We start from the raw sequence: 72,089 nt of genomic DNA on the forward strand, positions 1-72,089 counted from the left end.
GTCATTTGTTGTGTTTGGAACTTCGCATGACCAGGTAAGAAAATTGTTCACTGAGTGTAAATAGAGAAGATGTGTGATTGGTATGTAAGCACCGCACCTCGTGATATATTCATGTATGTCTTTATATATTTATGTGTTAATTTAATGCCATAAGTTGGTAATTAATCGTGAAACACACAAAAAATACCTGTTTGTTTACATCTCGCTGCACTCGGGTGACCTCAGACCGAGCCGAGGTTCGCCCAGCTTAAGTGGCGCCAAATGTACAATGACAGTGACGTCACACTGTCGATGACGTCACGGCATTCCCGCTAAGGTCTCAACACTAAAGCAGCCAGCTGTTTTCTCTGCTAAATACGATATCGGTAATTCACAGGGCGGTACGATGCTGGCTTCACGACATATGCAACTACAGCACAGGCCTCATGTGGGCGATATAGTTTAACAAAGGAAAAATATACATCTGTTTCTATGGAGATGTGTTGCATATTGTTGCTGCTAAAATTTAAAAAGAAATATAACTGATTGGCGAGATATTTATTTTCTCTCTCCCATTTCACCATTTCAATCAAGCTACTTCCCAGCACAGGACACCTTCTTGACACTCTCGTCTTACGAGTGACCAGATTTCCCAGATGAATTCAGAGCTATAGATAGGCTTTTTGGTCATTTGTTGTTGTTTTTGTACCCAGGGGCAGGATGCCAGATGGACAATATATGTCCCTCCTCTTCAAACCTCACTTTGAAGTCGAATAAAATTCAAAATACATCAGACACGCAGATACACTTCACAGTTTTGTATACTGTGAACTTTCCGCGATATTAGATAGTGTTTACAAAATCACGTTTCACGTGTACCGGTAATAAGACGCCTGTAACATTACGTGTATTTCAAACTTACCTGCGATACATACATCCTTGAATTCCTCATACATTTTAGAATCAAATGACACATGGTCTCTGTCACCACAAAGTGCCTAGATAAAATCAAGCAAAATAAATTAGGTGTGAAAACGAACGCTGTGGTCGAAAAATTGCACTTGTTTGAAATGAAAACAAAGCAAAATACAGATTTTACAACAGAGCATTTTCCATACGTCTATTCAGAGACCACGGTCTCTGGTCTATTAGTTCAGAATATGCATGGTAAGGGAATCATAGGAAGAATTAGGGAATTAAAAATAGATACATTGCTATGATTTGATATTTTCAACAGATATTGTCAATGGCAATAGTCAGATCGGGACGACGAGACATTTTCTGAGATAATTCAAGAATTTGAAGGTAAATGAAATTTACCTTTTTTCATTAATTACACAATCATAGTCATAAATGCTGTAATTTTCATGGGCTTGGCCAAAGAGAAAAGAAAAGAAAATCATTTTTTAACAGAGTAAAAAACATTTATTGCAACTCTATAATAGTTATGACTTTCATACACCCACCTAATTTTGTAATTATTATTACTCACAACAGCTGTTGAAGCTGAAAAACGTTCTGAGATGGCCCCTGAACTAGGGAATACAGCCAGCGTTTCCGTAGAGCCCGAAGTTCAAGCGTCCAGTGACCGTTTCGCGTCCCTTGATGAAAAAGCAGTACAGGACATCGTGGATGGGAACCTCTCCAAATCTACAAGGCGTAATACCTCCTCGGGAGTTAAAATATTTCGACGTAAGCCATTGAAACATAAAAGAATACATAAACACATACCTAAAATTCCTACGCAGATTCGATCAACATCAGCGAGAGTTACCTCCCTTACACCATTGCCATGATAGCAATGTAAATCGTGACCAGTGTGTCATCGCCAAAATTGGCAATAATATAACGAGATTGACCAAAATCCTAACGTAAATTAAATATTTCGTTTTGTAAGATTTGAGATATGTTATGCTAAATGGATGTACGGAAATTTCATTTAAACACGATGCTGTAATAATAACCAATTACTCCCACTTACTGTCACATTTGTACCCTGACCAAGGCAATCATTTTCACTTCCAGAATGGCTTGGTTTCCGAAGTTTTGAACCCAAGTTGGAAGAGCTTCCTGCTTCCCAACTGAATGAGAGACTGAGGTTCTTTTATGCCGAAGTCAGAAATGCTGAGGGAGATCTTTACTCAAAATCGAGTTTTGTTTGGTTGCATGCTGCCATACACAGGCACATCAGGGGACCGACATTTGAGCGCAGCATAAACATTATCCAAGACCAGGAATTTCACACTGCAAACAAGGTTTTTCTGTCCATGATAAAAAAAACTTTAGCGCAATGGCCTTGACCAGACAACACTTCATGCTGCTATCCCCGAGAATGATTTAAAAATAATTCGTGAAAGTTTGGATACAGAAACTCCTTCCGGCTTGCTTCGTAAAGTTAGGTTCGACCTTACACTCGGTTTCGCTCGTCGTGGTAAAGAAAACCATAGGGAATTTACTGCATCTTCCTTTCGTGTATCCACTGATGAACAGGGGTTCGAGTTTATTGAAATGACACACTCCGGAGTCAATAAAAATCACAAGGGCGACCTCAAAGACTCAAATGGGCCCAACAAACGCATTTATGCAACATCGGACCAATTCTGTCCTGTAATACATGTTTCTCCTCAATCCCAACAATGGTGCTTTTTACCAGGCTCCCAAGAGACGAGTCCACGTCGACGACACCGAATGGTGCACCACGAGGCCAGTTGGTGTAAATGTCATGGGCAACATGATGAAATATATTTCTACCAACGCTGGTCTCAAAGTGTATACAAACCATTGTCTTCGGGCAACTGCCGTCACTTTGCTGTCAAACGCAGGTATTGAAAATCGCGAGATTTGCAAAATTACCGGCCACAAAACTGATGAATCGTTAGGTCGTATTCCATTGACTCGAGTTCGGCTCAAAAACGACATTATTCGAACATTCTTCAGGGACAGCAGCAGCTCGCTAACGAACGGAATTTGGTACCTGTCCATGATACAAATATCCTGTCACAGTCCACTGCTTCCGTGAATAACTTACAGGTTAATTCTTCTGCTAATTTCCATGGTCTCTTTCACATATGTAATTCCACTGTAACAGTAAACAACTTTTCCCATCCCAGCTAAGCTGCATGTCTTAAATCTCGCACATGTTTGACGTCTCGTGTCACCACCTCAGTTTCAGGCGAGTTGACACTATATTGTATAGGGACCAAACACTATGTCCGTCTTTTCTAATTTTGATTATTTGTATTTTATAGATACGCATAACTACAAATTACAAGTAAGATGAGGAACTGTGATAAAGAATTGAATTTGTGATATTTCCTGGTGTTTGTTTATTTTCTGAGAAATGGGCTTGAAAATGTGACCACCCCTTTCATAGAATGAATCATCATTATTTGAGTACCTCGAAACCATTGATCGGTTTCACGGCACCTAATATAATGCATCTTTTCCAAGCGAGCACGAGGAGACGTATTGCTAACGACAGTTTTGTTGTGTCATGCGCTTAGTAAATTAGTTCCTCCTCAATATCGATTTTAATTAACGTTCATGATACAATGTTGAGAAATATTTCTTTTGTAAGATTTGCGTGATTTTATGTGTCGTCGTGTTCAAATAAAATTTCCGTACATCCATTAACCATAACATCACGCAAATCTTACAAAACGAAATATTTATCTCCTAAGCAGATTGTCAGAATGTTTCTGATTACTTACAAGTCACATTTATGTATATACGATCCGTGAATCAACGAAAGTCACCTCGTACAATCCCGCGTACTGTTGACAATGAACGTTATTTTGTAAAAGTCAGTCATCGGTAGTGATGTCATAAGTCAACACTGTTGTACATATTTGGTAATTTCTTTAAGGTGAAGGTCCTTGAATGAAAGCACACACGATCATTGTATCCTGCTGTTTACAGTTCCAAGTGTGATGTAGATTTTGCATATCTCTTATACATATTGTCACACAATTAATTTCACTTTGGATATTTGTCAGTGTTCAGTATGATATCATATGTAAATATAGGCCACAACATGTATGAATGAACCTTTGATAATCTCGTGTTTGTTTGAACATTCTTACATAAGAAATTGATAAGTTTATAGTGTCGTCTGCGATTTTTCTTTCCTTTGGACAAGTGTTATCAGGTGAAATGTAAATGTAACCACAACATGTACATATTTCTTGGGAGTGCAATAGTCAATATTATAAGTTCATATAGACAACTTCCATGAATAGCCGTTTCATTTTATTTTAAAATTAAAACTGAAAATATTACTTTAACCAAATGGATAATATTTTTCGTTAAAATTTACGCACACATTCCCAGGAAAATTTTCTCTGTCTTGGAACTTTTTGGGGGGGTCGTTTGATATACATAACAATGATATCTAGCGATTCGCAGGTGCACGTTATCACAAACGATTTACGAATTATTCCTCTCGTTTTGCATTATATAATCAAAAGGTTCATCTTTTTCTAAATTTTGTGATCACAGGATATTGAACTGTTTATTTTATTTATCCAAGAATTGGAAAAAGTAATCAGGGGAGGTATATATATATATTAATCAAAATACCAGTGTCGTCTTTCTCCGACGTTGTCAAAGACATAAAACTGGCCATGATATGAAATAGAATTTTAGTAATTCATTACATTTGAACACAAGGCTTGTACTCCATTAATAATGGTGCAACATAAGTCTAATTACACTTGCACAGTCAGAAGAATGTTGTTATCTAAGGACTAATTTTCAGTTTAGATAGGGCCATTCATTTCACTATTACTTCTTTTTTTATGAAGTACATTTCCATCATATCTTATGGTTATATAAGGGAGTATACAGTTTCAATATCGATATTTGTGTTGGAATAGTTTGGTTACTCGTAAAAAAAATACCACGAAAATATATTGTCCTTACCCACAGCTAATTCTCACCAAGTGACCTGAGTTTAAGTAAACTGGAGCTAAGCATAGCTGAGTTTAGGCCCCCTTTTCTTTTTACGTGTGTAACCTCTCTGCCCCCTTTTTACGTCATAGAGAAAAATCAGTGTTCGTCATTTACGGCAGGTTATTTTTTGCATTGAATGTATGTCGTTATACATACGCAAATAACTCCATTTGATATATATTTATGTCGTTCAGAATTTTGTTCGCTCACAGTTTCCGTAAAGCTGCCAAATAAAAAAAATCGTCGCACAGTACTTTCACCAGTGTACGATAAAAGCAGAGAAATTTCCTGAATAAATTCTCGGAAAATACTCAGCAGTATCTTTGGTTCAAATTGGATTAATATCTGCAGTTAAATTTACACCATCAGATAGGGGGGCACGGGTGGCCCAGTCGTCTAAGGCGCCGCGATTCGCTGTGCAGAGTTGCGTCCCTTGGGCACGCCAGAAACCTATGATTGTGGGTTCGAATCCCGGTTCGCCCCGATTATGTTTCTAGGTTTGTCAGCACCATACCCGTGCTCGTGGGTTTCACCGAAGTGATAAACGTCAGAGACCTGCATCACTTCGGGCTTTCCTCCCACATTAAGCTGACACGCCGCGATATAACTGGAATACTGTTAAAAGCGGCGTTAAACCCAACTCACTCACTCACTCACCATCAGATAGAAAATGTAATACTCTGCGTAATGTTATAGCCGGAGGTAGATCCAGTCCCGCATAAGCACAATTCTCGCACAACCTTCACTTTTCCGATCTTAGGAAAATGTGCGTCAGAAAAACAACTCGGCATCCAGCGGTTAATTTTGATTGCGTTTCCACAAGTTTAAAGATACAATATGTATAATGTATACTGACGAGGCATGATGTGCTTTTCATTTGGCATCGATCAGTTTGTTTGTTGCAAACGCTTTTCCTGACGTTAAGTGAATTTGGCGATCGGCTGATACACAATCACATCATCTTACAGTTGTAACAAATGCGATCGTTTTATCTCATAGTTATAATAACATAAATTTTATTTTTAGAACATTTTTATAGTTTTTGTTGCGTTTGTCTGTGTAGTTCAGTTTATTAAATGGGTATTTTACGCAATTACACAGTTCATCTCGAGCTCTGGAATTTACCCTTTTCTTTGTTTAATCAGATTGGATCGAGATTGCGGACTTACATGATATCACTAGACTGGGTTCCTGTCTACTTAAACTAAATCGCTCTAAACTTGCGTGGCGTACCACCAATAGGACAATTTTAATAAAATCACCCAACTTCCCCCTTAAATTCCTACTGTACCAATTATATGATAGTTGATAAGACATAGAATTCAAATTGACAAAGCAATAATAATTAGCTGGGGTAAGTGTATATTCGGCGTCACGGAAGTCATCATGAGTTGAACTCCAAGCATGGTTGTTGTCACCTATCACAGTGGGGAGCTTTGACTGGTGCCTGCGATAGGACAGAGAAATTGCATTCAAATAACAAAACAAGAGGTCCATAGGGCCTGTATCCCTCACCTGGATATTTATGCAATCAGTCCATTTGTACAATTGTGAATTCCTATAACCTGAGAATACTTCCAACCAAATTCGGTTGATGTCCATCTCTGAGTTCCAGAGAAGAAGTCGTTTAAAGCAATAACGCCAAATTACCCCTATTTGACCCGCCCCTCAGCCCCTCCATTTGTACATTTTTTAATCATCACCACAAGAGAATGCTTCCAACCAAATATAGTTGATATCTATCCCCTGTCAGTCTCAACACCTGATGTGTAACAGCTGCAGAACATACACATCCACTACTGGTACACATCCTTGTTATTCCCTGTCAGTCTCAACACCTGATGTATAACAGCTACAGAACATACACATCCACTACTGGTGCATATCCTTGTTATTCCCTGTCAGTCTCAACACCTGATGTGTAACAGCTACAGAACATCCACATCCACTACTGGTGCACATCCTTGTTATTCCCTGTCAGTCTCAACATCTGATGTGTAACAGCTACAGAACATACACATCCACTACTGGTGCACATCCTTGTTATCCCCTGTCAGTCTCAACACCTGATGTGTAACAGCTTCAGAACATCCACATCTACTGCTGGTGCACATCCTTGCTATTCCCTGTCAGTCTCAACACCTGATGTATAACAGCTGCAGAACATACACATCCACTGCTGGTACACATCCTTGTTATTCCCTGTCAGTCTCAACACCTGATGTATAACAGATGCAGAACATAAACATCCACTACTGGTGCATATCCTTGTTATCCCTTTGCCAGCCTCAACACCTGATGTATAACAGCTAAAGAACATACACATCCACTATCGGTGCACATCCTTGTTATTCCCTGTCAGTCTCAACACCTGATGTATAACAGATGCAGAACATACACATCCACTACCGGTGCACATCCTTGTTATTCCCTGTCAGTCTCAACACCTGATGTATAACAGCTGCGGAACATACACATCCACTGCTGGTACACATCCTTGTTATTCCCTGTCAGTCTCAACACCTGATGTATAACAGCTGCGGAACATACAAATCCACTGCTGGTACACATCCTTGTTATTCCCTGTCAGTCTCAACACCTGATGTATAACAGCTGCGGAACATACACATCCACTGCTGGTACACATCCTTGTTATCCCCTGTCAGTCTCAGCACCTGATGTATAACACCTGCTGAACATACACATCCACTACTGGTACACATCCTTGTTATTCCCTATCAGTCTCAAAACCTGATGTATAACAGCTGCTGAACATACACATCCACTGCTGGTACACATCCTTGTTATTCCCTGTCAGTCTCAACACCTGATGTATAACAGCTGCAGAACATCCACATCTACTGCTGGTGCACATCCTTGCTATTCCCTGTCAGTCTCAACACCTGATGTATAACAGCTGCTGAACATACACATCCACCACTGGTCCACATCCATGTTATCCCGTGAATCTCAACACCTGACGTATAACAGCTGCAGAACATACACATCTACTACTGGTGCACATCCTTGTTATTCCCTGTCAGTCTCAGCACCTGATGTATAATAGCTGCAGAACATACACATCCACTACTGGTGCACATCCTTGTTATTCCCTGTCAGACTCAACACCTGATGTATAACAGCTGCAGAACATACACATCCACTTCTGGTGCACATCCTTGTTATTCCCTGTCAGACTCACACCTGATGTTTAACAGCTGCAGAACATACACATCCACCACTGGTTCACATCCTTGCTATTCCCTGTCATTCTCAACACCTGGTGTATAACAGCTGCAGAACATCCACATCTACTACTGGTGCACATCCTTGCTATTCCCTGTCATTCTCAACACCTGGTGTATAACAGCTGCAGAACATACACATCCACTACCCGTGCACATCCTTGTTATTCCCTGTCAGTCTCAACACCTGATGTATAACAGCTGCGGAACATACACATCCACTGCTGGTACACATCCTTGCTATTCCCTGTCAGTCTCCACACCTGATGTATAACAGCTACAGAACATGTTCCAATCGCCATGTGAAGGAAATGAATTTAATTTCGTTCAAAACAAAGTAATAGTTAGAGTTTTAATCATTATACATTATGTTAATTAATAAATCACTGTATTAAAAAAAATATCAATCCCTCAACACAGTCATCTGTTATCTTTGAGCTCACACAAAATTCATTTTGAAGTTTGTAGTTCTCCTGTCCCTTGCCGAAGGTATAACTGGAATACACAGTAGATTTTAAAGTTGGACAGAATGCACCTTGATGTTTAAATATTTCCTCCAGATTTAAAACAGGCACTCAGGCTTCCCCGATTCGTTGGATGCAAAATGAAAAACACATAACACATAAGTCTATAAGCTGATCCTGTTTGGTTCGATTCCACAACCCTGCACAACCCGGGTGAACCAGGGTTGACCACGGTACGACCAAAGTTAACCTTGGTTGACCCTACGTACTTCATTGTAATTTAGTTATAATATAACTTCATGATTCATGTTGCGAATCTGGGAAATCAGGCGCCATGGGTCAGACATGGGGAGTGGTGGGTCAGTGAGTGAGTGAGTGAGTTAAGATTTATAGTCACATCGGCAATATTTCAGCCATAGCGTGACTAAATCAAGTTGTACAGTAATAATACATAAATATAGGCATAAATATATAAAATCTGTCGTCAATGGACAGTAAAACAACTAGAGTATCACAGCTATAAATATAAAACTAAAAAGTAACTATACAATTTTGAATAATCAGTACAATACATAATAAATGTTGGCTGGAGATCACCAGCAACCAAACTTAGGCCACCATACTAGGGACCACGGGAACTAACGGTACATCTGCTTCCTGCGTGGTACCCCAGCAGGATTTACACCATCCCTCTGGCAACTGGTGATTTTTAGAAAATTTAAGCCAAAGCATTTTAAAACAAACAAGTTTTCTGCGATTAAAACCATGGAAAATGAAAAATACTTTGAATGAAATAGGACATGTACCCTCTCAGGGGGACAATTATTTTACGTTACTTCAACCCCCTTTGAAGGTACAGCCTTTAACAATCACAGTTATTAATTCATTCGTCCAAATTAAAAAAATATACTTTGACAACAACACATATCAAAATTTATCAATCAAGTCTATATCTTTTAAAAATCCAAGAATTAAACGAGAACTTACACTAAAAAGATCCTGTAGGGATGAAACCTGGAAATAATTATCCCTTGTGATGGAAAAATCGATGTGATTTTCTCATCACAAGGGGAAACAGAAAGGAGGATCTTCACCTTTCAATAAAAACTCATGTGTCTAACGTGAATGGCCAATACGACATCGTCGCATAATGACCTCTCCAAATCTAGGCTGACAACCCAAGTAGGTATAACAGATATTTGCTTTTATTGCATATAATTTATTTATACCCACTTGAGTGTCCCACTTCTTCTGCATTAGGTCTTTGATATAGCATCTAATAACAGGTTTATAGTCACTGTATGGTAGAAGAAGTGGTGTCACAGATTTGTTGAGAGCTGCCTTTGCTGCAGCATCAGCCATAGTGTTACCCGTGATTCCAACATGACTGGGCAACCAGCAAAAGACAATGTCGTATTGGCCAGTAGCAAGGTCATTGTACAATTCTAAAATGTTTAAACTGAATGGATGATGTGAAGAGCTAGGTTTGATTGCCTGTAGACACGATAATGAATCTGAAAAGATGATGAACCGTTTACAACTGTACTGGTTTTGGATATATTCCAAATCAGTTAATATTGCTTTGGCTTCAGCGGTGAATATTTAGCTATAGTCTGGTAAACGTGATGATACGGTTTTTGATCCAATGACAGCAGCACTGGAGACTGTGCTACCGTCCTTGGATCCATCTGTAAAAATGGAACAGTGGGATTCATATTTAGATCTTACCTGAAGATATTCTTGCTGACATATTAATTGATTTGTGTCTGATTTTTTAAATTGTGTAAAGTAAAGTCCACCTCCGGTCTGATAAGTTGCCAAGGAGGGGAAGACAGAAGCCTGAAAGGAGAAATATTATCTAAATCAATATTGGCAGCTGTTATGTGGGGTTTAATTTGTATGCCTAGTGGTGGAACCAGCTAAGGGTTACTTTGAAAAAGTTCTTCGTAAAAGGGTTGAAATATACAGTTGAAATATGCAGGGCTTTACGGGTTTGAACGCAATTTGGTAATGTATTGAAGCGATAATTTGATATGCTGTTGCTTCAACGATGGTTCATCAGCTTCTACATATAAGCTATCCACAGGAGACGTTCGGATTGCGCCAAGACATAGTCTTAGGCCCTGATGGTGAATTGAATCTATTTTTTTAAAATTGCTCTTACAGGCCCCAGAATAAACGATGGAGCCATAATCTAATTTAGAGCGGATCAGAGACCTATACAAGTGAAGGAGGGTTGACTGATCACCTCCCCACTTTGTGTTGGCAACCACTTTCAACAAATCTAGAGCCTTCAGGCATTTAGTTTTAAGATAGTTAATATGCGGCTTAAAAGTTAAATGGTGATCGAAAATGAGACCCAGGAACTTGGCCTCTTCTACAACCTTGATAGGTGTGCCATGTAAAAAGGGCTCTGGATCTTTGTGGTGCTTGTATTTCCTACAGAAATGAATACAATTGGTCTTAGCTTTTGAAAACCTAACACCATTTTCAAGACACCATTTTTCGATTTTATTGAGACATAGCTGCAACTGTCTCTCGATGGTACGCATATTTTTGCCACGACATGAAATATTAAAATCGTCCACAAAAAGTGAACCATCAATGGAATCATTCAAAACCTTTGACAGACTATCAATCTTTATGCTAAACAGAGTAACAGACAAAATACTGCCTTATGGGACGCCCTGATCCTGATTATAATGGTCAGACAGGGTGGAACCCACACGGACCTGAAATTGTCGGTCTGTTAAAAATTGGGATATAAATTGAGGCAAACGGCCTCTTAGCCCCAAATTATGTAGATGTTTTACAATACCATGCTTCCAAGTGGTATCATAAGCTTTTTCTAAATCAAAAAAGATTGATACTGCATGCTGATTATTGACAACTGCATTTTTGACAAAGGATTCTAAACGTACCAGATGGTCAATGGTACTTCTATTCTGACGGAAACCACATTGTATGTTACCTATAAGATTATTAGTTTCCAAGTACCACACCAGTCGATTGTTTACCATTGGCTCCATTGTTTTGCACACACAGCTGGTTAGTGATATTGGTCGATAATTGGATGCATCAGTATGGTCCCTACCAAGTTTAGGTATGGGAACAACTATTGCATTACGCCACGAAGGCGGACAATTTCCTGACGTCCAGATCTGATCAAATATATCAAGAAGCGTCTCTAAACATGAATTTGGCAAATGCTTCAGGAGCTGATAATGAATATTATAATTTCCCGTGACAAGTATCGTGGGCTTGACCTAAGGCAGTATTTAGCTCGTGGAGCGAAAATACCTCATTATAATCCTCTCCATTTTCAGAAGTAAAATCAACCCTCTTCTTTTCCTGTTGTTTCTGATAATTTTGAAACATAGGATGGTAGTTCGAAGATGAAGAGTGTTTGGCCAGCGTTTCACCCAATTTATTGGCAATGTCCCATTTATCCGTTAAAAGATGGTCACCGTCTTTAAGATGGTGAACACTCGATTTTGAACCTTTGCCTTTAATTTTTGCTATCATGTTCCACACCGTGGATATTGGCGTGCGAGTATTAATCTTAGAGACATAATTTCTCCAAGACTTACGCTTATTCTGTTTGAATGTACGGCGTCCTTGGCATTTGTTATTTTAACACGATCTAGATTATGTACAGTTGGATGTCTGCGGAAATATTTCTCCGCTTTTTCCCTGCACTTCCTAGCCTGTTTGCATTCTTTATCAAACCAAGGTTTTCGAATGTGTGGATTTGCAGAGGACTTTGGAATGGTTATGTCGGCAATTTCGTTTACAATATCAGAAAACAGCTGAATAGGATCAGTGATATTCCTGAACACATCAGTCTTCAGCCTATCAGTACAGAGTTCCTGAAAGGAAGGCCAGTTGGCTTTGGTAAAGTTCCACCTGGATATGGGTGGAACGTCGGATGGATTATTTGCTGTTAGGATGGAAGGGAAATGATCGCTTCCACGCAAGTCATTGTGAACCGACCATGAAAATTCGTTCAAGAGATTGGAATCTGTAAGAGACAAATCTTAAACGGAATAGGTACCAGTAGCAGGATGCAAGTATGTACTTGAACCATCATTGAAAATGCATAAGTTGTTATCGGAAATAAAATCTTCAAGGGCCTTACCTTTAGGATTAACGTCAACACTTCCCCATAATGGGTTATGGCCGTTTAAATCACCCATGATCACGCATGGCTTAGGGAGCTGGTCATATAAAGATTGAAGATCCGATCGCTGAAGCACAGAAGAAGGTGAAATGTACAGAGAACACAGTGTAAAGGTTATGTGCAAAGTCAGTCGGACTGCAACAGCTTGTAGATTGGTATGAAGTGAAACAGGGCTGTGGATCACTCCCTGCTTTACTAAAACAGAAGATCCTCCAGTAGCCTTAACACCTGGAGGAGAAAATGAATGGTAGGAACTATACCGACGTAAATCAAAGTTATCAGTCTCTTTGTGATATGTCTCCTGGAGACAGATTGCTGATGGGTTAAAATCTTGGATTAATAAATGTATTTCATTAAAATTGGTCCTAAGACCTCTGCAATTCCACTGAATCAGTGGATTCATAATGTTCAAGTTATAGGTGGATGCACAGGAGATCTACGTCTCCCATTTCTAGGCGACTTACTTCGGTTGCACCCGGGTTGGTGAGAGACATCCATGATCTCCAAGGTTTCGAAACGATTATAAATCTGTATTGGGTCACGGTGACCCTTTGAAATACGATCTGAAGTTTTTGAGTGATCAATATTTTTGCTGGCATTTTGAACAACAGGGGATGTTTAAGATGCTGGTACTGCCGGTGGTGTCAATTCTAGGGTTGGTGCTGCTGCTGCCTTGCGTTTGGACACTGATGCTGATGCTGAAATATCTTCTGTTTGAGAAGATGAACTTGACTGTACAAGGGTGTAGGTGTCTGTTGAAACTCAAGTAATATCCGTCTGGCATTCAACAGACATGACAGATTTAGTTGTGCGTGTCACAGCTGCTGAATAAGCCACAGCTGTGGTTGGAGAGACAGAAGCCATGACCAAACGCTTAGCTTCTGGGAAGGTAATGTTTTTGTCATGTTTCAGCTTTACAATTTGCAGTTGGATTTTAAATTTAGGACTGGATTTTGAGGATGCCACATGGTTTCCAGAGCAGTTGGCACAATGAGGGTTTTTCGTACATCTTGTTTCCATATGGTGGTCATCTTCACCACACTGATGACATATCTTGCGATGGTTGCAAGATTGGGCACCGTGCCCGAACTGGTGGCATTTGTAACACCGAAGTGGGTTCGGAATGTATTGATCCACCTCGATGTTAAAATATCCTGCTTTGTTTTTTTTTGGACGTGTTGGTTTGGAAAAAGTCATAAGGTAGGTATTTGAGTTGAAGGATTGATTATCACGCTTGTACGTAAAGCGTTTGACATGTGTAACTCCCTGATCCTTAAGTTCATCAGTGATTTCACTTTCTGTCATATCAGAGAGGCAACGTTCCCTGTCTCTGATAATACCTTTGCAGGAATTTAGAGTTTAATGTGGTGAAATCAAAACTGGAGTCGAAACTAAATGCTTGGCAGCCAGTAAGGTAGTTGATTGTTTTGCAGTCTTGCATTCAACTAGCAGCAATCCTGATCGAATTTTTTTGACATCCTGGACATCTCCAGCAATGCCATAAAGCGCCTTGGAGATGGCAAAATGATTCAATTTCAACGGACTACCATCAGTGGCAGAAACCACTAAAAATCGAGACCAACTTGTAGAAGAATTCTTCAGTATGGTATTTTTCTCATCCGAGGAATCTTCCAATGCAAGCTTTGTTTTTTTGGGGGTGTGCCATTTTGAATTTGTTAAAAGTTCACCATCCCAGCTCCCCACCCACCATGGAGTATCACAGGGACAATGCTATACGCCAGTGGATCTCCAACTGGCAGCACCAAGGATACTGGGATGGTATACTCAAGCAGACAAATTAAGTAAAACTTAATGTAGTCCACCGGATTGGCCCATGAGCCACCGCCTTCTGGGCATACGACTCTAGGCATGTGAATGATTTGTCAATCAAAAAAACGAGTTTTGTTACATAAATAATTGGTCGAGACCTAAAGTATCAAGGACATTTGAATACAAATTTTGTGCAAATATAAATAATGCACAGGGCTCGACATGACCAGCCGATTGATAGAACCGGGCCCATTCTACCACCCGTCTAGGCGAAGTAAGGGTGTATTGGGCAAAGGAACACTGTTCCTGGAACCAGTGCCCTCAACCACCAGACTACCGTCCTCCGCCGACACAGGGGCGCAACCCACGGCAAACAGGTAGCCCAATTCGGTCGTCTCGTACGACCAGCAATGGGGTGCTGTGGAAATATTCTGCCCCGGTTCCACACGGGGGAAGAGCGATTAGCATTACCCAGCTCTCACCACGAGGAGGTTGCTCTTCACGAGTGCCAGGTGGGTCAGTGATGGGGAGTGGTGAGTCAATGATGGGGAGCGGTGAGTCAGTAATGAGGAGTGGTGGGTCAGTGATGGGTAATGGCTGGTCAGTGATTGTGTGTGGTGAGTCAGTGTTGAGGCATAAATTGGACATGTAAGTAATCAGAAAAATTCTGACAATCTGTGAACTGTTATTTGTTGTTATATTTTTCATTAAAACCGAGAGAAATAGTCAAACATTCTGATGAATTTCGTTGTCTATGTGCGAGGACGGACTAAGTCAATTTTTGTTCAATTCACCAAATCATTGCCATGTGGTTTTTTTAATTCCCTAATTCTTCCTACGAATCTCTACCTATGTGTATTCTGAAAATGTTGAACCAATGTATGCAATGAATAGAGGAAACGATAGCTCAAAATGGTAGAAAATTCTACACTGTGTAAAATCTGTATTTTGCTTTGTGTACATTTCAAACAAGTTCAGTTTTACAAGCACAGCGTTCGTTTTCACACCTAATTTATTTTGTTTGATTTTATCCAGACACTTTGTGTTGGTGACAAAGACTATTTGTCACATTTGATTCTACAATGTATGAGGAATTCAAGGAGGTATGTATCGCAGCTGAATTGAAATATTTGTGATGATATTGGAGTCTCATTACCGGCATACATGAAAAGTGATTTTGTAAACACCATCCAATATGGCGGAAAGTTTACTTCAGCGCTCGTGTTTGCGTTTTTTCCTGAACGACTCTTGGGTTATCCGCGACGTTTTGGATTGATTATTGGTGGTTTAATAAAAGACAGATACCAGTGATCACTTATATGGTCTTTTTTAAAATCATTTCTCTGAGTAAATATCCGAAATTTAGATTTAAAAAAATGTTGTATATAACGCTCTGAGTGGAGATTTAGTAATAAGGCGACATTGACGATGTACCTAATTTTCAGTTTTTGTGCTTTGCCTAAAATCCCAGGGGATGATATTACAGAACAGGGAATTTCCCACAACTCAAAACTGTGAAGTGTATTTGTGAGCATGATATATGTATTTTGATTTTTTTTTTCTACTTCAAAGTGAGGGTTGAAGAATAGGGACGTTAAAACGAGCATTCCCGATACTTTTCTTACGGTTTGTTTGTTATTTACCTTTGTATCGTTCAAAGTATTGCTGCCGTATTTTAAGTTGAAACATTGCTGTAAGGTAGAATTGATGCCGATATTTTTTACTTTGAATGGTGAAAAATGTGAGCCAAACGTAGATCTCGATGATCAGAAAAAAAAATCTTTTAAAATTTCGGCAGCAATAATTTGCAAAACAATTTTCCCTGTGTTGTACTTGCGTGTGCGTATATCATGAAGCCAGCATTGTGACGATATCGCATTTGGCAGAGAAAACAGACGGCCGCTTTAGTGTTTAGACCTAAGCCGGAATGCCGTGACGTTATCGACAGTGTGACGTCACTGTCATTGTACATTTGGCGCCACATCAGCTGGGCGAACCTCGGCTCGGTCTTAGGTTACTGAGTGCAGCTAGATGTAAACAAACAGTTTGTTGTTTGATTGACGACTAATTGCAAACTTATGACGTAAAATTAACTCAGAAATATATAACGACATGCATGAATATATCACGAGGTGTGGTGCTTACATACCAATCACACATCATCTCTATTTACACTCAGTTAACAATTTTCTCACCTGATCATGGGAAGTTCCAAACACAACAAATGTCTGAACATTTTTTTACACGTTTTATTCATCTCCAAAAACAGCAAACAGTTCCACGTAAATAAAGACATATTTACACACGACGACGTGAACGGCACACCACGTCACTGTCAGGTCTCCTCCACCATCTACACAAACACGACACTAACGTCACTGAGCGCCACGGGACTCGAGCAGATCCACCACTCGCGGATATCTATTGGATCTAGCATAGTCCGCCGCTGTCTTCCCCTCCTTGTCCCTGGCGTCGATGTCCACCACGTTCAGTGACAGCACAAACTTCACCGTCTCTAAGTCTCCTCCCCAACCGGCGAAGTGAAGGATGTTTACACCGACCACGTCCACCAGTGACACATCGGCCCCTTTACTCACCAGGAGCTGCACCACGTCACTGTTTCCATACCCTGCTGCCCACATCAACGGTGTCCAGTTCCTCCATCCCCTACAATTGACGTCGACGCCAAGAGACAGGAGCCGCTTCACCTCATCCAGCTCCCCCCTCCAGCTGGCGTCAATGAGGCGGCTGCAGTCTGCTGGTGATGGAGTCGCTGTAACACAAAGTAAACTCTGTACACTTCCCGACATCTTCGTCATACATCTACATTGTTCACACCTTAACATGTTGACACGTGACACGATACGTCATTAAACACTACCAACATGGCTGACAATACAACGATCAAGGGGAAGGACGACAGCTGGTTCATATAATCAAGGATTATATATTCAATGTTTAAAATCTTTCTGTTACATCCAGTAGTTGTAACACTATTCTATGTATGGCTGGAGTGTGTTAACATTTGATGAACTGAGCTTTATGAGATGATGCTGTCAGTACCGTTGCTTTTTGGAAATATTAGGATAATAAGACATGACATTGGTTTATGTCAGCCTGTTTGTTTGTCTGTTGTTTTACGCTGCACTCAGCTGTTGTCCAGCAATACGATGGCGGGGTCTGATACAGACAGTCCAGTGGTTGACAACATGAGCACCAATCTACACAACTGACAACTACGATGACATGCAAGAAGCAGGCCAGAACCCCTACGGGTCTATACCCCAGCTTGTTATTTGTTGGAGGGATTAAAGTGTGAGCTGTCTGCCTGCTGGATTCTCCCACCTACCCTGTGTAGCAGGCTTTTTTGTGGTCGCCACTGGTGTCCTCTCGGTCCGACTCGGATCACTCGAGGCTGAAACACAGAACATGCTGTTCAGAAAACAATACAAACCACATAAGCATTATACATACAAGATATGGCCATTCGACAAATGTTATGTATTTGAAATTTTGACTGATGAATACAATTTTTAAACCATTTATCTTAGTGGAGGTATAACTATAAGGTATATCGACTAACAAATCACTCAAACGACTATCATACATATACAACACAAACATTGAGATTGCTGATCATCTGAGCCGCGCCTGTCCACGCTTGTTGGATTTAGCCTTATGATGGTACTGCCAATACAATTGTTGACTTGTTTCAAATTATTAGGATAATAAGAGATTACATTTATCAGCTTGTTATTGTAGAGACTGTTTATATGAAGGTTTGTGGAGGGAACTTTCTGGCTTATAATTGTTACATGTTGATGTGACCTCATCTCGCACAAAGTTCGACAGTGACAGTATCTACCACCTGCTTGGTTTTCACCACCTACCATTGGTCGTCACTGTCGTCATCTGTGCAGCCTTTTCTCTGTTGCTCCGGTCCCGACTCTGGTCGATCGAGGCTGAAACACAAAATATGTAGTTCAATTGGGTTGGGTGAGTTGTGTTTAACAGGTTCATAGCAATATTCCTGCAATATCTGGGCAGGGAACACCAGATCAGGGCTTCACACATTGTACCCATGTGGGGGAATTGATCCCGGGTTTTCCGCTTGAAGGGCAAATGCTTTAACCACTAGGCTACCCACCAACCCCAAGTATGCTGTTCAGATTCTCCCACCTACCCTGTGTAGCAGGCTTTTCTGTGGTCGCCACTTGTGTCCTCTCGGTCCGACTCGGATCACTCGAGGCTGAAACACAGAACATGCTGTTCAGAAAACAATACAAACCACATAAGCATTATACATACAAGATATGGCCATTCGACAAATGTTATGTATTTGAAATTTTGACTGATGAATACAATTTTTAAACCATTTATCTTAGTGGAGGTATAACTATAAGGTCGTCTATCGACTAACAAATCACTCAAACGACTATCATACATATACAACACAAACATTGAGATTGCTGATCATCTGAGCCGCGCCTGTACACGCTTGTTGGATTTAGCCTTATGATGGTACTGCCAATAAAATTGTTGACTTGTTTCAAATTATTACGATAATAAGAGATTACATTTATCGGCTTGTTATTGTAGAGACTGTTTATATGAAGGTTTGTGGAGTGAACTTTCTGGCTGATAATTGTTACATGTTGATGTGACCTCATCTCGCACAAAGTTCGACAGTGACAGTATCTACCACCTGCTGGGTTCTCACCACCTACCATTGGTCGTCACTGTCGTCATCTGTGCAGCCTTTTCTCTGTTGCTCCGGTCCCGACTCTGGTCGATCGAGGCTGAAACACAAAATATGTAGTTCAATTGGGTTGGGTGAGTTGTGTTTAACAGGTTCATAGCAATATTCCTGCAATATCTGGGCGGGGACACCAGATCAGGGCTTCAAACATTGTACCCATGTGGGGGAACTGATCCCGGGTTTTCCGCTTGAAGGGCAAATGCTTTAACCACTAGGCTACCCACCAACCCCAAGTATGCTGTTCAGATTCTCCCACCTACCCTGTGTAGCAGGCTTTTCTGTTGTCGCCACTGGTGTCCTCTCGGTCCGACTCGGATCACTCGAGGCTGAAACACAGAACATGCTGTTCAGAAAACAATACAAACCACATAAGGCTAGGCTACCCACCAACCCCAAGTATGCTGTTCAGAAAACTATATATTGCAGGTAAACATTATAACTATTGGACTCAGAGAAGATTTTGGCTTTCAACAAATGTGTGACTTTCAAATTTATTCAGTAATGAACTTGATGTATAAAACATTTGCTGTTGTAAAGGTGTTATTAATATACCGTAGCATGGTAGCCAACAAATATTGGAAATCGCTTATATTTATTAGATTTAGATTGATGGAAACAACACTTCCTGAATTAGCCTAAGCTGCACACCCCCTCTGTGCTAACTGTTGAGATATATCTCTTCTCTTGGTTGAAATGTTGCAGGAACTAAATATATTGTTATTTTGGATGGAACGTAATCATACAACATATATGTACATTACTACACCAGCGATAGAAACTGGCACTCGTCCTACAGTGCTTGCCAAACGTCCCACTAGTTCAGATATCATAACGACCAGGCTAGTTAAAATATGCCATTTTAAGGGGTTTATATGTTACCATTATAAGGACTAAGGACTAAACAATTTAGTTTATATTGCTGTACACAGAAGAAAGACCAGATCTCAAATAAACTGAAACACAGAATATGTGCATTTATTATATTGGAACATTACGACATGGTATTACATCAGGTACCTACCCATAATTCCCAATTATGGAATGATTAGTATTTTAGTCTCACTTCGTTAGTTGTGGGTGGAATTGCTATGACAATGAAATGGTCCCCGCAAGTTGGTGCGTTGTTGCATACTATTTGCATTTGAGTATCAATACTGTGAAAAGCAAACCTACTTAGTACATACAGGTCTAATACTGAACATTGTTTTCTAATTTTCATTACCTGCTATGTTATTACTGTGTATATACATTATACTCAGGTATTTGTTGTCAGTGAGAATCAATGCACATCGTTATTTATATTTTGACCAGTATATAAATACCACCACCCACCAGTATAATTGTGGAGGAAAATATATTTCTCTTGCATTTCAACGTCTGTGGACAATGGACATTTTACACAAATTTTACATCGTCAAATCGACAACTGTCTTGATGGTTTCTCTATGTCCATATTGCCTTTGTCAATTGATGATAACAGGCTACTAAATGTAGAGTGTTGCGACCTATCGTACTTTATTTGTTGTTCCAAGTGACTTTGCTTGATGTTTTAGTCCCCACCCTCTCCAATACAAACACTCTCTTAACTAGAGTCTTAAACTGGTGCATGTTACGTCGTTTGATGTCTCGGCCTATACAGTATTACAAACGTCATCTACGACACGCTACAGATAAATATTTCAGTGATGACATTTTTTTCATGATGATGCAATGAATGTAAAAGACCAACAGGTCTACTTAAGTCAGCGCGTTTGCAACTCAGTGGTAATTCAGTGTCAAGAAAACTCTTTGCAGCACCTTCATAATTCAGCATTCCGAGCAATGGTGGCACTACATCCATCACGAATCAGCTTACTATCTGAGGCAGAGACTGTAGCCGGCACAACTAGATGTTGTAAATAATTGTTATGAGGTCAGAGGATGAAACTTACAAGCATATATTTTGCAATATGCTGATTAAAATAGAACAAGCCTTGCAGTTGAAACGAGGTATGAATGTTTACATCCAGACGTTTGTTTACCCCCGGTGACAGGTTAAACAAACGTCTGGGTGTAAACATTGTGTGAAGCAAGCACCTGATTGCTTCAAAATGTATTCTGTTGTACATCAATCTTACAATATTTCAAAGTCTGTTTCATTTAATTTCATAATAAAATTCTGACATGCGAAGGGGCTTTACTTTATTTAGTTTCAGATTGCATGTTGAGGTAAAAAATTAAGCCGACTACATTGGTTAAAGAAATCTACCTCATCATCGTGCGTCAAATATGTCTATATTTTATTCTAAGATGCTTCGCTAAAAGATCAAAGGCACCGACTATATTTGATCCTGCGATCAAGCATTGTGTCCACGTGAAGATCTGGAGTAGAATAGGTCTTGAGCAACCCATGCTTGCCGTAAAAGGCGACTATGCTTGTCGTAAGAAGCGACCAACGGGATCCGGTGGTCAGGCTCGTTCACTTGGTTGATGCATGTCATCATATCCAAATTTCGTGGATCGATGCTCATGATATTAATCACTGGGTTGTCTGGTCCATACTCGATTATTCACAGACCGCCGTCATTTAGCTGGAATATTGCTCAGTGCGGTGTTAAACAACAAACCAACCAAACCAACCTTGCGACAACAGTCACAAATTTTTTTGATGCGTGGCGTTGGTGCCCTACGAACTGTCTTCAGTGTGGATCGATGCGCGTGACATCAATCACTGGATTGCCTGGTCCAGACTCGATTTATTACAGACCACCGTCATATAGCAAGAATATTGCTGAATTCTGCATCTTAGAAAAGTAATTAAATTTGCTCTAGCCGCATGTGTAGTGTAATAAAGTAAAGTTTTGACCTGAACTGTTATAACGTCAAAGCAACGCAAGCGTCCTCATGCCTTAACTATAATAGTTCAGGGCAACACTTTACTTTATTGCACTACACATGGGGGTAGAGCAAACTTCATTTTCTTAACTACAACTCAACAGTGTGATTAAATGACGTTTTAAGATAAATTAACAGCAGGGAAGGTTAGAACAAGTACCATCTTTTAACGTCTTTGGGTATGCTTAGATGCAAGTTTTATTACCCATATTTGTTTTCCAAATAGACGTGTGACATATTGAAAAGAAACATTCTCAACAGCGCCATGGGCTTTTACCATACCAGTAAACACGCACATTGTATTCCGCAATCCCCGTTGCTCACATACAACTGGTGGCCATATTGTCCACACATTTGGCAATTACGTATAACTTCAGTCACGTGTGTGAAATGTTGCGTCGTCGTTCATTATCAAACCTACGTATCCTTGCCAAATCCAGTCGCGTGATGTTAATCTCGTGGCCGTCTCGTGACTCGTTTTGTCGTCAGCTACCGTTCGAAAAACCTTTTTTCGGCACGATAGAGAAATCTGATGACCTTACTGAATCGGTAAAAAATGTAATTCTAAAACAGAATCAGAATGGCGGAAATACGGCCACTGCAGTGAAAACCTTTAATGTACAAAACAAGACAAATGGAAAGTTGTGACCTGCACAGTCACCACGTCTACGTTTCCCTGTTTCTCAGTTAAAGAGAGAGCCTCGCTAAGCCCTAGAGGGAAGGGGGGTCCGACGACCGTTGATCCTAAGTCCTTCCTAGACATTCATGTGCCAGTGTGATATTGAAAATGGACCCGCGTTGAAAAGTGACCCGGGAGTCAGTATTCAACGTTGAAAACATACCCGGATTCAATTTTCATCAGACCAGGGTCAATTTTCTACAGTTGAAAAGTGACCCTGTCAGCTTACCAAGTCGTTAAATAGTGACCCGGGCCTCGCATTGAAAAGTGACTCCGTTGAATTGTGACTTCTAGTGTAAATAAAAAGATCTAATGTTATAATCGATTAAATCTTTTTTAGTGTCTTTATCCGGGTGTTTCTGGGTACGTATCTGTCGGCTGGCATCAGTTGTTTTACGTACATGTATGTCTTTTTGAGTGCGGTAGAGAGAAGGGTGGAGGCGTTTCATGTTTTATAAAAACGGGAAAAATCCAGATTCAAGATTTACTGGCCAAAACTATAGATCTATACAACCCAAAATCCAGCTACCTTTCAATCTTCATATTTGTTAAGATTTAATTAATAAACAAAGTACTTTTAAGAGCGGATATCAAAACGTTTTGAGCCTCACTAACTTACAGTTGAAATTCTGGTTAAAGTTACAAATATTTTTCAACGTAGTACCATTCCAGTTTCACAAACTTGTTTTCCAATCATTAATGCCCGATATAAAGTCCAGGTGTCAGTTGTTGTCGTCCTCAAATCTTCAACCCCGCAGGTGCTTTTTAAATTTAGGGGACAAGTGGAAATCACTGGGGGCTAGAGCTGTAGGTCACAGTTCGAACCCACATTCTCGAAAAGGATCCATCACAACCCTGCTGGCGTGTACTGGTGCGTGGTGTTGTTAGACAATCTAAAACAGGTACCAGAATTTTGGTATTCTCCGTTGTTTTGTATAGAGTCGCTTAATGTGGTAGAGAATGCTCGTCGTTATCTACTTATTACAAGTGTTTTAGGCTCAAAGAATTTGATAACGTCCACATTTCCAAAATTCATTGTGCACTTTCGAAATTCGGCAAAATTCACAGATATTACTACAATTTACTGAAGTTTTTGAAATAGTGCTGGTTTTGTTTCTTTTCATGTAATCGTGCACACCACTTTTCACAATTTAAACAGGCTTTTATAGGAATTGTGTGTAACATCATTGTCAATTTTTTAAACGAGTTCAATATCTTTGATTATGTGATTTTTCGAAGAGTTACCTTCATTGCCACACCGATACGGACACAGTTCACTGACTTAATAGAACATTGCCCTTTTTAGCTTTTTTATCTTGAAATGCCTATAGTATGCAGATGTGTCTTTAATCTTTACCTTTGTGTGATCTATTAAGTGTTTGACCTTTTTAGAAACAGTAAAAAAGTTTAATCTTTTGAAAACAAACTTGGTATTTAGCTGTTGGCGAGTCTGGTAACTTTCATTGCTCGGCCTGCACTATTGTTTCACGTTGCAAATTTTGGTAGTGGTCATTGTAGCATACGTGATCAGAAACTTCTTGGTATTATAATACAAAACTATGCATTTCTGATTTGCTTCACCCGCCTTACATAAACCGCTATTCCAAATTCGATGATGATGATGTGATCCACCCTTCCAACAGAGATGCTGATAACCCAGTTAACACAGGGGGTCCAGGCAACGTTTTATACGTAGGTTATTTGGTTACTATGTAGACTCCCAGTAACGTTCGACTTATTGGCTGCTTTAATACGTTGTACCAATATTACGACAACGTTCTTACAACGTTGTGGGCACGTCCTTCTGTTGGCTGGTAACACTTGCAGTCCGTCCTTTCAGACCTTTGTCATGCATTAGATTAATGGTTTCTATTGAGTTCCATCGAAAACGCCCCCACGCATCGAATGCGAATGGTGTTTTTTTAATGTTATAGTTTTTAACTAATCTTATTGATACTTACTTCTCACAATATTGTTTATTCGTCTCTGAAATGGGATTTCATATTTTGAAATATTACGGGGTTGAAGTTTGTTTGTAAATATACTGAGTCAAATTAAAAACTTCATATTTTTAAAAATAATCCCATATATGATATACAACGGACACATGTATCAGAGAAGGTAATTTTTAATCATTATTGTCCAAAGAAGGATTTTAATTTACGATGGTAACCATAATTTATTCCAAACACCTACGGTATTCGGTAATAACATCAACAGTTTAAATCATAAGTCCCAAGCACGAGAATCTGATGGGTTCACAAGTTCAGTAGCATGTGTGGCCACCATCTGCGTTGACAACTGCCACACAACGCCTCCGCATGGACCTTGTGATGCTTGTGAACACATGATTGGGAAGACGACGCCATTGTTGCTGCAAAATGGTGCTAAGATCTTGCAAATTCTGTGGTTGGTTCTGGAGCGTGCGCAGATTTCTCCCAAGAGCATCCCATACGTGTTCGATGGGATTGAGGTCGGGAGACCTTGACGGCCTGTCCATGACGTTGACTCCCGCATTCTGAAGGAAATACCTTGTCAAAATTGCTGTGTGGGGTCTCGCATTATCGTGTTGGATGATCAAACCGGGTCCATGTGCTGCCATAAAAGGCAGAAGTTCTGGTGCCAGTACCTGGTCGCGGTAAGCAGCAGCGTTTAGGTTGCCACGGATGACAAGAAGCCTGGAACGTCCATTGCCACAGAAAGCACCCAACACCATGACACTTCCGCCTCAAAATCTGTCAACTTCCTGCACGAAACACTGGGCGTTACGTTTATGACGGCGCCTCCACACCTTCGCCCTTCCATCAGCAAATCGAAGATTAAATCGGGATTCATCACTGAAGACTACTTGATTCCAATTCCTCTGAGTCCACCGTAAGTGTCGCTGTGCCCACAATTGACGTTGACGTCTGTGTAATTGAGTCAGAATCGGCCCGCAGTATGGCCGTCGTGCTTGAAGGTGAGCAGTTCTCAGACGATTTCGAACAGTTTGCGCACTCAGTCTACCCCTAAACAGCTTATTTCTGGTTGATGTAGCCGTCAAAAATCGGTTACGGAGGTGACGTAAGACAATCTGACGATACTCTACATGTGACGTCACACGTGGTCGACCTGGCCGACCTGGCCGAGAGTGATCAGCGGTAGTACCCGTTTGCTGTAGTCAGCTACGGACGTTCCCGTCTGCAACATGCCGATGGCACGTTCACGTTGCACATTTGAAAGGCGTGGCATGACAAATGGCCGTAAAGACTTGCGGTATTATGGCCACGTGACCAGTTGCACGTGAAAAAGCACTTTTGCCACTATTGTGCCGTGCACATGATTTTGATCGATTCGCCTGCACAAAAACGGGTGTTATCTGAAGACAATACGTGGTCATTACTGTTTGAATACACATTCAATAAGGGTCTCTCTCTCTCTCTCTCTCTCTCTCTCTCTCTCTCTTTCTCTCTCACACACATACATACATACATACATACATACATATACTACTACATTTACACTGCACCCACATACTTGCTCTAACATACGTGCACCCACCGGGTCACTGGTGCCCCATTGTAACCAACGTGGCGTTATGGTTGAAATACTACCCAAAGCCACGTAAATCCCAATCAAACAAACCCAACAGACGTGCAAGCGTACGCACAGGTAGTCACCGGGCGCTCAAAACAGCTGTACATGCACACACATTTCTGAAGTGAGTGAATGAGTGAGTTAATGCTTTACGTCGCATCGGCAATATTTCAGCCATATCGTGAAAGCCAGGAACCATGGCTATTTGTATATGTATACGTTAACACATGCCTATAAATACGTGTCACCTCCAACCCTCATCCCGAACACACTGATAAATATTTGCACCAATATAGGCATGTTGCCAATGTCTTCTGGAAAGCAGTCATAATTCAACGGAGTTACTTTTCAACGCGAGGCCCGGGTCACTATTAAACGACTTGGTAAGCTAACAGGGTCACTTTACAACTGTTGAAAACTGACCCTGGTCTGTTGAAAACTGAGACCGGGTATGTTTTCAACGTTGAATACTGACTCCCGGGTCACTTTTCAACGCGGGTCCATTTTCAATGTCACACCGGCACACAATCATACAAGCATTTACACCAACGCAAGGTTTGATACTCTCATCAAATTTACTAAGCTTTAGTCGCTCAATGAATACACCATTAACTGGACTGGACAGGCTCGTCATCGAATGGGCAACTGGAGTGACCGAGGTTCGACTCGATATATTGACTGTAACGATTCGATCTTTTGACTGTAACGATACGATCTTTTGACTGTAACGATTCGATCTATTGACTGTAACGGCTCGATCTATTGACTGTAACGACTCGATCTATTGACTGTAACGATTCGATCTTTTGACTGTAACGATTCGATCTATTGACTGTAACGGCTCGATCTATTGATTGTAACGACTCGATCTATTGACTGTAACGACTCGATCTATTGACTGTAACGGCTCGATCTATTGACTGTAACGACTCGATCTATTGACTGTAACGACTCGATCTATTGACTGTAACGACTCGATCTATTGACTGCAAGCCTGCACATCCCACTTTACCATGGGAACATATTTCGTTAGAAGACATCAGACTATGAACTCATGTTTGTGTTTTGATCGGAACTACTGACCAGTTACTCAACCTTATCACCAGCAAACACAGCATCGAAGCCATCTCGACGGTAGCCATCATCTTGAATGTTGTATTTGTAAAAAATGTCGGCCGCTGATATAGTGATGAAGATCGCCTTGTCACTGTTATATTTCTAATTGTTTATTTTCAAAATCTTTAATGAACATGAAATTTGATTGTAGATGAATGCGCCCAGATATTTGACTCAGTCACAACAATAACACATCTGCATACTTAAGCCCATAAAGAAGGAGCTAAATCTGGGGGTTAAAGGGTCGTTGGTTATCTGAAGTTTGATGTGGCAAGCATATAAACATCATCCAAACATTACTCGGAAATATGGTCTTTAATTTATCGATAAAGGATCGTCAAAAATGATATCTTGAATGATTATTAATTTTGCGCCACTTTTAACGGTATTTTGGTTATACGACGATGTGGCTAGGTGCTGGGATTCGAACCCACGATTATAATTTTCTGGCACGCCTAGGGGATGCAACTCTGCACGGCGAATTGCGCCGCCTAAAACGACTTGGTCAACCGTGCCTACTTATCAGTTTGAAAAGTTGTCGGAGACGGGAATGAAATAAAACAGTAATGTAAAGAAATTGTTTCTTGTCTGTCTGTCTGTCTGTCTGTCTGTCTGCCTGCCTGCCTGCCTGCCTGCCTGCCTGTCTGTCTGTCCCTTTGTTTAAATAAGATAACTATATTTACGGGACTAAACCTTACTCAACTGGACTCTCCTAAAAGAGTCAATATTATTCTGCTTTGTCTCTTAGTGGGTAAGCCAGTTATACAGGTGTTAATATGCGTGACGGAACGGTCGCTTTACCTGCTATATACCAGTTATCAGAATACTTATCTATGTTTACAGCGCGTTAGAAAACCCTTGACAATGCGGTTCTGGCAATTCAATCAGGAAGACGAGATATTTTAAAAAGGAACTCAAAAAGATCGCAATGTTTCATCTTGTGTAGTCATGCTGTTCAATTTCCATCAACGCCTTGTCACAGATTCGTGTTACTTCACGTGTCCGCTATGATATTGCTAGAATTTTGCTCAAACCATACTCACTCACTAGCTTCGCGTGTCATACAAAGATACCTTTCACATATATATGAGGCACCTTTATCACACTAAGGTCGGATTAATAATCAATTAAACATAATATTTTCATTGACGCTTCAAATTAATTTTCTACTTTAATGTTTTGACAGGGGAGTAGTTGTGTACGGTACCCTGGAACCGCTCTTGGCTTCTGATTGGTCGAGAGGATCACGTGACCGGAAGTGACGTCACTCCCATGCAAATCGGAATGTCCTGTGTGTGTGTGTGTGTCTTCAAACAGACGTTGACGTTGATCCATAGAATGATGATGCCATGCCTACGTGATGTACGTCATGTTGCCAGACACACGCAGTGTTTCACGCATGTTGCCATGCAAAACGTGGTGTCCTGTGTATGTGTATGTGTGTGACTACAACCATTTATTTAGTATTTAGATGGATAGAGAAAGATCGATAGACACACGTGACGTTTGCACACGTGATGTACTGCGTGTCGCGATGTGAACGTCGTGTTTCATCCGTGTCTTCATGCAAAAAAAACCCCAAAAAACAAAAAACGTGGTGTAATGTGTGTGTGTGTGTCTCAAACAGACGTTGATCCATATTATCATGACGTTGTCACTTGTTTAATGATACCGAGGTGTTGACACCGTGTAAGTCTACACACATACTGTGACATGTGTTTTCATGTACACGTGATGTTTATATATATATTTATTTTATTTGGAGACGTACCATGGTGGTGTCACGCATAGACATGTGCCTCCAAGATGCCTAGGGGGAGGGTGTGGGTTCTTTGTTTTGGATTGTTGGGTTGGCAAAGCAAAGGATGAAAGTTGTCTTTTGGGTGAGATGGGTGGCCCTGAAAAGGGCCGTTTTGGGAAAGAAACACTTTTATGCTGCTGTCAAAGAAGACTCATCATGTCCAAACTTATGACAAGACAAGGATCGTCGAAGCGGTACTTGCTGCAATCTGGGTATACCATCTGGGTATGCCATCTGGGTGCCCTACGTGGCACCAATTGTGGGTCCAACAAAGAAAAGCTTGTTGGAAACAGGAAGCGGAAATAGACTGAACCATCCACAACAACAGCAGTAACAGCAGTAACAGCAGCAGCAGACAAACGGGAACTTGAACGGGAACTTGAACAGGAACAAAGGAAACGGGAAACGTCCTCCTAGGCATCCGGCCGTGCTAAGCCATTCGTGTTTCTCTGATTCATATTCTTCTAAAGGAGATAGTGTAGCTGTAGCTTCTTCTTGTGTTTCACCAGACCGGTTAGTCTGAGGTAGTCACAGTGTGGGGACCACTTGTGGGTTCCACCCAAGGATCGTCGTGGGACCCCCATCGTCTCAGCCGCACGCCACATTGGAAACAGTACACGCCATCGGCACCCCCTGTGTAGGCAAAGCCCGCATGGGCCATCTCTTCAGCAGTCTGATTCATTTGCGTTGGCCACGTCTCAAACGAAGCGAGTCTTCTTTCAAACCGTAGATAACAGGGCGATGGCGTGCTACCGAGTGGTGACATCTCATCCTCAGCATCCATACTCTTACTCCAACATCCACGAGTATCGAAAGAAAACGTCAGCAACACCGTCCACGTCGACATCTGTGACACCCGTGACACCCGTGACACAAGTGCTTCATCTGATAGAAGCCATTCATGTCGATGTCCTCGACCTAAAAGAACGCATCGCACAACTCCGTGTGGGCATCACACCTCGTCTAGAGAAAAGAAAACGGGACAGAAGCCTCTCAGGAAAACACTCTTCAAAGCGCCGACGACACCTTCAGTCTGAGGATGAGATGGAGGTAGAGGATGAAGAAGATAGATCATCTGAACAAAGTGACTAACGCATGGGAGGACATGCTGCTCCACTGTTTTTTCCAGTTTCCCATCGTTTCCAATTTTCCAGTGTTCCCGTTTCCAGTGTTCCAGTGTTCCTACCGTTTCCTACCGTTTCATGTTTCCAGTTTGTTTTCGGGGCCACCCATCACTCCTGAAAGAATGCTTTCATCCTTTGCTTTCACGTCCCTCAAACCCAAACAAAGAACCCGCCTCCTCCTCCCTCCCTCCCTCCCTTCACCACCACCACCACCACCTTTTCTACTTTTATTTTTAGAACAACAACAACAACAACAACCATGTCGATCTTGTTCACCTTTTACGACAGCTTCTCTGGGTTTTTACTAAATTCCCTCCTCCTCCTCCCCCGGAAACGGAGGCAACGTCCTCTTGAAGGTGTGCGCGCCACCGGACACGGAGGCGACGCCCTCTTGTAGGTGCGTACGCCACCGGAAACGGAGGCGACGCCCTCTTGGAGGCGCACGCCACCGGAAACGGAGGCGCAGCCCTCTTGGAAGTGCGCACGCCACCGGAAACGGATGCGACGCCATCTTGGATGCGCACGCAGGTCCCAGCATGCCCTGCGCGCATGCCCTCTCGACCAATCAGAAGCCAGGAGCGGTTCCAGGGTACCGTACACAACTACTCAGGGGTTTCACCCTCACTGACCCCCCCTATGTTGTCTTTGTAAGAAAATACTTCAATCGTAATAAAGAACTGCGCATGCGTGGAACGTTTTTCATTCGACAACTTCCCTACAAACGTAAAAACGTCCGTTACAGTTTGGGAACCCAACTACCGAAATCTACGCCTACATCTGTATTCCAGAGCTAAATTAATTAGTCGTACTGTTCGGGCACTTTTAAGCTGAACACGTGTATTTGGTGATCGCCTTGTCACTGTTATATTTCTTATTGCATGAAAGTCAAGTCACAGTACTGAGTCAGCACTCCTTCGGGTCCACAACGACATCCTGACATCTTTTGGGCAGCGGAAAACCACTCTTCTTGTTCTCCTTGACCTCTCATCTGCTTTTGATAGTATTGATCACGCAATTTTATTACACAGAATCAACACACGACTTGGCATTCGGGGAACAGCTCTCCAGTGGATCTAGTCCTACCTGTCTGGCCAGACCATGTCTGTTAAGATCCATGATTGTCATTCTACAACATGCATAAGTCACTATGGTGTACCACAGGGTTCATTCCTTGGACCTCTACTATTCACAATTTACACCCTGCCAATTGGAGATATCATCCAGAAACATGCTCTTAACTTCCACCTCTATGCGGACGATAATCAGATATACATTTCCTTTAAAACTTCCCAACTGTCTCGGAACCTCGCCGCCCTTGAGCGCTGTATTGATGACATACGATCCTGGATGAGCTTTAATCATCTTAAACTCAATGAAGAGAAGACTGAAATTTAAACCTTGGTTCGCGACACCAAGTCAGAAAGCTTCACCCTGACTCTGTATACCTTCATATTTGTGATACCACTGCCACTGCCAGTGCCCGTAATCTCGGAATCACCTTTGATTCAATATTGGCCATGGACACCCATATTTCACTAACCAGCAGAGCAAGCTACCATAGCATCTATAACATCAGTAAAGTCCGCCATCTACTTGATACTCCAACAGCTAAATTGTTGATGCAATGTCTTGTGACCTCCAAACTGGATGACTGCAATGCATTGCATGCTAATCTTCCCATGAAAGCCATATCAAAGCTACAACGCATTCAGAACTTTGCAGCTAGATGCATCTCTAAAGTTCCAAGATCCAATCACATCTGTCCTGTCCTCAAAGCACTACATTGGCTTCCAGTCTCCTTTCGTATAAACTATAAGATATGTAACATCACTCACGACTGCCTCAACAATAGCGACTATCCAGACTATCTCAAAGATCTTATATCCCTGTACTCTCCAGAGCGTGCTCTCCGATCCTCTGGTGGAACTCTACTGTATCAGCCTCTGTCTATGTCTGACCGTGCCTTCTCCTTTTGCAGTCCACAGTTATGGAACTCTTTGCCTTTGAATCTGAGAAACTCTGCTTCTAAGGAAACGTTTAAGTCTCTCCTCAAAACCCACTTCTTCACTTAAGCTTTTCAACAGATCTCCTGATTGTTGGCATATGTACATAGGCATTACTTTTTAACTTTGTCACAGCGCCAGGGAGCAACTGTCGATGGATATGAGGTGCTTTACAAATCAATTATTATTATTATTATTATTATTATTATTATTATTATTATAAATGTCCCCCGTTTAGCAAAATGTCTTTATTAATGGTAAACCAAATCAACGCCAAATGTAAATGGCAGACAACATTCCATGCAACTAGGTCTAGTGTATTTAGCCCAAAAACAAAACTATTGTGTCTATATCATAATTATCCACGGGACAACTGCCATTCCAAGGAACCACCTGTCAATGTATACTATAGATCGAGGAAAGACCACGTGATGAACCTAGACCCGTGACTGCAAATATATAAATTACCAATGCAAGAGAATAATCAATCTAGATTATCCGCAGAAACAGATTCCATTTTGTATGGAGGGGAAAATAGCGGTAAAAATGTTGTGAATGACCACTGAAAATCAGTGATGACAACAGGTGTTCGCGAAAAGGATGAGCATGTCCTGACCTACGGGTAGTGCCCGCACTATATGGTGGCATAAGCTCTAACCACAATAAAATATTCTCCCTTGAACAGTATGTTTTTTCAACTACAGTTTTCTGAAAAAATCTATGGGATGTGTGGGTAATTGAAATAATGCCTTATAGGAAATTGAATAGAAAGTACATTCATTTCTATTTCTTCATACAATTGCCAATAACATGTCACATTTGGTCTGGTAGATTTTGTAATTTTTCAACTTTGTAAGCTGTTCAACCCTGTATGCATGACATTTGTAAGAAAGTTTACCGCAATAATGAACGTGAGACAGTGAGATTATCATCCTGTAGAAACATTTCGACATGCAGGTATAAATTTTCCCTTGGAAATAGCTTGAGTTCATATTAAGAGGGCATGCCTTAATCCTTAAATCGTGTGTGCCTTCACGAAAAGGACAGATTGTGAACGAATGAAAAAAGAAACAAAACGATTCGGTTTGGTATGTCGTGTGCCATTGTTACAGGCGGACATACAGTATAGGTTTTTAACGATATGTAAAGCATGTACATGGCAGGTCAGTTATGCGACAGATGTAAAACATTTGAGTTAATAGTGAGTCACTGATTGAGATAATTCATGTAAGCCATGTAACGGGAAGAGGAGTTTGTCAACCTCTGAGTGCCCCTAGCCTTTACTGCCAGTCTTTCCGCCTCACATACACGAAATCAGTCACATTCCTGTAATTTATTAGGTAACCCGCAATATTCTTTTTGCTCAATCACTGTGCGTTGAACGTGTCATGACATGATGTACACGCAAACGAGTGGGTGAAGAGCGAGATGCTCGTGATGATTGATACCAGATGTGTGTATAGTTGTCAGCGATAAGATTCAGTGAGGATATTTGAATTATTTAAGTAAATTAATATCGCTTTTAGAACTAGACGAAAGATGGAGAGACGATTTCATTTCGCGAATAATATGTGCCGGTATAATGTTCAACTTAATCTCTGATATTTCAAACAGGGTACTTGTCGTGAAGTATATGACAAGGGACTTATGGAAAAGTTCTTTCATCAAAAGCTGTTCATACATGGCTTGAGCCACGAGGTGTTTATAAAACAGCAGGACTGGTGAATCATGTCTACTGTACAGTGTTAGATGTGTTAATGACGCTTCCCGCTGCCACTAGAAACACAGAACTGGTGTATCATGTCTACTGTACAGTGTTAGAAGTGTTAAAGATGTTTGTTGCATCCATTAGAAACATGTCGGTGCCATTAGAAACACAGGACATGACTCATGTCTATAGTCCAGCAGCTCCAGCCTTTGGTGTTTATATTTCACAACTTTTAAGGTAAAATCAAGCACGCTCTTTCTCCTAAGATTTCAAAGACTCTTCCTCAGAAATTGTTTAATCAAGGTGACAACGTTCAAGGCCCCAACAAAGCTTTCAAAAAGCTTTATGATAAACATGTGGAGGACATTTCCAAATATGAGGCGTCAGTGACAAAAATGATGTCCTACAAAATTCCCTTATTTGACTCCCTTTTCGCAAACATCTGGTATCATCACATCCTCATGATAAATACAGTTTTCATTGTTCCAAACAGATTATAGAAATCTTACCTTTTTGATTTTGTTCAGTCAAGTCTTGGATGGGTTTCTCACGCAGCGCATCACGTTCCTCAAGTTCCTGTATCTGTAATGATTAAAACTTTAGTCTGGTGGATCAATTTATCGGCACACTCATCAAAACCTATCATGCTAATAACACAGATACAAAGACAATAGTTTAGCAATATACCAGCAATATCACGGCGGGGGACACCACAAATGGGCATCACACATTGTACCCATGTCAGGAACAGAACCCGAGTCTTAGGCGTGACGAGCGAACGCGTTAACCACTAGGCTACCGGAGCGCCCCCGCAAAACTGAGACAACGGTCCATGTCATTGGGCGTGGTCACTACGGCAACTGAAACTTAGTCACAACGTTTGTAAAATTCGAAATTTCGAAAGATTAAAAAAACAAAGCATCTGAGTATTTAGGTTGAGTATTAGTATATACAGGAGTATTTACCTGACAGTTTGGGTATATACAGGAGTATTAACTGACAGGTTTAGTACACACAGGAGTATTTACCTGACAGTTTGTGTATATACAGGAGTATTTACCTGACAGTTTGAGTATATACAGGAGTATTTACTTTACAGTTTGTATATTTCCAGGAGTATTTACCTGACAGTTTGTGTATATACAGGAGTACTAACTGACAGGTTTAGTACATACAGGAGTATTTACCTGACATTTCGAGTATATACAGGAGTATTTACCTTACAGTGTGTGTATTTCCAGGAGTATTTACCTTACAGATTGAGTATATACAGGAGCATTAACTGACAGTTTGAGTATATACAGGAGTACTAACTGACAGGTTTAGTACATACAGGAGTATTTACCTGACAGTTTGTGTATATACAGGAGTATTTACCTGACAGTTTGAGTATATACAGGAGTATTTACTTTACAGTTTGTATATTTCCAGGAGTATTTACCTGACAGTTTGTGTATATACAGGAGTATTAACTGACAGTTTGAGTATATACAGGATTATTTACCTGACAGTTTGTGTATGTACAGGAGCATAACTGACAGTTCGAGTATATACAGGAATATTTACCTGACAGTTTGAGTATATACAGGAGTATTTACCTGACATTGTGTGTATATACAGGAGCATAACTGACAGTTTGTGTATAAACAGGAGTATTTACCTGACAGTTTGAGTATATACAGGAATATCTACCTGACAGGTTGAGTATATACAGGAGTATTTACCTGACAGTTTAAGTATATTCAGGAGTATCTACCTGACAGGTTGAGTATATAGTGTTGTTACATGGGGTTCTCTGAATGTCGCACATATTTACACCAAGTACCACTTACCCTGTATGATAGTGTACTGTGTTGTTACAGGTACAGATAAGATACACAAAGCCACGCTTTCAATTCATGTAGTGTTAAGATATATATTGCTAATGGTGATGCAAGGTCTCTAATTGGTTTTGTAATATGGCAATGTTGTAATTGGATTACATTGTTTATGTAAGGATTCAGTAGACATTCATTGTGTTTTGATAATAATCTGTTGTCAGGAATGTATTACTAGATAATGTAAGCAGTGGTGTGGAAGTTACTGGATGCTGATGCTTTGGGGTTCAAGTACAATCTGGAATCTTCTGGAAGAGCTATAGACTAACACGAAATGGTATGGAACTTTCTAAAAGGTATTCAGAGTCTATGAGTGGGAAAGAACATGCCTCTCTCATCTCACATTACATCATGTCCAGCGGATGTAATAAGATACTATTTTCACCCTGGAAATTCAGCCTGGGCCTATTTTGGAAGCTTGACCATTGTTGCTGCTTGGTGAATATCATTATCTCTGACTATTAATTTGATATTTTGTCCTGCCATTGAATTTTGTACTACCACCATATTGTGTATTGTCATTCTAATTATATTGAAGTATTTTTTATAGATTTGTAAACCTTGTAATTATTCCTGTAGAAATTGTGAATGGCACATTTCTGTGTTATTTGCTGCCTCCACACTGAGTTCTTTTGCATACACATTTCTGGTTTAACCTATTGTTCTAATCTGGCATCAACACTAAACAGTGGTTATGTTGAAACACTCTCGATTATTTTAGTGAACGATATTGCGGGTGCAGACAGGGAACAAATTGTATGTAAGCCAGTAAACCCTATGTTGACATGCCCAGTGAACCCTATGTTGACATGCCCAGTCAACCCCGTGTTGATATGCCCAGTAAACCCTGTGTCGACATACCCAGTCAACCCTGTGTTGATATGCCCAGTAAACCCTGTGTCGACATACCCAGTCAACCCTGTGTTGATATGCCCAGTAAACCCTGTGTCGACATACCCAGTAAACCCTATGTTGATATGCCCAGTAAACCCTATGTTGACATGCCCAGTAAACCCTATGTTGACAAGCCCAGTAAACCCTATGTTGACATGCCCAGTAAACCCTATGTTGACATGCCCTGTAAACCCTATGTTGACATGCCCAGTAAACCCTATGTTGACATACCGAGTAAACCCTGTGTTGATATGCCCAGTAAACCCTGTGTCGACATACCCAGTAAACCCTTTGTTGACATGCCCAGTAAACCCTATGTTGACATGCCCAGTAAACCCTATGTTGACATGCCCAGTAAACCCTATGTTGACATGCCCTGTAAACCCTATGTTGACATGCCCAGTAAACCCTATGTTGACATACCGAGTAAACCCTGTGTTGATATGCCCAGTAAACCCTGTGTCGACATACTCAGTAAACCCTTTGTTGATATGCCCAGTAAACCCTATGTTGAAATACCCAGTAAACCCTGTGTCGACATACCCAGTGACCTCTCTGTTGACATGCCCTGAAAACCCTCTGTTGACATTCCAAGTAAACCCTATGCTGACATACCCTGTGTTGACATTCCCAGTAAACCCTATGCTGACATACCCCTGTGTTGACATGCCCTGTAAACCCTATGTTGACATGCCTTGTAAACCCTGTGTTGACATGCCCTGTAAACCCTATGTTGACATGCCCAGTAAACCCTATGTTGACATGCCCAGTAAACCCTTTGATGACATGCCCTGTAAACCCTGTGTTGACATGCCCTGTAAACCCTGTGTTGACATGCCCAGTAAACCCTATGTTGACATGCCCTGTAAACCCTATGTTGACATGCACTGTAAACCCTATGTTGACATGCCCTGTAAACCCTATGTTGACATGCCATGTAAACCCTATGTTGACATGCCATGTAAACCCTATGTTGACATGTCCTGTTAGATATGAACAATAAACCCTATGTTTACATACACAGTAAATCCTGTATCGATATGAACATATGAACTTGTTGATATGCCAAGTCAATCCTATGTTGACATGCACTGTAAACCCCATGTTGACATGTTTTTGCAGATGATGTGATTTTGATGTCTAGTACTATTATTGGTCTACAGAAGCAGCTTAACATACTTTCGGAATATTCAGATAAATGGAAACTTACTGTTAATCTTGATAAAACAAATATTGTTATATTTCGTAGAGGTGATCGAGTGGCCACAAGAGAGAATTTTTTTTTAAAGGTACATGTATTAATGTTGTGCAAGAATACAAATACCTTGGCATATTGTTTACCCATACACTGAATCTGAACAGGTCAGTAATTAATCTCACAAACAGAGCAAAGAAAGCTCTGTTACAAGTCAACTTTGTTATGTCTAAGCTTGGAGTTATTTCACCAAAAATGTACTTTAAATTATTTGATTCTCAAATACAACCTATTTTACTATACGGGTCTGATATATAGGGTTGTAAAGAGTTCTATACAATTGAAAAGGTTCATCTCCCCGCATGTAAAAAGTTTTTGAATGTTGGTATGTCAACACCAAGTAATATGGTTTATGGAGAATGCGGGAGATTCCCATTGTACATTGGATCTTACACTTGTTGTTTGAAGTATTGGTGTAAAATAATAATAATGCCTGAACACCGTTTACCCCAAAAAGCCTACAACATGCTCGTACACCTCGACAGTCTTGGAAAGAACACATGGGCTTCTTCAAGTCATTGCTTGAACCAGAATCCAATTTATCAAATTTACGGTACAGGAATTCTCGTAACACCCTTATTCGTTTTAGACTTTGCCTGAATGATCTAAAAATTAACACAGGGAGATTTTCATCTATTGAGAAATCGATACGATTATGCCCATTTTGTGACTTTGTTGTCGAAGATGAATACCATTTCATGTTTATTTGCCCTATATACGAAAATCTAAGAAACAAGTACTTACCGCAGTGGTCTCTATCTCATTTTAATGCTAAACGATTGTCTTCACTACTGTCTTGCAAGGATCTTATAACACAACATCAACTGGCTTTGTACATACATAATGCTTTTTTGTTACGAAGTGAATTGTTACCTTGACTTTGTATTTTATAAACAATGTTATGTAACTCCGTTGTATATGGGCCTGTGGCCTTTCATACAATAAAGAATTGAATTGAATTGAATTGACATCCTATATAAACCCTATGTTGACATGCCAAGAAAACCCTACGTTGACATGCACTGTAAACCCTAGGTTGACATGCCAAGTAAAACCTATGTCGATATGCCCTGTAAACCCTATGTTGACATGCCCTGTAAACCCTATGTTGACATGCCCTGTTCGATATGAACAATAAGCTCTATGTTGGCATGCCATGTAAACCCTATGTTGATATACCCAGTAAATCCTATATCGATATGAACATAAAACCCTATGTTGACATGCCAAGTAAACCCTATGTTGACATGCACTGTAAACCCTATGTCGACATGCCAAGTAAACCCTATATTGACATGCCCAGTAAACCCTGTGTTGACATACCCAGTAAACCCTAAGTTGACATAACCAGTAAACCCTATGTTGATTTTTTCCCATGAGGCCTATATTTATCTTTTAAATGCTAAATATACCTTTTGAAATCACCTTAATTCATTGGTTGTTGAAATAGCAAAGCAAGCAGATTGGTTAGACAGCCTTCTCCCGGATGGGCCTCAACCCCCAAAGTGACTGGACTTTTTACATTACTGATGAAGTGTTATCCCAAGTAGACCATTTGTTACATTTGACCACTTTCCAACATGCATTGTTCGATCGTCACGCCGATACAATGTGTGAAGCCCATTTCTGGTTTCCCCCGCCTCGATATTGGTGGAATATTGCTAAAAAGCGGCGTAAAACCAGTCACTCACTCACTCACTCACTCAACATGCATTGTGTATTCATAGGCTTCACTCATGTCAGAATAATAGTGAGAAATTTGATGAGGTCTGGTTTTGAAATGTTTCTAACTGTTTGACCTTTCCATTCGTATGATTCTCAGACCAACCTTACACTTTTGCATTTAGGATATTTATGAGGAAAGTTTCAGAATGATTTTTTCTTTCAATCACACATTTTCTAAGCTTGTATGAAAGATAAACTATTGTCTCAAACTATATAATTTCTTTCATGTCGAGAAATGTGTTCTTAGTATTAACCAGCCATAAATTGTCCATGTTAAACATAAAACCGCATTGACATGTATAAACAAAAATCTCAAAAATGATAAAACTTCTTCACTCGGCTGACCCACATCGTCTCCAAAAGCAGCAGGCTGTGTTAACGTGAAATAACGAGGTACGTCAGTCCCAGACCAAGACTTCTTGCAATCAATGTTTAGTTTTATATACTCTCCCAAAAAGAAACACATAGGGCTAAATTTTAGAACAGAAACCCTTTATTATGAGTGAAGATAACAAGGCGAAATTGAATCTCACACAGATGTCACATATCACATGACAAGAGTCAGTGGTTAGCTGCACCTAATGACGGCTTTGACGTCAGTATCTCTTGTGACCACCGTTAGCTTGTAGCACTGCTTGGCATCTCCTTGACATTGACAGTGTTTGTCTCCGGATCCGAGCCTGGGGTATTCTAGCCCACTCCGCCTGCAATGCTCGCGGAAGTTGTTGCAACCTCTTGGGTCGTGGTTGACATCGCCGGAATCATCGATCGAGATCGTCCCATGAGTGCTCAAATGGGGTTTCAATCCGGGGATTTAGAAGCACTGTGGTGTTCTGATTGATGATGATTGAAGTCCATGGTGATGCGTGCTGCGTGGGCCTGGCGTTTGTCCTGTCCATCGATAACAGGAAGAAGGTGACGTTGTAGAATTTCATCTCTGTAACGAACGGCGGTACGATTCCCTTGCACGTGCACATGTGGAAATGGCCGCCCAAATCATCGTTTTTTCCCCTCCAAATCTGTCAACCTTAACAGTACAGTCAGGTACGGGCGTAGCGCTCATTTCGACGTCTGTTGACTCGGATTCTACTGTCACGATGTTGAATCACAGCTGAACTAAATTCTTTGCCAGTTTCTTCCATCTTTGGATGTTTGTGCAAACACGAACACGTGACAGACGATGATGACGTTGCACCACGGGTCCAAGAAAAGGCGATTTCGTATTGTCTGTGCAGACACTACCTGTAGACCTGGGATATTGCCTGCAGTTTCAGTTGCTGGGATCGACCTATTCCGAATATTGCAGACCCGGATGTAATGATCCTGCACCGCAGTTGTGATCTTTATCCTATCAATTCGAAGACGGTCGCGGGAGGATCCAAAATGGCATAATACGGTACTTTGGTGAACATAAAAATGACGTGCAACGGATGATTGTCCCGCCTCTAGATGTTCAAGGACACACAATCTTGGCATATGGAATGAGTCGGAAAAACACAAAAAGGCGAATGCTATGTACCCTGGTGTCACCCCTTTATTCCCCTCATCTTGGAGCAGATCTTCCCCAATTTTTATGTGCATCACGCATTGTTATCCTTTTCCACTTGAAATTTCCATACATTTGGAACAATGACCTGTTTAGGGTTAATGTGTCATCAGGTGGTGTGTTTTGGTGATTTCATAGTTTCAATTTACATGAACAAAATTCAACATTTATAGTTCACCTTTGCGTTTCTTTTTTTTGGAGAGTATATTTACTGTGTTAATGCCATTTAGACGGATAACTCTATTTTTCCGTGGTTTCAAATTGAAAGTAGAACGGCATGATCTTAAGGCATGTAACTGCTCGGCTAAAAAGCCTGTTGAATGTCTGGGGGCTTGTGAACTGACACCCAACCCCACGAGTACATAGAATTTAGCCAGGCTAGCTGCTGCTTTCCAAACATGTTTTCCAAACAATCAACAACTTTTATGCTTCATTACATCAACACCATATGCATTGCTACAACAAACATTACTGTCCGTGTGAGTCATGGCTCCATCGTAATACGCACTACCTTATATGAAATTCATTATCATCCGTCGTTCTAGATGGAAAACGTACAAATTTATTCATAACAACTTCTGGTTGATTGCATATAGCGACGTTTCAATGTAGATTCTAACACCGTTATCAAGTTGGAGTGACAACAACCAAGCGATGAGATATATATATATGCATGGCTTGGTGTGATAAGCAGCAGATTAACATTGACAACAACAGGTGATAGATAACAAATACACACAGTCTCATGAATATTCATAGAGCACCTTGCTTATTAAATAGACTGGTTCTGATAAAAAAATACCAGGCTTTATGGTCTGATATAGGTGAATGTGTAAAGTGTGTGAGTGTCTGTACTTACCCTTTGCTGTATTCCCTGAAAGTTCCTATGGATGTCTTTGGTCAGCTCGCCTCGTAGTTTGCCAAGACTCTCTTTGTAAGAGTCTCTTTCGCGTTTAACTTGTCTGATCTTTCGTTTAACTGAGCGAAGTTGTGTCTTTGTGTTGTGTACTCTAGTTTTCAGGCTGGTAACTACAGCAAGAACTCGTCCGCTGATAATATTCCCCACGTATTCTTCTTTCAGGATGCCAGTAATCGCTTGCTTCACTAGAGGCTTTATCAAGGCAGGGATGAACGTGCCAGTCAGTTCTTCTTTCAGCAAGTCAAAATTGTTACTCATTTCAGTCCCCAAATCAGCAAATGTGCCTTTCCACGCCTGGGTCGTTCTGTCCAGCATGTTTAGTTTTCTAGAGAAGGCTGCCAAATTGGTATCAGCATGTACGTCTCTGACACCACACAACGACGCAAGAATGATGAATACAACGCTTGTTAGTACCATCGTATAGGGATGATATGCAGCTCGCGGCAGTAACGAGAAGACTGCGTTGGTGCTGGATAACATCGAACTTAGCCTCACGTGTTTGACAAAAAGCCAACTCAGGAATGCTCTGACAGAAAATTCCTGTGCGTACATGTGGCACCACAGCAGCAAATAAGACGGGCAACTTCATCACAGTATCGTGTTTCATAACACGTAGGTTGCCACAATAGTCGCGTTTTGAGAGTATTATTACTATTGAAGTAACTTGAAAAATATTAGACTGCTCGTTTACTTTAACTAATCTCGATCTCGATTAACATTAATAATATGTGTAAATTACTTCTATTTGTCTCACGCTGCGGAACTTACTTATTACCCATCCCCGACACCAAGGCCTATATGTCCAATGTACAACATATACCTTTGCTACACCCGTAGCAGACACCCAGGTCTCTATGCCACATGCAGTCTCACATATACCTTCCCCCTTCAATCCCCCACCCCAAAAATCCATCCTCCCTCTTTCACCATGGCTAAAAATCATTCTGTTTCTAAACGAAGACATTTGGATACAAGTTCGTCTGATAGGGTCAATACACATGTTGATTCCTTGTGATCGAAGCTACAGATCATGAACCAATCAAATTGAACCCTTTCAGTATATCCAGATCTGTTCATGGCCATTGTGGGGAGGTTAAATTGTGACACGTTTGCGCAGTGGAGCTCTTCTGGTGGAATGTTTGAAGACTCTGAACTATTGCCGGGACAAAAGTCAAGTTTAGTCTGTCAAACGTTTTACCAGAAAGGATGATAAATAAACTATTGTTCCAACGAACAAATATTTATTCACTTTTGTCCGTTGACCTATTACCAATTCAATTAAAGCTGGTTATGTCAACATCGGAGTGGAGGTGTATGTCCCTAATACACTCCGATGCTTTAAATGTAAACAAATTGGACATGGTTCGAAAACCCTCACACACCCCATGGTTTGTCATCGTTATGGTGACAACCATGAAAGTGCAGATTGTCCTCAAGATTTGAAATGTTTCTCACTGTTTGACCTTTCCATTCGTATGATTCTCAGACCTACCTTACACTTTTGCATTTAGGATATTTATGAGGAATGATTTTTTCTTTCAATCACACATTTTCTAAGACGTGTATGAAAGATAAACTATTGTCTCAAACTATATAATTTCACACACCCCATGGTTTGCCATCGTTATGGTGACAACCATGAAAGTGCAGATTGTCCTCAAGATTTAAAATGTTCAAACTGTGATGGGCCACTTCCAAATTCTGCCCTGTTTATCCAAAAGAAATCAAAATTCTTAAACCAAACAAGAACGAAACATCAGCTTTGCCGTCGCCAGGCAGCCTATTTTTTTCTAAATTCTTCTTCTGCTGTAGCCAAATCTGCTAAAACCTCCTCATCTGTTTTGTGTCAGACTGAGTTGACTTGGGTCAAGTCTGATCAACTCAATCAGAAAAAGCTGACAATCAATCTGAATCAACATATTCTCCCTCTCAGGCTCATACTGCGATAATTCATTTTGAATCAGCAAATGCAGAACAAAAGCTATCAAAAAATGAAAGAAAACGGTGAAACAAAAACTAAATGTCTATCAAAAATCAAACGCCCAATAACCTCTCGTCCTTGGCGGTTATTTCCCCACAACTGCTTTGGTGCTCATGTTCACGTGAGAGATTACCATTTGAGCCACCATGGCTCAAGCATCAAATATTATACAATGGAACCGTAGAGGACTTAGGAATAAATATAATGACTTACAACTCTTAATTCAAGATTTCAAACAAGGTGCAATATGTTCACAAGGAACATACTATAAAGAAACTGATATTATCAATTAATTATCAACTACTGAAACATTTACCAGACCCATGTTTAGAAACCCTTTTCGTTATTTTTGATGACATATGGACATCGGGTAAGTTCCCTTCCTCGTGACGTGATGCAAAAGTTGTTCCAATACCCACAAAAGGAGGTGATCATACTGATCCTTCCAATTATTGTCCAATTTCATTGACCAGCTGCGATTGCAAAACCATGAAACGCATGATCAGTAATCGAGACTAATAAGCTAATTACAAATATTTAGTGTGGTTTTCTGTAAAAAGAAACCAGAAGGAAAATTGTTCGTTTAGTCCGTTTGAAATGATTCTTCAAAAATGCCTTAATAAAAACAGCAACATGCAGTGTCTGTCTTTTTCGATCTAGAAAAAGCATAGGACACTACTTGGAAACATGGTATTTTAAAAGATTTTCATGATTATTGATTGCAAGGTCGTTTACATCAGTTTATATCCAAGTTTTTAACAGGCAGACAAACTAGATTCTATTCATCAGACTAAGGCTTTGCCTTCGAGCCGTTAGAGCTTCTCTGAGACAAAGTCTGTATGTGGAGGCTGGTTGTATTTTTAATCCTCTATATACAGAATGCTGTAATAAAAAGGTCATCTCTTACTCCACTCATCAATACTCTGCTGCTGTCACATTTAGTCGCCCCATGTTGGAGGTAAAGAGAATAAGAAACTATTTATGTGCTGTAATGAGCATGGCATTGTAGCGCCACACTAACACATCTGTAAGACGAGACATACATGTATAATCGACGTCAGTACTCTGCATGTCAGCTTGACCCGTTTCAACTTTGGTACATTAAGGTTAATTGTATATCAGTTATTTGTGGAAACATCAATAAGCATTAAATGTTTCAAGAAAGTATGGACCTCGGCCAGATGACTTCACATTAGGTCTAGCCGATGTCAGAGTGACCTGTACGAAACTCGGTACAGAATGTTGGCACTTTTCCTTTGACTTGCTCAACATTAAGATTAGGTTTAATGTAAATAAACCAGGACACCTCCAACTAGTTGTGGTCAGGTAGCCTAGTGGTTAAAGCGTTTGCTCGTCACGCCGAAGACCCGGGTTCGATTCGAGACAATATATATTGATATTGCTGGAATATTGCTAATCGGGCTGCTCAACAAAACTCACTCTCACTCACTCCAACTACTGTAGCTCGAGTCACATGTGTTATCAGCAGCAACAACAATCACGCATTCCTTTCAAAAGCTTTGTGACGTCATTACTGGTTAAACTGATGACTTCTGTAGTATGAAACATTAGACAAGTGATTGGGATGTTGTGCTCCTCCAATGTCAAAGAAAACGAGAGCGAGAACAATGGCAAAACACTAGAAGAGCTGTCGTCATATAAACAGAACAATGGCTAAACATTGGAGTAGCTGTCGTCATATACACAGAACAATGGCAAAACACTGGGGAAGCCATCGTCATATACACAGAACAATGGCAAAACACTTGAGTAGCCATCGTCATATACACAGAACAATGGCAAAACACTGGAGTAGCCATCGTCATATACACAGAACAATAGCAAAACACTGGAGTAGCTGTCGTCATATGCACAGAACAATGGCTAAACACTGGAGTAGCTGTCGTAGTATATACAGAACAATGGCTAAACATTGGAGTAGCTGTCGTCATATACACAGAACAATGGCTAAACACTGGAGTAGCTGTCGTCATATACACAGAACAATGGCTAAACACTGGAGTAGCTGTCGTCATATGCACAGAACAATGGCAAAACATTGGAGTAGTTGTCGTCATATACACAGAACAGTGGCAAAACATTGGAGTAGCTGTCGGCATATACACATACCATGGAAAACATTGGAGTAACTGTCGTCATATACACAGAACAAATGGAGGAGGAAATCTCTGGTTTTCACGTTGGTGAGGTTACCAGACGTAAGTGGGCATACTATTGACTGTCAATTCTGATATAGGTTTCCGTTTTCAAAATACAATCATCGTTAAGATTAACTTGTTTGACATAAATTCATACAAAACCTCTTGTTTCCCGAGTGATGTATTTGTTTCATGCTTTGATGGTTAGGACTTATGAACTTTTGTGTCAACACTAGTCATGTCATCCATTGGAATACGAAACCAGTGTTTCTATTTATAGCCCAGGCTGCCACGGTGCTGCACTTCTTGAACGTGTTGCTCATCACCTCACAACAAAACAAGTTTTATGCCATTCCATTCTGAAAGCACTTTAACATGTATCACATTTACCACGATGAGCCAACCTGACACCTCTTGTTCCTTGAAAACAATAACAAATGTTTCAGGAAGTCATTGCTGTGAAAACATATTACTAGCTTTGATTCCATTCATGTTTGTTTTCTATTTTTCTATTATCCTAATATCTAAACTCATGTCGTGTTCTCCTATCCTGATTCTGAAGGTAGCACATGCAATCAGCATATAGTACAGGGCAGAACTTGCAAAGTTCAAACACATCCATAGTTTCCATCATTGACCGTACAAGATTAATACAAGGGAAAGAAATGGCAGTGATGAAGCTATAGCTGTTGTATTTTGAAAGGAAACGCAGACGAACAGACAGTATTGGAGCGGTGCAGTCATACACACGATAATTAAAGATATATATATATATAAGATAGAACATTAATTATCGTGTGTATGACTAAATTAACACTGAATGTAAATATTACATTAATGCACACTTGTCATGATGTGGCCATTGCCTCTTATTATGTTGCACTAATGTACTGCAACCTACCTGTAATATGTATGTATGTATGTATGTATGTATGTATGTATGTATGTATGTATGTATGTACGTATGTATGTATGTATGTATGTATGTTCCAGTTAGGTTGCAGTACATTAGTGCAACATAATAAGGGGAAATGGCCACACCATGACAAGTGTGCATTAATGCAATATGTAATATTTACATTCAGTAATTATATAGGCCTCTCGTACCTACGGCTATTCTTGTTGGGAGTGTCTTCATATGTTTAACAACGACACAAATAAAGAGATTTGATAGCAGGGTTCATTTGCCTTGAAACTGTGCAGTTTGATTAATTAGAATTATAATTAAAGTTACGATACACGCAACAGAAGTTCGCCTTCGTACACAAACCATAGGGTAGACTTTGAATAGATATAATTACATGACATTTGTGTACAGCTAACACATCCGACAAAGTCTAGATGTTGTAACCATGATATTAATAGTTGAAAACCTTTTCAAAAGTAGTTTAATTCTCTCAAGAACTGGGCCTCACATCTGGTGAGATAAGAAACTCCAACCACAGCCTTGGAATCTGGTGATGGAGACTAGCCGCAAGTCTATGTAACCAAAATCTCGCTCTCACACTTGCTTCACGCTTACCGGCACTTCCCAGTGGCTCCGCGCACGCATCACATAACAGGCTTTCCTTACTTACAGATCGTTATGCGGGAAACGTGGACCCAGTTTCGTGTTGGAAGGAAAACAACGTACGTGTCAGACTACAGCAATACACTGACAGAGTGTTGAGCGTAAGGGACTCTTAGAGGTATGATTCAAGGTTACATAAAACATGCACACTCACCAAAATACGCGCACGTATGTTGCAAACATTATCTTGTGCCAACAGTTTTTATACCACTCCATTCTGAAAACACTTTAAACATATATCATGCATACCACTATGATTATGTCAACCAAGTACCTATTATGTCTTGAAAACAATAGCATTTGTTTTAGGAAGTCATTGTTGTGAAAACGTATCATTAGTTTTGCTTTGAATTTCTGGTTTTTTTTCTGTTTCTACTTATGTATTACCTAAATATTTGTACTCATGCCATGTTCTCATATCCTGATTCTGAATTTACCATTTTTATTTACATTCTTGGATACATGTGTGCGCTTTCTGACAGTATAGGTACTTAACATTGCATCAGTAGGTGTGTATCTACAAAATATCTTTGCGCCGTGTTGATCCTCTGGCTAAGAGATATCTGTACTTTTGCGTGCCTTTCGGCAGCGTTTTCGGGGAGCATTTTATACGATATGCAGTTATCAGGGCCTTCACAAAAATTGCATTTATATATAGGAAATGGCGATGTCGTCTGTGCTGTGTTCTGTACTGTGTTCTTGGCTGTGTGATGTGTTCTCTGCTGTGTTATGTGTTCTGTGCTGTGTCATGTGTGCTGTGTTCTGTGCTGTGTTTTTTGTTGCATACTGTACTGTGTGATGTGATGTGTGCTGTGTTCTGTGTGCTTTGTTCTGTGCTGTGTTTTGTCAAACAGTTTATTTCTATCCAGCAAGAAACCACGCGCATGCACCATTGATGCATGTATATCATTTGACAACCAATTACAGTGTGTGTGTGTGTGTGTGTGTTGGTGGGGGGTAGGGGTGGGGGGTAGCGTCGAGAGCGCGAGTGTGCACGTTCCTTGTGGAAGATAAATCTGTGCATCTATGTGATTTTACTGGAACCTCACGCACGCACGCACGCACGCACGCACTCACTCACTCACTCACTCACTCACTCACTCACTCACTCACTCACTCACTCACTCACTCACTCACTCACTCACTCACTCACTCACTCACTCAGATTTCTGTCCGATCGCATTCGGTTGAATCGGGACGTTTTCTGAGCATCATCTGATTGTTGTCGTGATTAAATAAATGTGTTTACAAATTTGTAAACTTACCGCCACGAATAACAGGATCTTGATAAGAATTTCGACAAATTTTAATTTGGAACAAAAAAAAATGCAGTTTCCGGTATCCAAATACCTGCCGGATACCTCCGGGCACTTACCCAAAACGCGTCCGGGTATCCGGTGGCAGATACCTAGCCGGATACCAGATCCGTGGTATCCGGCATGGACACCTCACCCGAAAGTATGCCACCTGCAATCACGGTATCCTGCACCGGATACCTCACCCGATGCCTCAACGGATACCTCAATCTGGGTGTCCAAGGATCCGGCAACGGATACCTCATTCTGAGTTTCACAAAAAATGTCAGAATTTGGGGGGGGAGGGGAGGTGGGGGGGATTGGGGGGGGGGGGGGGGGGGGTGCATTTTGTTCATTTAAAAGCGAAACACCTAAATATATATTGGAAACTAACCAAGTAAATTGAACATTGCTGAAGGTATCCAGAAGGTATCCGGCAGGTAATCGGATGAAATTTTTCGAGATGTCTTATTTCTGGCAACTAATGTTAGCCTGGGCATATCAGATAGCTGTAGCAATATTCTGTGTCATTTTAGTTGTAAATATCCCCTTAAAGTTGAATTCTGTGGGCATGAACTTTTGGAGAAGACAATTTTTCAATTTCATCTATAATTCTTTTAAGATGTTAAGCTGTTTAATGAACAAACATCAGTTCTAATACATGTATGATGATGTCCTTAAATTTCATGTTCAGACTTCCAGATTGTTCTGAGTGAAAGTATAAACTCATCGACTGTGTGCTCACTTTGGCCTTTGGTCATAGTGAGATGATAATATGATTTGTTGTAAAGGTACAAGTACTTGTTATATCTAGACATACTAGCTTCATTTAAGTTTGAAGCACAATAGGCCTCACTCTGAGGGCGACATGTACCAGATTTCATCACACTAGAGAGCTCTTCCTCAATTACTGTGAACACTTTTACTGAAAGACATTGAAAGTTAATTTGACCTTCAATATCAGTTGCGACTATTTCAAAAACAATTGTAAAGTGCTTCATTCAGTGTTATATTGACAAACATATGACAATGATATACAACTATATGTATAAGAGTTATTTAGACTTCTGCAGGAAAAAGGCACTTTAGAGAAAAAGTAAGTGTATGACCTTTTGCCAACTTCAATCCCTGCCCTAAGGAAGAGTTTGGCCATTGACAAACTTTTTGTCTGGCTATGACATTGACCTTTGACATAACAGATCAATGTGTTATTCCAAAGATGTCCAAGCAATACATGGTTTCATACGATAACTGTGGCTATCAAACTGAGGCAAAATATTGGAAAATCCCCATTTACACAGCTGGCTAATGAAACATAAACAACAAACAAATTATCAATTTCTTTTATTTATATGCCTATATCACACATTGAACAGTGTTCATATGATGGTTCCTGATGCAGTATGCAATTTCCTCCTATTCTTCAATACTCATAACAGAGCGGGATAATTTTTCGCTTGAAAGCATCAGCAGACCATGCTCACCAGTTCAGAGTTACTTGCCCTCAAACATCCTTTTCCTTCTATATTGCCATGGAAAAACAGGAACCAGGATGAGGGGAGGCCAGATGGGCTCTGTCCCTGTTGCATTGTGTTAGTAGAATTGTGAACATTCTCATTGGTGTTTGGGTCCACATTTATAGACAAGTAGTCGCAAACATCATTCCTTTCAAGTGATTACCACATGGCCAAAGACAACAATTTCTTCAACGTCCTTGAAGGGTCCAACTTCGAGTTGGCATTGGTTGGTCTTCTCACATTAGCCAGACCTGCCTTTTTGAGTGTGTCCCAGTGTCACACAACTTCTCGGTAGGCCCCCATTGAAATAACAGGACTCTCCTCATCGCTGTCTGCCAATCACTTCGGAACTCTAGAAGGGTCCTTCCAGACGGTCAACCTGTCATCCGGGTATCTCAAGCTGGACTTCATTTTCTGCAGAATTATGTATAAAGATTGTAGCAATAAAAAAAGAATTGTTGCAACATGTACTTACAGATAAAAGGCAGCAAAATCACTTAATTTATCATATTTGAGTCTTGTTATATACCAAACATTTGAGATATATATTGTTCTATGCTGATGAGTTGAAACAACCATTAACTGACATCTCTTAAAAATGTTCCTAGCAACCTATGCTTGCCATGCAAGCCAAAGTAATAGATGAGGTAGCAAGTTGGCTCCTTGATCGCTCGTAATCGTAGCCAAATAATGTGGGATACTGTCCATAGCAGTCATCATCGGTGCGTCTGGATCGACTTCATAATATTTATCACTGGTTGTCTAGTTGAGGTTTGAGATTTGATTATTTATAATCCTTGTCAATTAGCCGAACTATTGCTGAATGTGGTGTTAAATGAGTGAATTGGGTTTAACGCCTCTTTGAACAGTATTCGTGTTATATCACGGCTTGATGTGGGAAGAAAGCCCGAAGTGATGCAGGTCTTACATGTTTACCACTTTGATAAAACCCACAAGCAAGTGTATGATGCTACCCTCGATTCAAACCCACGACCATCGATTTCTGTCAAGCCCAAGAGATGCAACTATGCACAGCAAGTTGTAGTGCCTTTGATAATTAGGCCATCCATGCCAACAGGTGATAAAGAACAAGCAAACTGAAGAAATATTTGCAGAATAGCTTCATGAACCAAACAATAATTTCAAATATTTACCACTCACTGCTACTCTTCTCTTATTCCTCATTGCTTCTCTTTTTCCATTGATGCTGTGCAGATGACTGACTCTTTCATTCATCCAGACATTCTGCAAACATAAGTAGCATTCACATTACAGAAATGTCCAAACTGTACATGCTGTACATTGAATTCAATTGAAAAGACCCCAGTTGAGAATCCAACTGAGAACTGTCCTTATTAAAATATTTCATCCCACACATTCAGAGATAAAACATAACCCCATATTTAACAACTGTCAAACAATTATTTGACAACAAAGCCAGGGTCATTCAACATACACTTTACATAGGGAATCACTTGTTTAAAAAAAGATCCACGCCAGAGTCATTCCATGAAATATCGAATTATTAAGTTATGAAGCTTATACAAAACAAGGACATTACTGTGTAATTATTACAATATCTTAAGCGTCAAAAAAAAATAAAGGGGATACACCCAACTCGCCTAAAATCCGACTTGCCTAACAAGATTTTTGGGAGCGACCTACTGTCGGTTTTCGTATTTTATAATAAGTATGTAATTATCAGAAATACATAGTAATGCATTTTATACACATCATGTACCTAAATGTTAGTGTTGTAGTCTTGGTCCCAATAGCGTAACCGACTGGGTTCTGACTCACTGACTCAACATGAAGTGCAGATGTAAATATGACAGAAGACAAATTCTATGGATGATACGTTGTTGTTTTTAATATTATTTCAATAATTGTGTATGAATATACTAGTAATTGTGATCATTAGACCTAACCTAAGTTATATTTGCCAAACGCATACCAAATATTATATATATGTTTTAGGCGAGTCGGATTTTAGGCGAAGCCGGTGCAACTCAAATAAAGTCTTTGTTGGCCATTATTGTAAATTATAGTCTGTATTAGCATCCCACGAACGTTTAGAGTTAATAATCGTTACTAGATCTTTGTACGTATTAACAATTTCAATTTTCTTCATTATCTATAAAAAGCGGATCTAATTTGGATCATCTTGTTTTGACCACAAATCCATTACGCCCCTTATGCAAACCCTTGTCGTCATAACAAACAGTTGACCATAATACTAAAAAAGGACCCTTGACGTTTACAGTAAAGTATGTAGAGCAGGAAAATATCTAAATCAATCCGTTCCATAAGATCTCTGCACAGAAATCATAAGGTCACGAAGCCCTGCTACATACCTGTAGGCATCCTAGTCATTTGCGTTAACTTGCATCCTGGTGAATAATAACAGAGTCACTTATAGATATACGATTAAAAAAGAGATTTTATTGAAAATAAATATCAAAACATACACGCATTACATGAAAAAGACTTTGAAAGTGTTGAGAATTAACTGTTAACTTGAATGAAAGGGGGGTAACTCTTGTCTTGGTCTCTTGTGGGCATTTTCACTCACCTGAAAAAAAGACAAAAACATATTTAAGTATGGAAATAATGGAAGCTATATTTTCATTTAATATGTTTGCACCTCTATACACAATCAGAATCATTATGAATACACATAAAGTATTATTTAAAGAACACTAAAAACACCAAACTCTGTACAAACAAGTCCATGGTCCATCACTGTATGGAGCTCAGGGGCGTCTGCTTCACACAAACATGATATTTCTTTACAACTAATAATGAATGAGCAGTTCATCATTACACAGTAACCTCAGAAGAATAGTATTTAGAGTTATAGCCCCTTACTTTCTTGACAACTTATGTTATAGCAGTTGATTACTCATGCACCTCAAATGAATGAATATGAAAATATTGTTTGGTAAATTATTCACCTAATGTAGGACTTCACATCCCATATAGAATGTAACATAGTATAAATGTTTGTGTAAAAAAATGATAGATTGAAGTTCCCATGGCCCATCAATTAGTGCATCCTCTCACCAAAACAGTTACCAAAAAGTGCAATCTTTAAACCTAAACAAAAAGGTGCAAATGTTAAGGTGTATATTCACAAATGGTTTTCATATTTATCCCAGAGTGAAATTTTTTGGTGTGTTTCAGAGTCGTTTGAAAGTCATAAAAGAATATACAAGAACCTGTTACCATCGACATTATTTAGTGATACTTGTTTCAGCGTTAGAAATTGGCACTGGTCCTGTGGTCGAAGGCAAACTGCCCAATAATGAAGGCATAATTAGCACTCGTAGAATTGTGACCTTTTTTAATGGTTTTGCTATAGATGAGTACAAGTGGACTAAAAGTGCTAGTTTCTAACGCCGTTTCCTGTACAGTTTATTCCTTCCTTTATGCCTGTATATCATATATATACACAGTAAAAAAAGTGTTGCACCCCCTATACTTTTTCATGGAGGGGTGTTTTGAAAGGGTGTAAAGATAACCGAATTAATATTATAAACAGGATTTCGTGTATACCAACAAACCAGTGTATTGTCTATACAATGAACTTAAATGGGGTATTCCATGACCTTTTGGCATGTAATAATCTCATGCTGAACTTTTACGAAAAATGAACGAACAACGAAGACGCATTAAGTATGGTGACATCTCAATAATTTTTAGTGACCAAATTCATCCAATAGGGTAAGAATGTCATATGGAGATTTGACGAACACAGTAAGTCAATATCGAGAACTTCCACCAAGCACTTGGATCACAGCTTGAAGTCTTCGTCTCATACTCCTCACCAGACGTTGGAATCGCTCCATGGGCAGCTGCTGCCACTCCTCGTGTAATGCTGCTTCCAATTCACGCAAGTTCTGTGGAGGAGGGTCCCGACGATAAATCAGGCGTCCCAAAATGTCCCATACATGTTCCAGAGGATTCAGATCTGGACTCATTGCTGGCCATGGAATCTGCGTCAGAGCATTGTTGTGGATAACCTGGGTCACAGCTCGTGAACGATGTGGTCTGGCATTGTCATCCATGAATATCGGTCTGGTGGCCAGTGGATGATTGTCAAAATGGGGCACCACAACTGGATTCAGCACCTCTTGGATGTAGCGCTCCCCTGTCAAGTTGCCTCGTATGGTCACTAAATCAAGCTTACAATCAAATGAGAAGCATCCCCAGACCATAACAGATCCACCTCCATATGGTACAGTTGGCATGATGTTTCTTGCAGTATAAGCTGTTCCAGGACGCCTCCATACTCTCACTCTGCCATCCACAACATGCAGAAGGAACCTGCTTTCGTCCGACCAGTGGACTCTTCTCCAGGACCTCAAGTTCCAGTTCTGTCTCAGTCTACACCAGGCTAGACGTAGTCGTTTGTGGTTGTCTGTGAGTTTAGGTCGCTTGATAACCCTTCTGGACTTCAACCCTGCAGCTTTAAGACGATTTCTCACGGTCTGGGTACTGAACTGTTGACGAGGAAGCCAAAGACGTTTCAAGGTTGTGCTTGTAGCAAATGGATGACGCCTTACCACCCTCAACAACGCTCTGTCATCTCTAACTGTGGTCTTACGTGGTCTGCCAGAGGGTCTGCGATTCCTTACATCATTAGTTTGTGCGTGCTTTCTGACCAAACGGCTTATTGTTGAGTAGTGATGTCCGGTTCTTCTGCCAATCTCCTTGAACGAAAGACCTGCTCCATGAAGGCCAATAATCTGCCACTTGACTGCTTCTGACAATCGTCTACCCGGCATTGTGGGTTACAATAAACTGGGCTGTCAGAGAACATCTTTTATAGGCGATGTTGAGCTTAAGAAGATACTGCAATCTGCAAATGTCATGCACCATGCAATTCACGTGCTGATTGCTACGTTTTGGTGATCATCTTCCCTCCGAAAACATTACACATTTAACATCAGATCCCCAAGGAATACCTACCATTAAAACCAGAGTCGGGCGTTTTAAATGTTGTGATGTATCAAACGTATTAATGTGGGGGTGCAACACTTTTTTTACTGTGTATATCTTGATCGTACTTATTCGTATAACAAACCAAGATAATGTAGAAGGAAAACAACTGCACATTGATTTTACATATTATAAATGATAAACAGATGTGAATCTATTGTTAAAAATTGGCACACTTTGTCATTGACAAAGGTTCCGACAGTATATATTAAAGGTGAAGGTCATCTGTCCTCAATATGTTTTACATGCTTCCTAACAAGTCCAAAAATTGACTGGTATTGTGTCCCATGGAAGCAATCATATTGAAATGTGGCCTGCGGAATGTTCACCCACTGTTCCTGCAGTGGTTCTGCCAACTGAGGTCTCTGGTTCTGGTCATTGAGCCATTGCCTTCCAATAAATGTTTCATTGGGTTTAAATCTGGAGACCTGGAGGGCCATGGCTGGACCTGATGTGATTCCTGAAAAAAAGCTGTTGTCTGTCTTGCCATGTGAGGTCGTTGTCTTGTTGGAAAATGAGGTCCGCTTGTTGCATAATGTGAAGTATGTGTGGCCGAACAATGTCGTCCATGTAAAGTTGTGCTCTTAAATTACCACAAACTTCCACAAAGTCTGTTCTACTGGTGTAGGAGATGGCTGTCCACATCACACAAGCACCTCCAAATATGTGAACTTGTATGCAATTTCGTTCAGAACGTCCCCCCTGACGCCTGTAAACATGATGTGTAACATCCGCACAACGAAGAATAAGAACTTTTCCCCAACACATTTGTGGCATTTGATGTTGCGGATGACGATGCAGATCCGTCTATATGTCACCTCAAACTTGTGTAGCAAGAATACCTTCAGCGTGTACACGGTTCCTCACTGTCTGGGCTGACATCCTGGTATTTGCGTAGTGGTGGCTGTGCAGCGATAGAAGATAACAGGTTTTGTACATGAGTCCGTAGGATTATAACATAGAGCATAAGCCTTAAAAATGTCATATTGAGGCTAGTCCTTATACCTTAACTATTGGGCAGTTTGCCAAGGACTACAGGACTAGTGGCAGTTTCTAATGCTGCAGTGTAGCTTCTGTCATGAAAGTGATGTCAACACATCAATCTGTCCTGTGTGTGATACATGGTCAACAGCATGTGGGAAGGTCTCTTGTCCTGTGTGTGTGATAACGGCTGCACAGTCTTGTAATGGTGATTTGTCCACATAGCATCAAACTGGCTACAGCTGAAGATGATTCTCCTGTTGGCAGTTAACCGATGGCCTTGTTGTGTTCGTCTTCAGTCAGTCGTGGCATTTTCCCTCTGTTCAGCAGCTGTAGAATGGAGACGGCATGCAAAAGATATCCCAACGTTTTCCAATGACAACAAGTAATGTTGCATGTGGAGGTCATGTTGGTGGGTTTTGGCACAAGCCTCTCACATGGTTGTGTTTGTTCATTTGTTCGATCTATTCGACAGTACCTCATTTTAACCACTGAAAATTAATCCAAATTCATGCAGAAATGGCTTTTTCATTTTACTTATTAATGTTGTATGGATGTCAGCAAGGCTGTCACATTTATCATTGCTCATATGTAACTAGTCTGCAGGTCTTTTCAGACTAGAAGGTTGTGCAGCATACTGCAGTTGTGGAGGAAATAATTAGCCTAGGCATGGATTAACAGACTAGTTAACTATAGTCATGATAGTAGTGGGACGATACACCCATGCATTGGTTAATCGCGATTTTTTAATTCTCTATACGAGTTACAATCACAATCGCATACAAAGTTAAAAGTATCAATTCTTAACTTAAATGTTTGAAATAAATGTTACACAAAACACTCATTTCTAGCTAAAATAAGTAGTGAAAACTTATTTCTTTTCATCCATTGCACCATCTTTGATACTGGCAACTGTAAATTATTAGTTATTTAGTCACCCTGTCTATGACAAACATGGCTCCAGCACCACAGAAAAGTGCACATGCAAGTATAGATACATGTATCGTATCGTGAGCAAGGTATCGTGATACGTATCGGATTGCACACTTGCTGTATCGTCCCATCCCAAGTTAACTATTTGGGGTGAAGATATAGTTCTTTCAAATAAAACAAGTACCACATACATATCATATTTGCTTCTTTATGTCTCATTGCTTATGCAATGGTAAGTGCATATTCGTCTCTTCTCAAACATTCATCATGAACACATTTATTGTGAATAATTTTTCATACTACACTATTTCAATCGTCTCTGTATTTAAGTTGTCATTTACAAGTAAATACTCATGCTGTTAAATTGAAGACCCATATACAAAAGACGTAACTTGAAAATATCTGTGCAGTTGATACCTTTCACTGCACATTGTTTTTGTGTAATAATATCATTGGTGACAATTATTACACATTGCATGAAAGGAAGTATTTATCCTTCTGGATAAAATTATATACACATCCAGTGACTCCATATAACTCCAGTGACAAACATTCCTAATATACATTCTATTTACAATGAGGTTAAAGATGAACTAGATCGAGGTGATAAAGATATGATAAAGTGATCGGGGTTCGCTTTGAACACCCTTATCACAGGAGTCCAAAGCAGTATTGCACATTATACATATATATACACATTAAAATTGGTGAAGATGAGCAAGATCCAGGTTAAAATATGAGCAAGATCATAGTGATCGGGGTTCGCTTTGAAACACCCTTATCACAGGAGTCCAAAGCAGTATTGCACATTATACATATATATACACATTAAAATTGGTGAAGATGAGCAAGATCCAGTTTAAAATATGAGCAAGATGATAGTGATCGGGGTTCGCTTTGAACACCCTTATCACAGGAGTCCAAAGCAGTATTGCACATTATACATATATATACACATTAAAATTGGTGAAGATGAGCAAGATCCAGGTTAAAATATGAGCAAGATCATAGTGATCGGGGTTCGCTTTGAAACACCCTTATCACAGGCGTCCAAAGCAGTATTGCACATTATACATATATATACACATTAAAATTGGTGAAGATGAGCAAGATCCAGGTTAAAATATGAGCAAGATCATAGTGATCGGGGTTCGCTTTGAACACCCTTATCACAGGCGTCCAAAGCAGTATTATACAGAGAAAGGTTGACAAGTTGAAGATGATCAAGTTTCAGGATACAGAAGAGGAAAATTATATAGTGATCGGGGTTCGCTTTGAACACCCTTATCACATCAGTCCAAAGGAGTTCCACACATTGAGAATCCAGAGAAGTGTTCACATATTGAAGATGAGCAAGTTTCAGGGTATTTAATAGGCCTAATGATATAGTGATTGGGGTTCGCTTTGAACACCCTTATCACAGGAGTCCAGCATATAAATACAACTATAATATGGCACCAGGAAAAGTGGTAATTGACAATTAGGTTGAAATAAAAATAAGAGCAGCTTATCATTTTACTCCCCCCCCCCCCCACACCCCTCCCTAGTATTGTTTTAAAGTCATGATGGTGAGCAGGACAGATTAATATATATGTAGTGGTTCCAGGACACAAGTGTAGGTGTAAATGGGAGGTGTAAAATCACAATGAGGAGATCACTTCATTTGATGATAACTGTAGCTCATAACAGTGTCTCGTCCTGAGGATCTACACTGATGACCAAGCGCTGTGGGTCTCTGTAGCACTCCTCGATTACATCCAGGTGAAGCCGCCTCAGCCACTGGTGTGACAGGAGCCCACCTGGATGCAACCCATCATACAGAAGGTGCCACATGATCTTCTGTCGACCATGTGACCCAGTTGAACGCTGACTGACCCTTCTATGCCGGCGGGCGCCTCTGGTTTTTAGCAAGTCAGCGTTAAACTTCAAAGAATTTTTGTTGAATTGCGTATTAAGCAATGTGATCCCCTCATTAATTGAGTTTACCTGTCTTATAACCTCACGATCATGATCTTCATAACTACCTGGCATGGAACATCCTTTGTACCAATTGTACTCCATGACAGAATAGTATGGTACACCAATAAATTTTATGTGGCAGCCCTGGCTAAAGGCATATCCCCTCATGTCCTGGAAAGTACTTATTACTTCACGATGAACGGAGGTGCCTGGAGTGCGTATACCAATCATTTGGGTACGTCCAATGTTTTTGTGATATCACAAGTACCACTCCATACATATATAGCGGCATTCTTTCCATGCTTGTGTATGAGCTGTGGTAGCTCCCTTTTAAGAAGCTGAAACAATGCCTCTGTCCTGCCACCAGCCTTACACAGGTATTCCACTGGAACACCATCAGGATCCTGGACCCTCTCCAACCGGAAACCCTTGCTGTCCGACAGCAACAACAGAAAGTGGTTCCTGTGGGGGCGGCCGGATTGGATTGGAGCCAAGATATCTGATGATGTCAGTGGAATCACTTGGGAAAAAACTCATGGTTTATTAAGAGAAATTTATAAAAAAAAAATTCTAATCAATTAAAAGAGATAGTTCTTACACTAATCCTCTTATAATGGTAGTTACCTTAATCTTTTCTAATAAAATGTGAAGGCACAGGATCTGGAACAAAAACACAGACTATTAACCTTCCAGTATGCTGTTATATTAACTTCATAAACGCTATTATTGTTTCATAAGTTTATGGAATATCTACAAAAATATTTAATTGCACTCACCTTTTAAGAACTAGTTTGTGACAGCAATATGATGATATCTGAAATATAAAGAAATTGGTGTTTGTTAGCACTGCATGAACGTAAATGGTGATATTATTATGGCATGATTAATAAAACCAATCACTTGCATGCAATAGTCATTAAGGCTATTCACAATTAATATACTTACACGTGTGTAAAATAACATGACTTTAGTTGTACACCTATTCTGGCATTGTGTATGACATATGACATGTATAATAACATAGAATATACAATGCCTAATGTTCACAATGATAATCATGAAGGAACAAGGGAAGTGCTAGTGTGTGGGTACGTTAAAGGATAACCAAACATTCATATTCAATGTGTGTGCAGTATAAATCACCTCAGCCAACATAAGCGGTGCTAAATTGAACATGTCCAATGAGGTAATTAATGTGCTTCTCCGAAAATGTGCAAAGTAATAATTGCATATCATTCACCAAATATTTTACATTAGATTGGAAAGTTGTTTTGTTGATGATGAGAATTGGGTTTGGGCAAGAGGAGGATTGGGAAAGGAAAGTACCGTTGCCAACAATATGCTTTGTGTAATCCAACACCACACAACAGGATGATGGCGGGAGGTGCAATTTTAATGTTATTCCAGGCTTACCTATTAAGAATCAAATACCACATCTCCCTGGTGCCAGTCCTTTTCTATACGAATGGAGCTGATGTCTTCATATCCATCGTATTTAATGTCAAAGAGCATGTAATTCCTTGCATCAGACTCATCATCATCTGCATAGGATGGCATTGCACCTGGAGCACTGGCCTGGAGTACAGTACCTCTGTACCACCTGCAGCTTTTCCCTGTACTTGACTTTAATCTGTGGCGTATGTTTTTGCCAACAGGGTTGGGCATTTCAGAAATTAATTTTATTCTTTTGTTAACACCTTGACAATTATTAGATTTGTCATTTTCTTTTGACGTGTATGTGGTGACACAACAGTAGACGATGATGATGGAAGAGAATGGACATTTTCAGAATGGACTTGTAAAAAGTGTTGAAGTTTATTTTTCAGAGCAGCTGAATCAAAATGAACCTTTTTTCAGAGAGGAAGTTAGTTTTTCGTGGAACTCCTTTGGGCTTGACGACATCACGATAGAAAATTATCTGTGTTGAGAGAAAGGCTACTTGCTCCTTTTCATTCTTGCCAATGACAGCATGATCAACATCCTCTGGGGTACTGCAGTGGTCTCCTTGAGTGGCCACAGACTGCGTCGCTTCCAAACACTTGACTCTGTCCGTTTCTTTTCCTGAAGACGTTGCAACCTCTGCTTATGAAGGTTCTCACGACGTTGCTGCCACACGAGTCGAAAATCCTTCATTTGCAGGCGGGCTTGCTCCAGCTTGAGGTGACGATCTTCAGGAGACAGAGACTGCAGCCAAGCGTATGGTTTGTTGTATGCCCAGAGGATGTTGGCTTCCAGGTGGGGAGTGCTGGCATTTGGCTTGAAACGTCGGAGATGTTTGATAAGAGCAAATTGGCTTTCTCCAATACTGTTTGATTTTGGTACAGATGATGACTCTGTTCGGAGTTTAAGAGTATCATCTGCATGACATCCTGATGGCAATTGATTGGCAACAAGACGTGTAAAATCAATTAGAGCATTTGTGCAGATGAGTCCAAGACATTCTAAAGTGAGATCTATATAGGGATTGTTTTCGGAAGAGGATACTGAAAGAAAAGAGGGATTTTGTTTTTGAAAAGATGGCCACATGATAAAATCAGGTTGTAAGATTAGAGATGGATTCTTCAGAAATTTGCTGAAGGTATTGCTGCATTTGAACAAAACGGGGATTCAAATCAAGGATATGATGTGCTGTGTTCTGACTTAAAATAAGATTGTAAAATGGGTTGGATATATATTCATTAAAAAAGGCAAGAGCATGAACTTCAGCAAGGAGGATGTCATTGCAAAGGTCTTCTTTCACAGCTTTGATGAGGAGATTTTCATGAGTGATATTTGCCAGGAACTGCGTAAGGTGATGTTTGTGGTGGATTGTTGCTGCGGCATTATGGAAAGTGATGTTGAAACGATTATGCTGAAATTGTTTAAAGTGGATAGGTAGGTTGTTGGTTTTCATATAGGAATTGAAGTCGGCAGAGAGTCCAGCAGCAGGATGGCCTTTGGTGTTGATGTGGGATGATACTGATCTAATTACTTCCTCAGCACGGCTATTTTCTATTTTTTTGTCGAGGCTAAAAGATCTTTTTAGAGTGTTAAGATTTCCATCATCAGTCAGTATTTTTTCGTATTGAGAGACTGCAAGAGATGCTGAGTCGGCAAGGCCTTAAAGAACATGTAAGTGACAAAACCATTGATTTATAGTGACAGTTTGAGCTTTTTCTGTTTCGGTCATTGACATCCAGCTTTTTTCAGATTTTGACAATATGGTTTGTCTAATTTCTTCTAATTTCTTTTTTTAAAACTTTGTTGACAATGTGCTGATCTGTCATGAGATTTTTCAAGTTGAGAAACATTTCTTCGTATAATTGCTTTGGGTCATCATTCTTTGAGGAAAGAAGCTTTGAAAAATCATCCAAAAGCGTTGACAGCTGGTTCAATTGGGTTGTTGTGTCACCACATACAGTTTCAACCATACACATGGCCATGCTGGGCAGCGATGAAGTGGACACTTGATACCCATAGAAATGACGCTAGTGATCACTCGTGTCGTCAACATGCAAACAGCTGTTGGGATGATCCATCAATACCTCAGCAACTTGCAAATTTTCCAACAAGGTTGGCTTCTTTAAGAATATTGCAAATAGTTGCATGACAAGGTAGTTTTGGGGTGTCAATATTGACCAGGCCTTCAAGTACGGTTTTAATTGTATCAGCCATGTGGTGTGAACTGACACTGTTTGCTCCAAGGTGCATGATAACTGCTCTTAAATTATCACTGTAGATGCCATCATTGATGAAGTTGAGATTATATGTTTCGTTTAGGGCACTGAACTTCATTAATCAGTTGGGTAATAGTTTTGTCCTGTTCTTTCATTTTATATTGCATGACTTGATTGGTTTCAGCTGCTGATAGAACTTGAGAACGAAGAAGTGAGATTTTTTCATTTTTAACCGAACAATGGTGTTCAAGTTTTTTTACTTTTTTATTTAGATGAGCAATTTCCACCTCTTGTTGTTTTTTCAATGAAATGATATTTTCGTCTTTCTGCTCCAGAGCGGTTGTTAAGTGGGTTTTTTCAGAAATGATTTTTCTTATTTCTAAAATCATCTCACTTATTGTGGAATCCTTCCTTTTGAGTGTACGCTGTAAATTTTTCGGGTTTAAAGATTTCAGTTGTTTCTCATTTGTATGAAGCCTGGTATTTAGGGAATCAATGTCATCATGACAAGAAGAATATTTATGTTCAAGTTGTACAATGTGGTTTTCAAGATTGGATATTGTTAATTTTTGCTGGCTGTTTTCTTCTGAAATCTCTGTGGCAGTTGATGATATAAAATCTAATTTCAGCTGAAGTTCCTGGTATTCTTTTTTTATTTTTTCAGTTTCAATGATGAGACATTCATTTTGCATTTGAAGTTGTTGCGACGAAGAAGACGAGGAGGAAGGAAGACATTTTGAAAAAGAAGGGGCAGGCGATGATGCAAAAGGATGATTTTTGAAACTCTCAATATCTGTTTTATGATTTCTAATTTTTTCAGTTTGAATTTTGTGAACATTATTCAGATGATATAAACAAAGCTGTGAAGATATTTCATTTCCCTCGGATCGAAAAAGATTAACATATTGTGTCACTGTTTCATATGTGAGGGATCCTTTGGATGCATGATAACGCAGTTCCATGGCCATTTCATTGGTTAAAATTGTACTTGTCATCTTCTGTAATTTTTGTAGATCGCAATGCCTTGGCCAGCAAAGGCATTGCCGATGATGTCAGGAACTTGACATTCACAAAACCATTCAACTGCTTTGGGATGATTATTTTTGGATTTAATCTTGCTCTTTATGTTTGTCACTTGAGGTAAAACACCAGACCAATTTGGTTTAAGTGTTAGCAGCACAGATGTTAGTGTGCGGGCTAACACCTTACCGTTTGTTTCTATAGATTCTATTAGTTTTTCAAAATGCCCATATGTTATGGATTGAGAACAATGCCATTCATCTTAAAAACAATACATCGTCTACTGCACTCTTGCATAAGCCAAGTATTAGTGTACAATATATATCTCACATTTACATAAATTCATTGCAATATGTTGTTGATCTTTTTATTGTTTTTTTTAACCATTATGCTTGGGGCCAAAATTATTTTTTTTGCATATTTCAATAATGATATTACTAACTGAATGTATATTCACCCTAATCTTGTAATGATACCATTTCACATCGCAATCACATACAGTAATACAAGTAAAATCAGAATGATATATTTATGTATGTCGCAACAAAAAACAGTAAGTATTTTCTATTTTCTATTTTCTTATAACGAGTGGCAAATTAATATTTTCTCTGCATAATTTATACTACAAATATTAGTTACAATGCTAATAGGGGGAATTCCTGAAAAGTTATTTATAGTTACTATACGTGAGGGAGCAGTTATTATAACGTTTTGAATTTGGTACGGTAAAGGTAAAATAAGCCTCAAACCGAAGCGAAGTTGTTCAGTTTAATATTCTATAATAACATGAAACATACATTCACACTCAGTGTTAATTCAAACTAATTTAGTTCACAGGCTCACGGCAAACATTTCGGACCCAAATGTCGTAACTGTTCTATCCCGAAAAAGGCATAACAGTACATGAAATACATATGTATTATTCATCTAAACTAATGTTATATGTAACTAATAAAGTATTAAGTGCAACAATTTCAATGCAATACTTACAGGGTATCTGTAGATCAGTTGTTAGAAGCTCTATCTCTTGCCACGTCCACATGCTGTTGTGTATTCTTCTCGTGCCACCCGTGGTGACACTCGTTTATATACCCAAGCAAAGTTTTACGGGACATGTCACTTCCGGTTCATTTTATTGCACAGTTTTAGTTAAATCCGTTATTATTTACACATCGGAAAAAATCACTCTTACCGGCGATATTCACGGTTTATTACGCTGGATTTTATCAACTGCCTTTATCTTCGAGATTGTTATCCTCAAGATTTTCTTATGATTTAACAGTAACGATTTCGGGAAAATAATTATTAACATATACCCATGATGAACTACAGGGTCATAAAGTTACAGATTCAGAACGGTAAAAAATATTCCCTTTTTTTCATGCAGATATTCTTTTTATTAACACAAAGAATAATTCCGCATGCATTAATAAGTACGTCCGACGTGAATGATCGATCAGCACAAACGGACGCCATTACACCCCAGTCGGACGCGTACGTGGGATGGGCAGTCTGCATTTGGATGTTACTGACATGTATGAAGAAGCTGGCCTATGCTGATTTCATTATAAATATGTTAAGTATGGCTATTATTTGTTATGAAGAATGTATATCTGTCAGAAGAGTGTATATTTAAGGAGGATTCAAGCTTTTATTTCAAGCCTATTTGCAGTTTGTAAAGCCCGCTCATGACGAACCGGGGAATCCCGTGACGTCATTAGGCTGCCTAATACCTGGCATCCGCATTTGCTGCCAATCACCTTTCCAAATACTGTTGACTTCCGCGTTGTGGTTTGGTTCAGAGGAATTTCGGCCGGCATTTCCGTGGTGGAGGTGAATGAGAACAATGTATCGATACACGAGGTAAGCTTATCGTAATCAAGCATCACAGTGTATATCGATACACGAGGTTTGTTTACATCCCTGTTCTAAAATGGCGCCGTGGTCCGTATGGGAATTATGGGTAAAATGGCTTGTTCCGGGTTAACACTAAGCTGGGCCCCGTCTCTAATATCACAATATTGTTTGCCGCAAGTTGACGACGCGCATAGAGAGCCGGGAACCAGCTTTGGTTAATTCGACATAAGCTGGTTCCCGGCTCCCTATGCGTGTCGTCAACTTGCGCCAAGTTATATTAGAGACGAGGCCATGCTTATACACTGAACACGATAGGTCATTTCGTCAAAATTGGCCAATTATTGAGATTGCAGCTGAGGTCATCCTGGCAGCTGAAGTGACACATTAGGTAAGGAATATGTGAATATTACAATGATCACGTATTAAAGTCATTTACCACATGTAAGCCTGTCACATGTGACACATTAACCTTTATAGCCAACATGTAAGTAAATGTGTAATTATATTTTTATAGGACAAGTAGCCTGTCTATCATATGTTAGTATTTGGTTATGTGTATAATGTAGAAATATGTTTACTTTAACTGGATACTTTGTATGCTAATGTGACTCACTGTTTTATTTCATATACTCCCTGTACTCTTTGAGAATGATAAATAGCCTCAACTTATTTTTTCAGATGTGAAGAATCAAGAACAGATTTAATGACAGGGAAGTTTTGGAACACTGATCATCGTGAAGTGGAAGATAAGACATTTTAAGGGTATGAACATTTTCACTTGAACTAGTTGAACAATAACCATGATGACAACTTTATCATGGGGGAACTTTTGGTGGTGGGGTAGCCTAGTGGTTGAAGCGTTCACTCTTCATGCTGAAGACCCAGGTTTGATTCCTGCCACATAGCTGCGATATTGCTGAGTGTGGCGTTAAACATCAAACAAAGCTAACAGCCACATACTTACTGATGTGGGGATTCCAGGTTGATGTTGGTCCCCATCAACATGATCAACCTATGCTAGTTGTAAGATATAACTTAATGGATCGGGTGATCAGGCTCGCTGACTTCGTTGATCCATGTCATCGTATCCCAATTGTGTGGATCGATGCTCATGATGTCAATCACTTGATAGTCTGGTCCAGACTTGATTATTCACAGACCGCCGTCATATAGCTGGAATATGGCTGAGTGCAGAGTAAAACAACAAACACCAACATGATTCTACAACCTGCTCTTGTGGATACCATTTTAAGGATCTTACACATAACTTCTTTTCACATCGTAACTATTGCAATATGTTCTACTACATGTGTTTTAAACATATTTTCTGTCATAGTGAACTGGATTTGCAAACAAGCTGATGGCTTATCTAAATGATGCTCAAATACAAAATAAGTATTAATAAAATACTAATTCTATACTATTGCAAACTATCAGTTAAGCAATAATGTAAACATCTGATTATAAGTAGATAATGAAGGAGAAGTCCATATTGATTAAATCTACCAGATTCTGAGATAAATGCACGTATTGATTGATTTATTTCAATGTTTTCCTGTACATAATTTTCAACAATACCATATAAAGCTTTCTTATATCATATCCATGCTGTATAATAATACATATTATTTCTAATAATAGCATAATTTGGACACACAAATAAGTAATGAATGGTATTTTTATAACAGGTGCCACATGTGCGGGAGAGGTGATTTGACATGAATCAATTTTATGTGAATTTAAATCACTACAAGCTGATCTGAGTCATGAAAGGATATGACTTTAATTCTGTGAAAATGGAAATGCTAAAACATTTCCCGATATTAACCATGCTATTACAGAATCTGTTCACTTGTTTTTGGAGGTAAAATATTTTTGAACGATTACATCCATCTAATGATTGTTTGTATGTGTGATATGCCAGTATGTAGAGGTATATGTGTACAAGCATGTGCATACGCGTATAAAATTAGCTTTATATACGTAAAAGATTACAACACTGTGCAATACGTTCCTTTACAATACATATAAGAGATGACGCAGGTGAACCCGTATAATTCAAAGCGGTAGATCGGTGGTGATACTACATTTTAAAAAGAAACGAGCATAATGTTACGTCAACATCGTGGACGAAGGCGCTCTCGGAATTTTCGTCAGAAAGAGTTCAAACTGCCGAAAGAGCAATACAACCTACTCCATTAAAGAGAAAACGAAAGACCAAGAGAAAGGCTATGATTCGTTCAGAGGCCTACGATTGTACCAAGTCGGAATTAGATTTATTTTCTGTGCCGGGAGTCGTCACGTCCATGACAGACAGTCAGAGGGTACGATACAGTCCTACCACAACCGTTGTAGGTGATGGCCCCATCCGATTGGATATACAAAACCCTATTAACAGTTACATAGACTTAGCGCAATGTTAGTCACGAGTGACCTTTAAAATAACAAAGGCTGACGGTTCGGATACACACGAAAGAGCCCATGGATCCAATAACGCATCACCCCAAGACTGCGTCGGGCCTGTGAACAATATTTTACACAGTTTATTCACAAGGGTCAAAACCAAGTTGAAATAACGCAGTCTCTAGGAACCTACCCGTACAGTTCCTACATTGAAAACTTACTCTCTTACAATAAAGAATCAATGGGCAGTTTCATGAAATGCTAGGGGTGGTATACCGACACAGCTAATAAAATGAACGATGTGGACATGACACATGAGAGATGCAACTCTAGCATGAAACAACGATGGCATCTAAAAGTACCTACAAATGAATTCGAAGTCGAATTAGCAGGGCGGCTCCACTGCCATATATTTTTACAACCGAGATATTTGATAGATGGTGTCACCATAAAATTAGAGCTTTTGAGGAGTTCGAATGCGTTTTGGTTAATCCACCCAGAGGATGGTCGAGCCTATAGAGGAGAAATATCACGGGCCGAATTTGACGTCAGACAAGTTGAAATATCATCAGAAATTCGCGAATTACATATCAAGACACTGCAGAAAGGCACTGCCGTTAAATACCCGATTAGCCGCGTTAAGACAACAGCGCAAGACATATCAGCCGCAGCCGGTGTTAGAGATTACCACAGCATTTAGTAGCTGGTGATTTGCTGAAGCGAATGGTGATTGGACTCATAGAAAACAGCGCATGCGTCGTTACAACTAGCAAGAGTGAGTGAGTTAATATTTAACGTCACATCGGCATTATTTCAGCCATATCGTGGCGAGACAACAAGCAAGAACCCCTATAATTTTGACCGTTTCAATCTGACTTCCTTGAAAGTGAAACTGAACGGTCAGCATGTTCACGGTAAAACACTAGAGGTGAACTACGGCGCCAACAGCAGTAGACTTTACGAAACCTACTTGGAACTATTCCGTAACTCGGGTGGTTTGTGGCGAAATGCAGGACACAGCATAACACCAGAGCAGTTTAAAGGTGGATTTGCTCTGTATGTTATAGACTTTTATCACGATTTGGGAGCCGACAGTGGAAAGGTTTGAATTGAGATATTATTTTCTGAACCCTTAGTGCGGCCACTGACTCTATTTCTATGACATTATCGTATTCTTGATAACATACTAGATTCATTCAGGAACGTTATAATGACATTATGTTGTACCACTGGTGTTTCAAATCGCTTGTGAATTAGTGAGTGTGTTGGGTTTTAACGCCTCTTTTAACATTATTCCAGTTATATCGCGGCGTGTTAGCTTAATGTTGGAGGAAGGCCCGAAGTGATGCAGGTCTCAGACGTTTACCACTTCGGTGAAACCCACAAGCACGGGTATGGTGCTGACAAAGCTAGAAACCTAATCGGGGTGAACCGGGACTCGAACCCACAATCATAGGTTTCTGGCGTGTCCAGGGGACGCAACTCTGCATAGCGAATCGCGGCGCCTTAGACGACTGGTCCACCCGTGCCCTCAGTAATGGCTAGCAAGGTCACAGACTGACCATATGGGATCGAACATAAGACCTAATTCTTATTGTAGGTAGAGCCTTTATCACACATACACTGGCAGGAATCGACCATGAGTGTGACCGGGGATCCCGGGACCATTGGTCCCGAGTCCCGTGAGTCGACCGCCACCCCGGCTGTGTCTCTCCCCATACCAGTACTGGCTTAACTTACTTAGTGTGGGTTTTAACGTGTGCTTTCCGACATATATTTCGCGCACAGCAAAGTATACAGTCAAGTGTTATACATGATAGTGAATGCATTGACAGTAGTAAGCATTCTGATTGGACAAGACCGCTTCCATGGTCTTGTGGTAGAGCGTCCGCCCGGAGAGCGGAAGGTCCGGGGTTCGATCCCCAGCCGCGTCATACCAAAAGGCGTTCAAAGATGGTACTTGTTGTTACCGTGTCAGCATAAAGGGGCTAAAACAAGGACTGGTCGGCTCGGAGTCAGCATCCTGTTTCTGAGTGGGGTATTCATGTTAAACTGCGGCATGGTATCTCAGTGAGCTAGCGCTATAAATCGGCATCAGTCCGGACTAGTACAAGCAGCCACACACAAACATGCATGCACGTCGCTTTTTAAGTGCAATAATCTTGGACGCGACGTTAAACCCCATTTCACCTCACCTCACCTCTGATTGGACAATGTACGCAATGAATATTTTACAGTTTCATTTGAGCATAAATGTGAATCAAGTCTATCTAATATATAATGATGCTGAGACTTGAAATGCATGACAGGTGGCATGTCACTCGGGGCGTCAATCAACAATCCTCAATGACAAGTGATGGACATCGTCTAATTTTATAATAGTACTTTTACAGTGTGACGTCGGTGCGCCAGGGTTATGACTTATCATTTAAATTTATATATTATTTATGCTTATAAATGATGTATACACGTAAAAGTAGTTGAATGACATTGTCCGGTTGGGTGCGAGTCTGCTCCGCAATGAAAATATAAGCAGTATTGTTTTGAGTCTGAGTGAGTGAGTGAGTATGGTTTTACGTCGCTTTTAGCAATATTCCAGCAATATCACGGCGGGCGGCGGGGACACCAGAAATGGGCTTCACATTGTACCCATGTCGGGAATCGAACCCGGGTCTTCGGCGTGGCGTGCGAACGCTTTAACCACTAGGCTACCCAACCGCCCCGTTTTGAGTCTGAAGATCTACATAATATATAAAGGTATGATGCTTCTTTAAACATCGAGAAATTATCAAGACAATACTGACAGTTTTCACCGACAGAATTAGAATGGTTCTTGTATGTTTGTGACCGCCGCCTAAATTTTTCGCGAACACACACACGCACACACACACACACACACACTCACCGCCTTAATTTTTCGCGAACACACACGCGCACACACACACACACACACACACACACACACACTTAACACAATAAATGAAAAACCATTAATGCAACATCCACGCAATTGGGATCGATGACATGCATCAACCAAGTCAGCGAGCCTGACCACCCGATCCCGTTAGTCGCCTTTTACGACAAGCATAGCCGCCTTTCACGGCAAGCATTGGTTGCTGAAGACCGATTCTACCCCAGAATCCTCACGGGTCCGTAAGTGTTGTAAAATTAAATACTCTCACGGACGAAAGAACCTTTAAGACTATAAACATGAAATTGCAAAAAATTAAAAACACAACTTCAAACTAAATCTATGCAGAAAGTGATGCACGTCCAAGGCACGTTTGTTTTGTGTAGAAAATGCGAAAAAGTG

The 72,089-nt window shown here is 40.1% G+C and overlaps 1 protein-coding gene across 4 annotated transcripts; it reads right to left on the reverse strand.

Moving 5' to 3' along the window:
• Positions 1-16,823: 16,823 nt before the first annotated feature.
• On the reverse strand, positions 16,824-42,905 carry LOC124115503 (palmitoyltransferase AKR1-like). 4 transcript variants are annotated; one of them, XM_048398604.1, is made up of 7 exons: positions 42,385-42,905; positions 34,738-34,804; positions 19,316-19,387; positions 18,772-18,837; positions 18,479-18,550; positions 17,938-18,003; positions 16,824-17,361 (listed from the first exon to the last, which is right to left on the reverse strand). In XM_048398604.1, the coding sequence occupies exons 1-7, from the start codon at positions 42,859-42,861 to the stop codon at positions 16,964-16,966; spliced, it is 1,218 nt and encodes a 405-aa protein (XP_048254561.1). In that variant the 5' UTR covers positions 42,862-42,905; the 3' UTR covers positions 16,824-16,963. The 4 variants fall into 4 exon arrangements, with proteins under 4 accessions (XP_048254561.1, XP_048254560.1, XP_046332472.2 ...); XM_048398603.1 differs by having other exon boundaries at positions 34,738-34,810; XM_046476516.2 differs by lacking the exons at positions 34,738-34,804; positions 42,385-42,905 and adding an exon at positions 19,608-19,743.
• Between the last annotated feature and the right edge of the window lie 29,184 nt (positions 42,906-72,089).

Source organism: Haliotis rufescens, unplaced genomic scaffold, assembly GCF_023055435.1.
Source record: "Haliotis rufescens isolate VD_foot unplaced genomic scaffold, xgHalRufe1.0.p SCAF_18, whole genome shotgun sequence".
Lineage (NCBI taxonomy): Eukaryota > Metazoa > Mollusca > Gastropoda > Lepetellida > Haliotidae > Haliotis > Haliotis rufescens.

Coding starts and splice junctions, on each gene's coding strand:
- LOC124115503 (XM_048398603.1), bottom strand. CDS start 42,861: ATGGTACTAACAAGCGTTGTATTCATCATTCTTGCGTCGTTGTGTGGT. Junction 18,551..18,771: donor AGAAAAGCCTGCTACACAGG/GTAGGTGGGAGA, acceptor TTTGTGTTTCAG/CCTCGATCGACCAGAGTCGG. Junction 18,004..18,478: donor GACGACAGTGACGACCAATG/GTAGGTGGTGAA, acceptor TCTGTGTTTCAG/CCTCGAGTGATCCGAGTCGG.